The 72,089-nt window shown below is 36.4% G+C and overlaps 3 protein-coding genes and 1 long non-coding RNA gene across 4 annotated transcripts; all 4 read left to right on the top strand.

The window, feature by feature from the left end:
- The first annotated feature begins 30,326 nt into the window (after positions 1–30,326).
- Positions 30,327–33,995, top strand: LOC114266233 (putative polyol transporter 1). Its single transcript, XM_028207115.2, has 3 exons — positions 30,327–30,649; positions 32,145–32,495; positions 32,607–33,995. Exons 1-3 carry the CDS (start codon positions 30,499–30,501, stop codon positions 33,710–33,712), a joined length of 1,608 nt encoding a protein of 535 aa, XP_028062916.2. The 5' UTR covers positions 30,327–30,498; the 3' UTR covers positions 33,713–33,995.
- A 1,975-nt stretch (positions 33,996–35,970) lies between these two features.
- Positions 35,971–39,962, top strand: LOC145821062 (uncharacterized). Its single transcript, XR_014363102.1, has 3 exons — positions 35,971–36,064; positions 38,398–38,462; positions 39,180–39,962. It is a non-coding gene; the product is annotated as an uncharacterized LOC145821062 (long non-coding RNA).
- Positions 39,963–50,024: 10,062 nt separating this feature from the next.
- LOC145821681 (uncharacterized) lies at positions 50,025–51,710 on the top strand. The gene is made up of 4 exons (XM_082918230.1): positions 50,025–50,136; positions 50,328–51,256; positions 51,375–51,558; positions 51,658–51,710. Exons 1-4 carry the CDS (start codon positions 50,025–50,027, stop codon positions 51,708–51,710), a joined length of 1,278 nt encoding a protein of 425 aa, XP_082774356.1.
- Positions 51,711–51,782: 72 nt separating this feature from the next.
- LOC145821679 (uncharacterized) lies at positions 51,783–56,891 on the top strand. Its single transcript, XM_082918229.1, has 6 exons — positions 51,783–52,135; positions 52,373–54,315; positions 54,827–54,915; positions 55,026–55,135; positions 55,218–55,278; positions 56,781–56,891. Exons 1-6 carry the CDS (start codon positions 51,783–51,785, stop codon positions 56,889–56,891), a joined length of 2,667 nt encoding a protein of 888 aa, XP_082774355.1.
- The last annotated feature ends 15,198 nt before the right edge of the window (positions 56,892–72,089 follow it).

Raw genomic sequence — 72,089 nt, 5'->3', positions numbered from 1 at the left:
ATTGAGAGGAATAGAGGGGGAGAATGGGGAGGGGACATCAACTTGGCTTTTCCTCAGATAAAATCATGATTCTTCCATTATATATGTTCAAAATTACTTTTAAAGATAATTTTATATGTAGGTACATATAAAAAATTTAACTAAAATTGTCTCATATATTTGTTTAAGTTACATTTTTGAAATAAGAAATACTAAGACTATTCCTGCACTGTATACATCACAATACATATTTAACGTAATTTTGTATATACATTTACACATAGACATGGGATTTTTTGTTTTTTTTTTTTTTTAGAAATGTAGTTAAAATCCTTTCAGAATAAAACTTTAATATATTAAGGACAAGTATAAAAATTAAAAAAAAATTAAAATAAAATAAAATAAAATCTTAAAAAATCCAACACATACTATTATTATCAAAATATCCTTAATGAATACCATTATTATCAAAAACCTTCCCCTGAATTGCAACTGAAAGCTTTTAGTGCTAATCAAACGATGGAGCCAAATCATCGCAAGCCTTTGCATTTTAGCGGTTCAGAAAAGTGATACCAAGGATATCAAATATAATGCCATGCTAAACGTAAGTTTTGAACTCATAAGTTGCAGCCGAGTTCAGTATTGTAAGAAGAATGGAGCCACAAACAAATCTTACTTGTCTAATTCTAAATACACCATTGAACTGACAGGTACACTACAAATGCTACATACATTATACCCAAGACAAAGAAAAGCATAGTGATTATAGTAGATTGGGAGTGGAATCTGATAAGGGCGAAAAAACAAAGGATGATTGAGAGCCATATCGCGAGCTTTGACCCAACGTGCTGACACATAAAGAGAAAATTGCATTTTCTTTGTCATAGATGTTAACGAAAATCATAATTCATAAAAAAATAATTTTGTAACGAAAATCGGAATATACGATCTAAAAAAATCATATCGTTTTGTACACTACAAATTCGTCAATTCTGATTAACGAATTACAACAACAACAACAAAAAAAAATCAAATCAAATCAAATGCCACCAAGCTCAGATAGGTCCTTGAAAAGAGAAGCCATTGCAGAGAAAGAGAGAGAGAGAGAGAGAGAGAGAGAGCGTTGTATTCCACGTAAAAATAGAAACAAATCATTATGTCCTTCCTAACGCGAGAAAGAAAGGGAGATCGTTGTATTCCATGTAAAAATAGAAACAAATCATTATGTTCTGCCTGACGTGTGCGTGTGCGTGTGCGCTTAAGGGGATTTAACAATTAAATAAATTGGTAGTGTCATTCTCACTAAAAAGGGATCCAATGAGGGGATTTTAGCCAAAATTTTCTTTTTATGTTTTGCTCCCTAGAAAACATTTTGTATTAGTTTAAGGATAATTAAAATAGATATTAGTTTAAGGTTACCAATTTTTTTATGAAAAAAACTGCTCTTAGTGTATAGTTTCATTACTCTACCATCTTTAACAACCACTACCGCATTCGATTGTCAATGGCCACTTTCGATTACTACCTCCAGTCACTAGCTACTGGAGACAACTTTTCAGTGATCACCATAGAGAAATTTCACTGTGTCGAAAAGTCACTAAAATCTCAAATAATATCTAAAAAATGCTAAATTGAAGATAATTAAAATTTAACTATTATAGTAAATGAAATTTCAACAACTTTGTTGATTTTGGTCAATGAAATTTCATTGTATTCGTTGTTATCAACCACAATGAAATTTTACTATGTTTAAATAATGAAATTTCTAATTAAAAGATAAAATTGTATAACTAAGAGTCTAAAACATACTTCAACACTATCGTGACAAAAATAATAGTTTCTAAAAAAAACTATCTTGGTTTGAAGAAAATTTTAATTTAGTAATGAAATTTAGCATCTATTAACATAGAGAAATTACACTGTGTTCACACAATAATTTCTCTGTTTAAACAGTGAAATGCCTAACCAACACAATTATCTTGGGAAAAAAAAATCTTAGAGGAAAATTTCAATTCAATTAATGAAATTTGGTCTTTGTTAACTCCAAGAAATTTCACTATTGATTTAAGCTCACATTGTTGCAAATCCAGATTAAAAGTAGGCTGTCAACACACAGATCCAGAATTTGCTTTTAACCCTAACCCCTATCACATCATGCATATAAAAATTTATACACAAAAATATCAGATTCGATGTTATAACCGCACCATGCATATCATAATTGCATTTATTTAATTATGTGAAATTTGAATATGAATTATGTGTTTGATTTGTGAAATATCTGTTAGGAAATCCGTTTTGAATAAAAAATTGAGAGTCTAGATGATTTGAGAAACCAAAATTGATCAATTGGTCTAATTTAAAGTATAGATTCAAATGGGAATTTAATTAAAAATTTAATTCAGATTAAAAATAATTAGAAATAAACAATTAGACATAAGTGTGATTAATTAGCCTTAAGATTGCTTAATTAGCCTAATTTAATCCTATTTATATATATATATATATATATATATATGTTATAAGAGAGATTAAGCTCATATTCATCATCTTTTGCTGAGATTTAGAGAGAGATGCAGAGCAAACTCTAGAGAGAGAGTTGAAGAATTGAAGAAGAGACTCAAGAATTTGTTAGATTTCATCAAATTAAAGACTCTAGGTAAGAATTACAACCTTAATTCTTGTAAATAATCCATCTAAGAGTTGAATTCCTCAAGTAATTAAGATCATTAGCATGTAAATTAAAAGGAATTAGCTTGAAGATGATGATAATTGAACTAGATGTACATGCATGGTTGATTATGTGATAATTTATCATTTTGAGCATGGTTTTCATTATCATTGTTGAATTTGAGAGTTGGTTGTACATGCATCATTGATTTCTAAAGCTTTGAGAGTTTACTTCATGAATTCATATGTTCAAGTTCATGATTTGTCAAAGAAGATAATATAGTTTGAAAATCTTGCATCCATGGAATTTTTTACTTCAGTTTTGAGAAATTGATGAAGTTTTGAGAAAATGATCATATATATGTGTTTACTAAAGTGTTTTTATGTTTTTGAGCAAGTCAAGCATGACCTTTAAGTTTAAATTTGCATTTGGACCATTTTTCTTCAAGTGTTGAAAATCCATAATTCGTTCATACTGCTCGAGCGATGAAAAATTCGCTCAAGCACACTTTGTTAACATCAAGAACTTTTGCATTATGTTGCAGACCACTCGAGCGAACTCAGTCATTTTCTTGCATTCCGCTTGAGCGATTGAGTTATCACTCGAGCCTACATTTGGACCATCCAGAATCTGATTTTGCAGGCCAAAGTACTGAAAGCACGCATTCACCGGTCGAGTAGTGAAGTGGCCACTCAAGCGAACACCATGTTTCCAGCAAATTTTGTACATCACTTTTACGTGCATATTTCCACTTCTATAATCTTTTAAACATTTTTAGATATTGTTTAGGTCTCATTAATAAGTAATTGGATTAGATAAAAATGTATTCGTTGAATGGTGTGTTTCTATGTGTTTTGTGTTGGTCGTACACCTAAGGTTTAGCATTTGTTCACGTCCACTCTAAGTAATATCTCTATAAAGATATGTTTGATATGTATTTTGAAATTGTTACAAGAATGATGTTATGAAATGTTATTTTATACGAATGAATGAAGATCCTTTTTGTAATGTATTGGTGGCATCTTTGGTGAGGCCTTTCCTGTGAGATATAATACCATGGCCCTTTGAATGTTTGAAGTACAAAGATCTTTGATGTTAGACCTTTATGGTCCTGATGTTAGACCTATATGGTCCTTTCGAATAAACCTTGATGGTCCCTTTGAATTAGGCCTATTGACCTCTTAGTTACTCTATTGGATATTACCACCTATAATGCTTTGGTAATGGACTTTGATACAACAAATGCTTTGTTTGAATTCATTATATGATTTGTTTGGAATTAGAAGACATGATTTGATTTATGTTGGACTTCATTCATTAACCTCTTTATTTTGGTATTACCCATTAGGTTTTAGCTCATCTCTTCCCCTATATTGATGTAGGTGATCATTTCGAAGACCAAGCTTAGACTTTGCCTTGGGAGTCAATCTTTTATGAAGCCAACAGTGGAGTGCCTTCGAGATGCGGCATTTGCTTAGACTTTGAAGAGTCAAGCTTTTGTTAAACTATTTTGTTTTTGTTTGTTAAGTCTTTTGTATTTTGTTTGTATGTAAGATAAGTCTTTAATGTTTTGAAAATATTGTGGGTTTTGAATGCTTTGATATATATATATATATATATATATATTTGAGGAGGTTTATCATGTAAACACATCTCAATATACTTGTTTATTATTGTATTTACTTCCGCTTTAGGCCCTGATATTTCATTAATATTTTGTATTTGTCTAAGAGGCTGTAGGTAATCTTTGATTATTGGCCGATTATGATCCAAACCTCTAGGAGCGGGTTTGGGTCATGACATTTGAGATCGGCGAAGTTGAAAAAATATTAGACTTGTTGACATATACGCATCCATACACACATGAGCACGCACACACACACATATATATATATATATATAGAGAGAGAGAGAGAGATTGAAAGAGATGCACTTGCAACTGTACTAGAATTTGTAGTTGTTGGTCTTGAGTATAACGTCATCAACAAAAACTTCAGATATGAGCAGTGGTCACAAATGATGATGACATGATTCAAATCTATACAAACGACAACAACTATTTCAAGTCTAGAGAATGATAGTAATGATGAAGATGGATCCAGTTGAGGCGCTTGTAACACCCCAACATAAATAGACATTGTACTCCATTAAAATATTCATAAAACATGTGAAAACTGGTCATTTATACAACATTCTTACATTAGAGTCCCTTAAATTCTTACAAGATTCGATACAAGCTTTATTTTACAATGCGAAACTATGAGACATGATTGAAATGAAATAATACCTAACTTACACAAGTTAATGCCTTAAAAGGTTACAAATTTCTAACGCCTAGCCCAGTCACAACAAATGAGTTATAACTCAACACAAAGAAGCCATTGGCTTTACATACATAAACAAAACAGTAAAATGAGTATCAATCTCTAACTTCCTTTTTAGTCATCATCTTGGTAGAGGTACGCCATTCCACATGAAAATAGTTTTCTACGTAGGATGAGTATAAAGCCCAGTAAAGACAATCTTAATGACATATATGATGCTTAACAATGCCATAAGGTGTATGCATATGAAATGCCATGATAAAACATGTGTTTTTCTCTTTTGAAATGATGTCATGCAAGAGTTCAATTTTCAAATTAATTAGGCTGTGTTTGGTGTAGTTTTGAAAACTTAATTCCACCCCTCCATTTGCATGTATTGTTTGGATAGAGTTTTGGAATTGTGATTTCACCACACATTTCAAAACATATTTCTCTTTCCTGTTTGGTTACTCTCTCTCTGTCTTTCGTGTTTTCCATTCTAAAAAGCAGAGGATTTTTGAATTTTGGGTCTATGGTCATCCTCTTGGACACCCCCCCCCCCCCGGTTGATCGAAATAGTGTTTGTGTTTGTGTTTTTTTTTTTTTGGCACCTAATATTTTTATATTTTAAATAAAAAATATTTTGAATTCTTTTTTTAAAATTTTTTATGAGCTTTGAATAGAATTTTGGGTTGTGTGTTTGGTTATGAGTTGTAAATTTTTTAATCAAATATCATATGTCACATCACTCAATTCAAACTTAATTGAAAACTCTTTTCAAAACTTATAACCAAATAAATTTTCCACATTCAAATCATAATTCAAAAACTCACAAAATCAAAATACAACTCTATTCTGAAATCATAATTCTAAAGCTCTACCAAACGCCACCTTGTTCTTTCCTTTAAAACAAATAACAGGGCAGTAAATACAAACATTGGGAATCTTTAGGTACATGCATAAATGTAGGCTATAAAAGCACTACCGAAACCACTTCAGCAGTACTATCCGGAAAGAAGACATGCTAATCGCACGGATTTCTGGTCTTTCATCAAATAGGCCAACTTAAATAACCACACTTTATACCCAGATTCCACAAGGTATTTATCCATTTTCTCAAAACAATATAAGTTTCTCAACACAACGTTTCCAAAACATAAAGTCTTCAGTTCATGAATCCATGATGCGCACAATGCAATATATGATTTGTAAACAGTTCAGTTGCCTAATTCACATATAATTTCTAACACATGGAAATGTTATCCACCACAGATAGCCAAAACAATTATCTCTAATGCAATTATAAAAAAAATAACAGCAACAACAATAATAATATCCAATATGATATGAAAAGTTGGAATCTCTATGATTTTTACAAAATCACTATGATTCCCAATAAACAACATTCACACTCCTTACAAATCTTGTAAATCTCAACAGGAATATTCAATTTCCAAAAAGAACATTCAAATAGTTTTCAATCAAACTCAACATTTCCAAAAAGTATAATCACTACTCGTTATTTCCAACTGTTCAAAAACATTTCCAACCAAACCTCATTCCTCAAAAATCCCATAACATTTACAAATTCATTCCCTTTTCAAAACTCCAAACAAATTCTAGGTTTTTATAAAACTTTGGGGTTTCTTTCCGAAAACACCATTTTCCATGAAATCTCATTATACAACAACCATAAGCTTACCAATTTTGAACCATTACCGATAAACAAGAGTTTTTCCCGAAATTAGTGCATTTATACAAATATAACATAAACCTATCTTTTCCGAAAACTCTTAACTATCAAAACTAGCATGTAAGAACACTAAATAACATGCACATCATTAAGAAAACCCCTACCTCAAAGCAAGAAGAGGAAATACTCAAAGATCAAAATTTGACGGCAACGAAAATACGAACTTTTCAGATCAAATCGAAGCCCTCAACACCCTCCACCTTAAAGTCTTAAGCACTGGAGGTGAGAAACGTGTAAAAGTAGATGAAAACCAAGGTTTTAAGGTTTTATGGCTCAAAAATTAAGGAATATCAGAGAGGGAGAGAAGAAGATGAGTCAAAATATATATATATATATTTTGCTTTTTGTTGATATTTATAGAGCAGGCACATTGTGGGCGCGATAAACACAATTACAGACACCAACCAGTTGCGAACGCAATGTACAAATCGCAGCCTACCTCGTAGCCCCTCGTAACCCACTCAGCTTTACTCCCATAAACAGGCCTGAAGACGCGACGGCCCATCGCAGGCGCGACCTTCAAGCACACCACATCATAGACATGATAGAAACCGCCGCGACTGCGACCAGCCAACACAGACAGACTGCTCACTGGTTTCTGGGTTCAAAACTAAGGTTCTTGGCAATAAAAGAGACCCAAGACAAATAAATGCAACCCATGACAAGTGTTAACACAAATCAAAAGAACAGGAAAGGTCAGGTCCTAACCTGAACCATTACAACACTGGTGGACATCGATGTGCGATTGTTGATTAGAGAGAGAAACAACGTATAAAAAAGTTCAAAAGAAAAATAGGGATTTCTAGGGTTAAAAATATTTTGAACCATATATGTTAAAATTTTCCATTATCCTTCCAAAATTTCAAATCCTTAGGCGCTTCACTACCAAGTTAGTTTTTGATGTCCTCCAACTCTTACACAAACATGTAGAAGGACCTTTTCCTAATTTTTCAAACTACATACTTAAATTATTCAAGTAAATTTAAGATATATTGGCCTTGTTTGGTTTAGGTTTGAGAAATTTTTTTTCCTGAAATATGCTCTACAAACACATTTTTGGGAGTAATCAAACCAAACAGATTTTCCCAAAAAAATTTTCAGAAATGTGTTTGGTTGACTTTTTCCAAGATCACTTTTCAAGAAAAATTCTCAAAATTCCGTTTCGTTGGTTTTTTTGAGAGAAAAAAAAATACAAACATCCCCAATTAAAAAAAAATCTGCAAAGTTTAGAAAAAAATGTGATATGCTATAAATAACAATTTTATACATAATTCGAAATTTCCATTTTCATACGTACTCATATTTTTTTGTAATTAAATTCTGGAAAAAAAAAATTGCAGAAAAAAAAAGTTGCCAACAAAATTTGCAAAAAACTAACTTGGAGTAAATTTTTTTTTTTATACAATCTTGGATATTTCCACTTGTATACATACTCCATAATATGCCATAATGCAAAAAAAGAAGCTACAAAAACTTTTTAGTCATCTCCTCATAACCATATTTCAGCAGTAATTAACATATCAACAATTAAAACAACTACCCCATGGTTTCAAAAAGCCATACATGAACAAACAAACATTAAAAAAACATTCAACTATAGAATCGATACCTGAACCACACATTCAAAACAAACATTAAAAAAACCGTACACGAACTAACAAACATTAAAAAAACTACCACAATCTATTTAAAAATAATAAAAAACAAAATAGTACAACATGATTAGTATTGATGGTTAGTCTACCATAATAAAACAACAAGTACAAGCATTGTGGGCAACCACGGTTACTAACATCCTACTTAAGTAGAACGACAAACAAAAGTACCAACAAAAGGATCGTAATAGTAAAACAAAGAAAATCGTTGCATCCACAACAAACCCAAAACAACCACTTCTCGCCAGTACGAGGCATTTGAGCAGGTGTAAGATGTTGTACCCCACCATCGTAGTCATCTACCTAGAAGAAGAAGCCCCTATGATTATCCCAGTTAGGACAACGGAAAAAATAATGACCATTGTTTGCTTCGATGCGAGCCATAGTCACCAACATTGGACCAGCGCCACATGAACAATTTGGTGTCACCTTCATCTACATATGGCATCAAATTAGCAATCCCATTTTCAAATATATAAAATAAAACAATTTATAATGTGAAGTTTAAATACATAAAAAGTGTTTACTGTACAACCACATTGATTAACCTACTTTGATTATGTGGTCCATTTTTTTCAATTACCAAAAAACATCTACCTAGTTGTAATCTACCTATTATTGTATTCTTCCCACATAGATGCTGCAAGCTCATCTCGCCATTGTCCCATCTGCAGTAGTTGTTCACGTGACATGTTGACATGGTTGTGTTGTTGCATAGCTGGTACTCTATCTTCATTTTCGTGGACATTTTCAACTCCAACTTCACCCTGAACTTCACTTGCACCTTCACCTCCACCTTCACCTTCATCTTTATCTTCATCTTCGTCTTCGTCTTCATTGTCATCTTCGTCTTCGTCTTCATTGTCATCTTCATCTTCTTCACTTGATTCTTCTGCATCAAAAAATTCATCCTACTCTTGCACCGTCCGAATCCAATTGTGGAGAACACAACATGCTATAACAATTAGCCCTTGCCGTACCATATCATACCATGGCATGTGTTTCAATAATGGAAACCGTTGCTTCAACACTTCAAAGGTTCTTTCTATAACATTCCTCAAAGAAGAATGTTTATGGTTGAACAACTCCTTTGGACCATGATAGCGACACTGCCTATTGAACTCTTGCAAATGGTATTTTTGGCCACGATATGGGGCTACGTACCCAGGCATATGTGTACACCCGGCGTTAACGAGATAATACTTGTCTACAATAAAACACTTTCAGTAAGAACAAATAATGGCATATTTGGTGATCACAAAAATAAAATATAAAATAAAAAAAAAACTACACTTACTAGGTGGCGGGTGTGGAAAATCAACAGTAGTTGTGGTAAGTGCTTGTAAAAAAATTCTCGAATCATGTGTACTACCTTCCCAACCAGTGTATACAAATGTAAACTTCATGTCAAATGAACATGCAACCATCACATTTTGAGTAGTATTCACTTTTCTACCTCGATATGGCATTTGGTTAGCTTCTGGTGCCACAACAGGAATATGTGTGCCATCTATGGCCCCTACACAGTCCTACATGACATAAATTTTGAATGCTTTTAAGGAACCAAAATTGGCCAACCTTTTGATCCTTTGGTGTATTCATGCATGTAATGTACTGTACTTATTGTCACAGCTATATTAGATCATGAACATAATCATTTCATCATAACTTTGAATTAATTAATCAATTTAATCTTCAAGCCATATAGAATAATTCAAATCAATTGGCATTTATGTTACCTTAAACCATGGCTAGTAGCGTCTGTCATTCCGAATTTTAGGAGGGGTTATAGCCATGTTCGGTGGTTGGATTACAAATGGCACAAGATTTCCCAATGCCTGCATCATAAGTACGAAATGTCGATCAATTGTCTCATTTGAGTGCTAAAATCGATCTCCAGTATTTCTTGTGCCTGAACTTTGACCACAGATAAATAAAAACATAGCCAACGACTCTTCCAGTGACAATCTCATGTTTGACCAGTCTACAATATTTCTACAGACAATCTGTTTAAGCAATTCCATAAATGTCATGATTTCCATACGCAATTGGTTACGGATTGATTACGAATTTCCACTTAGTAAGAATTTTATGTATTGATCACCGGTGTATGGACAATTATGTTGCAGTTGTCTCGTAGGAATGTCACTTGTTAGTTGACAAACCATGAGGTAGTCCATCACATCATTGTCATCATCACTATACGGGTCGTACATATTGTTTGGTTGCCCTCCATTGGGTCGTGACGACGACATCTAAATCGGAAAGTGTAAAACAATCAAGGTATTAACTTTAATGATATGAGTATAACACTAAAATTTTAACAAACACATGTGGTCGGAATAATACAAAATAAGAAACATTGGCATGCGCAATTAATGATAGTATTGCAACAACAAAGAAAGGGGAAAATAAATTAGGGCAACATAGTGCTCAGTCTGAATCGAAACCACATAGAAAGCAAGAAATAACAAATTGGGGCAACACCGAACATAGTCTAAACCGAAAGCAAAAAAAAAAAAACAAAAACAAAAAACAAAAGCAAGTTATAAAAAAAAATAAATAAACCCAAACAATTCTGCAAGCATCTTCATTTCCTTGTCACAAAGTATGTCGACCTTTAAAGTGTGTCGGCCTTCACCTCAAACCGAACTGTGTGATGACCAAGCTTCTTACAAACTGAGGATCCTAAGGTACCTCATTTCCGGTTCCATGGTCATAAACATGGTTCGCCATTCTAGTGATGTGAACATGTTCATGGCCTTCAAAAACAAGCTTAGATCCAGAGCCATTGATTTTAGGATGGCCATACATGTTGAAACGGAGTACGCATCAGTTGCCCCAGCGTTTGCTTCTGCTCGAAGGTAAAACTGTTCACGTGCGTCACATGAACGTTGCCATGATTGCAGTGCTCATCCATTCTTGGGTTCTTGCTGGACTAACCCTGCCCACTAGACTTATGCTAACTTCCGAAAGTGCAAGATTTATCTACTACGCCTTTCCCTGACGTATATGCATGAAAGTGTTCATCCATTTCTCGCTCGTTATCAGATGTGGGTGCACCCTGACGAGAAGAATGGACAAAAGTTCCAGTGGCAAATGACTTGGAAAATATTTCTGACATTAGCTCATAATGTTCAAGGCCTTTGGTTTGGAATTGTTTTGCATTTGGGTGTGCCTACAAGTTGTAAACATTAATTAATCATTAAAAATATATATATATCTCTATACACATGGTTGTGGTAAATGTATGCGCCAAAATAATTACCTGAACATAATTTTTCCAAACATCATCTGGGGCTGTTACTGTTTGAGTTATTGGATCCCAGCCCAAACCCGTGTGGTTTTTTAAGGCAGCAAACTCTTTGTAGTTCGCCTTCAAACGAGCGAACTTACCCTTCAATTTTTTTAGCTCAAAATTTTTTCCAAGCTTTTTAGTCATCTCCTCATCAATTGTTTGCCACTGCTTTGGGTAAAAACTTCTATCTTTCTTTGACATGCAAGGACCCTCTTTCTTAATTTTGCCCAACAATATTTCTAAAAATATCTTCACATTTTCGGACCCCCACATCTTAAAGTCGTCAATATCGTTAGCCATTCTAGCCTAATACAAGAGCAACAAATGTACGTTTATAGTTAGTTGGAAAGTTAGCAAGTTCAATTCAGTTATACACCTTAAACCATTTGCAACACAATTAAAAAAATAAGAAATTAACAGCACAGCAAAGTTGTAGGTGTTGACCAATCCGCATACCATTGACTTAATGAGTAAATGAATTGTAGTATGTGAACAACTTAAGTGTAAAAAATCTAGTGCAATTAATAAAAACATAGCATTGTGTTTGGCAGTAAGTTAAATTAAGTATATGCATAAGAAAAGGGAATACATCTGTGGCAGTCTAGTGTCCATGAACAAAAAATGTAAATGTAAATTAGTAAGCCATTATTACCAAAATCTACGACTGCTAAGCATTACTATACGGGCCATTACGAATATTTAATATGAGATTCGGCGTGCAAAAGTTTACCGGATAAGGACAATCATTTTCAGTAGTGGAGGAATTGACTGATGGTTAAGGTGATCTGTTCCTCTTATTTTTTGCTGTATTGAACAATGGCTGAGGAGTACGTAGTTGGCCTAAAACATTGCAGAGAAATAGTTTAAATAGGAAACAAATCAAAATCTTGGGCCTCAACTAAGAGTCAGATTAGCTTGCCCTTTGAACATTTTGACATAACATTCCTCAACTAATATATTTTATATATAAATAAATAAGTTCAAAATTCAAAATTCACTTACTTTGATACTGGTTTAAAATCAAAATCCAAAATTCACTTACTACCTAAAAAAAAATTGAGATCATGTGGCCTTACAACTACCTTAATTTTTGCCTGTTTATCAAATTTGCCTTAATTTTTATTCCCTTACAACTACCTGTTTATCAAATTTTCCTTATAACTACCTGTTTATCAAATTTGCCTTAATTTTTTTTTCCCTTTTCTAATTGAGATAATGCGGCCTTACAACTACCTGTTTGTCAAACTATCAAACTATCATGTGGTTTGTGCATACGTTTTCTCAAAGAAAGGAAGTAGAACAGGAGGTAGCAAAATATGCGTTACAGAGTGTAATGAAAATGGAAGAAAATAGGTTTGTCACAAAAAATATAAGTTAGATTACAATCATGATTGAAAAATCTAGAAATCCCCTAGATGTTGATTTGTGATTATGTATCAATTTTAAACAGAATATAACAATCCCAATCAAACAATCAAGACAAAGAGACGCAATGATTTAACGTGGAAAAAACCACAATTGGACACCTCCAACTGTGATAAAAAAAACCACGGGCAACAGCCACAAGAACAATCCACAAAGAAGATTTAAAGGAATTACACAGGTATACTCTCAATTACCTAGCGAATCCACGCCTAATTGAACCAACCTCTATGTGTCTCTTCCAACCCCGTCTTCACCTCGGAATTGTCTTTACGATGAGCCACCCCGGAATCCACCAAAGCTTCAGGCTCGAATTCTTCAAAATCCACCGAAGAACAACTCTCTCTTTTGTAGAACAAAACACAACCTTTGATGTACTCTCTTTAAATCATGAGTTGAATACTCAATAAAACATCAAAGAAAACTAACAAAATATCCCCAGATATAATCCTTAAGAACCAAAAAGAAGATCTGGAGGACTTCAATCAATCACTTAGTTTTGGGAGAAAACCAAGTATTTATAGAGAACCAAAAGTAATCCTAGATTGGGAAGAAAACAAACTTCTTGAGAAATCCGGATTCTGAGGTTCGCTCGAGCGAAGCTTTTCTGGCTCGAGCGAGAAGTGTATTTTTCATGATTTCTATTAGTGCCTTGGCTCGAGCGACGGATCCTTGGCTCGAGCGAGGAATACACTTTTTCAGGTTTTTGTATGGACGCAATCCTTGGCTCGAGCGCGCATTCCTTGGCTCGAGCGAGCAAGCCCTAGCTCGAGCGAGAACTCCTTGGCTCGAGCGAGCAACAACGGACATGCAATTTTGAATGCAATTTTGCATTTTGCTTCGGCCGCGAGCTCGACCCCCGTAATAATCAGCGAAGTGGCAATCTTGAAAGCATTAACATCACAAACTTCTCTGCATGGTTCGATTCGGGTTTGGATTTGCATCTAATAAACTCATAGCCTCACTGAAATAAAAGTGCGAAAATAAATACATCTGAAAGGAGTTTTGTCAAACGGGGTTGCCAAGAATAAAAACCTAACAATGATGTATGCAAATTTTGGATGGTATACGGTGTTTGGATTCATAATCACAAATTTATTGGCTCATAATCTGATTTAATTTTTTATTTTTTATGAGACAACACTTTCTTAAATAAGTAAAAGACATGACAAGAATAAAGGGCATCCATAAATGGACAACACAAACATTAAAGCTAAATTATGGAAAACACACTAAACACCATATGAAACCCAACGACACTAAACACCAGCACAAGCAACCACATTCTTCGTAGGAGGCCAAGTAAAGTCCGATGCCTCGATCCTCATCAAGACATCCCTTAAAAGCTCAGGAGGCATATTTGCCCAACGACTCTGCTTCAAAGCATCAACCACCACCACCAAACTATCCTGAACCACCCAGAGTGACCTCGACTTCAATCCATACCCAAATTTCAAATCAAACCCTTTTTCTAGAAATGCTTCCCAATTCACCCTTCACATCCTGAATTATACTCTTAAAGGATAGCTTAATGCATTCTTTCTCAGTCTTTACATCAAACAGTTTATCTACAACAAACAGTCGTTACTTTTTTCAGTCTTTATATCAAACAGTCTTTAATTTATTGGCTCATAATCTGAGTTAATTGTAACTTATTCATTTACCTAGATCAGTTTCAACAAAACAAGGACATTACTTAGCTTGAGAAAAAATCCAACAATGCTCAGCTTGAGAAAAAAAAGCAGGCAGTGCTGCTAAAAATTTTCGAAAATTTACCAATTGGGAAATTTCACCACAATCTGACAAACCCAAAGGCAGTGATGAAAAGATAAGCCATGGGAACTTTGTAAACCAAAATCAGTCAACACATTGTTCAAAACTCATGTAACAAATGAAATTTCAAAAAAAAAAAAAAAGAATTATTCGTTCAACACAAATACCTCTTACTTGCCTGCTTTTGGTGGCCCTCAAATCCCACCGTCCACAACGAAGTTTTGAGCACGGCCTCTCCGTTTTTGCAGCGAATGATGAAGTTATGCTTCATCTTGGTGGGGTTTGAGGCTGGTTGGTTTGCATTTTATAGAGCCCACTAGAAAAAAAATGATGGACATTGATGTTACAAGTCCAGATTGTGTGAAGATTTAACTCAGTTTGACTAAGACCAAAGCCAGGGCAAGATTTGGGAAAATCTTTGAGAAAGACAAGTTGTGACTGTTCAAAGAGGACCTGTACGAGCAGATACCCCTTATTGGCTCAAGCCTGTGCGACACAGAGATGAAGAAGGTGATAGATAGTGTCGGTGCATCTATGGCGGAAGATTTCTCAAATCTTCAACAACGTATTGATGGAGGGAAGACAAGTGGGTCTCTTCGAAGGCACTTGGGCGAGTACAGATCTTGGCCTACAGGTGTGAATCGTCTTCCTTGACACAGCCGAGAGAGAGCCGTTGGATTGCCTCTGAAGGATTTTTTTTTGTATCAGAGAGATGAGGTCAGAAAGGTTCTTTTGAGATGGAGAAGTGAATGACAGAAGATGCGTATAACTTGTGTTGGGAACCATCTTTTTTTCTCTGAAATGAGTCTTCAGAGAATATTTCAGAAATTTGTTTGCCAAACGCGTTTTTGTACTTTTTTCTCTCAAAAATTGATTTTGAAACACAAACCAAACAAGCCCATTATTTCTAAGAAACTTTTATTTTAGGGAGAGGCTTCTCTCCAATTGGGATGTTGTTGGGCCTTTGCAAACCCACCACTGAATCCGCATCGATAATTCGAACCATTCAATATCTAGGACTCATCGAATATTTCATCCCTTTAAAAAATTACATGGATCGAATATCAACGGCACCCTCCAATCCAATTTAGACTGGAGAGAAGTCTTGCCCTTCATTTTATACATTTCACAGATCTTCAATGTATAGATCAAATGTAAAAGTTAAGTACAGCAATTTGATCTTAAGCTCTAATTGCTATTAATTATTTTTAAAACTATTTTTGGTTAATTAAATAAAAATATATATATGTTTATTTTTAAATAAAAAAATTAAAGATAGTGTTTGATTCATTGAACAACTAGAACAGATTGATCATTCTATCCAAATCTTAATTTTCATGTTTAATTAATTAAAAATTGAGAGGGTAATTTTTGGGAAAAATTGGGCCGAGCCGCGAGTTGGGCGTTGAGGCCCAAAACGCGAAGGACTAAGTAAGAAGGCCGCAATAGATACTCCGGCCCAGAAGGGCAAAGTTACTCCGGCCTTGGGAAGATAAAGTTACTTCGGCCCAAGGAGGTGAAATTACTCCGGCTCAAGAAGAAATATTTACTTCGGCCCAAGGAAGAGTAAAACTACTCCGGTCTTTAGGCAACTTACGGTTAGGCCGGTCTCAGAGTTAGTCCGGTCGTGACTTACAATGGTTAGGACGGTCAGAACTTGTTACTTGGAAGTTTGATCTAAGTACGTCAAGGGTGAACAGAACAGCCGAAGTAAGGAGTTAGGGGGGAAGACCGAGCTAAGGATAGTTCGGCCCTCTGTGGCTCGGTATAGCCAATTTTACTTCGGTCAAATGGAAGTTCGGCCATAAAGAAAACCATCCCACTTGGTTTAAGCAGTGGGGAAGGGTGTAAAAGGATAAGCATTATCCTTAGGAGAATGAATCCTAGGAGGACTCTGCATGGAGAAATACAAGTCCTACTAGGATTGTGCCATATGAAACTTATAAAAGCTCACAAGCATCACCTTGGAGGAGGTAATTGAACACAATCTTTCTGAGAACTTAGAGCTTTGTCTATTTGTCAAGTTTTCTGACTTAGGCATCGGAGAGGTTTCCGGCACACACCCGCCGGCTAGCTCACGTTTGTGTTTTCAGGTGACGAAGCGACGTCGTACGGAGGAGCGTGGACTTGGTCAACAGGATTATACGAGGAGAGTTATTTCCTCCCCGTACAATTGGCGCCGTCTGTGGGAAGAACAGACAAGAACAAAAACCTCTTGACTAAGCTTCTCCTTTTCTCATTCAATGGCACACATTGAAGACTTGCCGCAGTCCGCCGTCGACGGACTAACTCCAGAGGGGGGCGCAAGGCGCGAAGGATTACCCTCTGTCCCTCCTATGGCAGATCTGGAGCCCCAACAACATAATTCCAGGAGGAGTGGCAGGGGAAGGCGGAATGGCAGCCCTCGTCACTCTCAAAGTCCCGACAGGCAAAGGAGGAGGATTGATCCTCAAGCCCTGGAAGATCGCGTAAAGGAACAGGATGAACTGATTCGGAAGATGGCGGCGGACATGGAGGCCTTGAAACGCCAGATGAAGACCAAAGATGTGGCGACAGGAGAGGGGCGCAAGCACAAGACGCCCCCTCGCCACTCAGAGAGTCGTAGTAGGAATACTACACCCTCCCAAGGAGAGAGCAGAAGCCTCAGGACAGGCGACACTCACTCCTTATCTTCAAGGACTCGTCACTCCAGGTCTGAGAGGACGAGATCCGAAAGATCATACACTGAAGGAAGCACGTATTGGCCTTCACATTCACACCAAACCAGATCCAGACAAACCGAGCTACCCAGGTCATCCGACTTACGAACCATGCTAGAAGAAAAAGCACGATGCAAGGAAGATGCCAGGGCAAGGGATCCACACCGAGTTTCGGCCTTACAACGGTTGGCTCCTCGGACACACGGAAGCGTCGAGGTTGGAATGCCAATACCGCGACCGGCCTACGAACCAACGGACAAGGCATTGGCAAGACTACAGACCTCGCCGTTTGTCCCAGCGATCGAAAACGCGCCCCTACCATCAGGCTTCCTTCAGCCGAAGTTCAATACATATGAAGGGAAGACGGACCCGTATTCACACCTGAGCCACTTTCGCCAAGTCATGGCCGTGTACAGGCGAAACGAGGCCTTAATGTGCATACTTTTCCCATCAAGTCTGGGCGACCTAGGCTTGACTTGGTTCGAAAAGCTCCCAGAGGGCAGCATAGCCTCCTGGGCCCAATTGGCAGAAGCGTTCGTAACAAGGTTTCGGACAAATACTAAGACACCGGTGGAGATAGACCAGTTACTCTCCATCGACATGGGTGAAAAAGAGACCCTCAGATCTTACAACAGTCGCTACTGGGAGACATTCAACCAGATTGGAGACTGCCCCACCAATCTAGCCATTGCGCAATATAAAAGAGGCCTACCAGTAGGGAACCGACTAAGGGACTCGATCACCATGACGCCACCCCTCACCATGGAGGCCCTGATGGAAAGAGTGCATCAGCACATCAGGGTAGAAGAGGATGGCGCGCGTGCTAAAGCAAAATCAAGTACGACCGCAGCACCAGAAAAGAAAACCCCTGCCAAGGTCAACACGGTCGACCGAAGTAACAAAAACGGGCGTGGCAGACGAGATAACGGAGAAGACCCAGACAAAAGATGGTTGAGAATCCGCACTGCCATAACCACGGTGTTCAAAAAACCAATATATCGAATTTTGAGCGAAATCAAAGACAAGCCTTTTGTCAAGTGGCCAGCCAAGCTAGGGGAAGGTCAGAAAAATTACGATGACAGATCACGATGCACCTTCCACAAAGAAAAGGGGCACCGAACTGAGAATTGCATGCCACTGAGACAGCACTTGGAAGAATTGGTGGCAGCAGGCCACTTGGACGAATACATTGAAGGAGGAGCGCAACCGGCCCCTCAAGATCATAATGACCATCCCAATAGAATGCCAATCGATGCACCACCCCAAGGCATTATCAATGTAATTCATGGAGTTTTTGAACCTGAGCGCGTATGCGAGCTCAGAGGTTCAATCAAGAAGGCTGAGCACTTTAGGGAAGTATTAAGTGCCCAACCTACCATCAAGAAGGGGAGGACAGAGGCAACAAACGTAATGTCCTTTTCGGATAAGGACTTGGAACGAATTTACTGCCCCCATAATGATGCCCTGGTTGTCACTCTCCGAGTCAAGGATTTTGACGTCAAGCGGATTCTGATTGACCAGGGTAGTTCATGTGAGATCATGTATTACGACACATTCAAATAACTGAAACTGCAAGACAAAGACTTGGCACCTGCAGTTTCTCCCCTGATTGGATTCAACTCCATGCCAGAGTGGCCCATCGGCAAAATAATCCTTCCAGTCAGAGCAGGAAGTGTAACAAAACAGGTGGAGTTCTGGGTATTGAAGGTCCCCTCCACCTACAACATCATCCTGGGCAGAACATGGCTGCATGCCATGCGTTCGGTAGCGTCATCATACCATCAGGTAATGCGGTTCCCCAATGACGCCGGTATAATTGAAGAAGTCTATGGCGATCAGATCATGTCAAAACAGTGCTTCGCCACAGCGAATGGAAGCCGAGCTGCCAAAGGATACGTTCATTCGGTGGAAGAGCCAGAAAGTAATGAACTATTCGCTGACGTCGGCAAAGAGGCTGATCAGAAAGCGGTGGAAGACTTGGTGGAGGCAAAAATAGATGAGAAGAACCCGGATAAGTTCTTCTTGCTTGGCTCATCATTGTCCAGCGCTGAGAGATTAGAGGTCTTGGAATTCTTGACCTCTAATATCGAAGTGTTTGCCTGGACACCTTACGACATGCCAGGCATTGATCCAAACTTCATCAGTCACCAACTCAATGTCCACCCATCTGCCAGACCAGTCATTCAACGCACACGCAGATCGGCACTCCACCACGCCGAAATAGTGGCAGAAGAGGTAGGCAACCTGCTGGAGGCAGGAGCGATAAGGGAAGTGCACTACCCAAGATGGATCTCCAACACCGTCGTAGTACCAAAAAAGAATGGTAAATGGCGTGTCTGCGTCGACTACAAAACAGTCAACAAGGCATGTCCCAAAGATAGCTTCCCTTTACCAAGGATAGATCAACTGGTGGACCTAACGGCAGGGCATAACCGTCTCAGCTTCCTGGATGCATACAGAGGCTACCACCAGATCGCCATGCATGAACCAGACCAGGAGGTCACATCCTTCACAACACCAAGGGGGTTATATTGCTACAAGGTCATGCCCTTTGGCCTAAAGAACGCAGGGGCGACATTCCAAAGGATGGTCACCAAGATGTTTGAACCATTGTTAGGCAGAACAATGGAGGCTTACATCGACGACATGGTGGTCAAAAGCAAGGATGAGAATGACCATCTTAAAGATCTAGGCGAGATGTTCCAGATCCTGAAGCAACACAAGCTGCGCCTCAACGCATCCTAATGCGCATTCGGAGTTGGATCTGGCAAATTCTTGGGCTTCCTGGTGACCAACCGAGGTATAGAAGCAGACCCCTCTCAGATCAAAGCAATCCAGGAGTTGGAGAGACCAAACTCAGTCAAAGAAGTGCAGCATCTCACTGGTATGGCGGCTGCACTCAACCGGTTCATAAGCAGATCGTCAGACAGACTACGACCGTTCTTCCAAGCTTTAAAAACCAAGTTTGAGTGGGATGAAGAATGCGACCGAGCTCTAGAAAGCTTGAAGGAGTACATGTCTTCCCCACCACTACTTGTTACTCCAGTTCCTGGTGAAGAACTCTTTTTGTACCTGGCAGTTTCTCAGCACGCAGTTAGCGCAGTGTTGGTTCGTGCAGAAGGAATACAACACCTGCCCATCTTTTATGTCAGCAAGACATTATTGGGAGCCGAAACAAGGTACTTGCCCTTGGAGAAACTAGCACTAGCATTAATGATGGCGTCCAGAAAATTGGCGCACTACTTTCACACCCACACCATAGTCGTCCTCACAGCCTTTCCACTAAAAGCTCTGTTTGAAAGGGCGAACTTTAGTGGGCGAATTTTGAAGTGGGCAGTGGAGTTGGGACAATTCGACATCAAGTTCCAACCCAAGACCGCAATAAAAGCCCAATCTTTGGCAGACTTCGTCGCAGAATTTACTCCTGGAAGTCATCATATCTGCCCAGTCGACCTGACTGACTCAACCGAACTAGGGACGGAAGCTGACGCCGGAATAGCGCAACCCCTAGTGGAAGGTAGTCCATCAACCGAACCAGGAACGGAAGTTGACGCCGGAATAGCACAACCCCTAGTGGAAGGTAGTCCATCAAGCACAAAGGCAGACCATACTAAGGACAACAAGGAAGAGACAAACAAAGGCTCACCAGCAGTTCAAACAGAGGACGAAGGGCAGACAGCCAATATGGACTTTGAGGAAAACACCATCCTTGACCCCACGGCATCGTCTGACCCTTCCACCTGCTGGAAATTATTCGTTGGAAAGATGTGGAAGCTCTTTGTGGATGGAGCATCCAACCAACATGGTGCAGGGCTTGGCATAGTCCTCATCTCTCCAGACGGCCTGGTTATAGAGCAAGCAATCAACCTTGGCTTCCCAGCATCCAACAATGAAGCGGAGTATGAGGCGCTTCTCGCAGGACTCAAATCGGCACACTTCATGAAAGCAACCGAACTAATGGTGTACAGTGACTCTCTGCTGGTGGTAAACCAAATTTCTGGCGAATACGAAGCAAAGGACGACAGAATGGCCAAGTACCAAGAACTAGTCAGAACGGAGATCAAAAAGTTTGATGTGGTAAGGATAGAACAAATTGGCAGGGAGGAAAACAGCCGAGCGGACGAGCTAGCAGGCCTTGCCTCAATGGCAGATACATCAATCCCTCATCCATTACTCGTCGACTTCTTACCAAAACCAAGCATAGAAGACCCCGAAGCAGAAGAAGTGTATTGCGCAGAATTAGGCCCTTCTTGGATGGATCCCATCATCCTGTTCCTAAAAGACGGCATCCTACCAGAAGAGAAAAAAGAAGCCAACAGAATAAGGGCAAAGTCGCAGCGGTTTTGGCTATCTCCATCTTTGGCATTATATAAGAAATCGTTCTCTGGGCCTTACCTCAAGTGCGTTCATCCCAGCAAAGTAGAAGCATTCCTGTTCGAAATACATGAAAGGGGTATGTGGAAGTCATCAAGGGGGAAGGTCGCTCGCTTACAGGGCTATTTCACAAGGATATTGGTGGCCATATATGCAAGCAGACTCAGAGAAATATGTGAAGAAGTGTGAAAAATGCCAGAAATTCGCGCACCAAATACATCAACCAGCAAGAGAACTCCTACCCTTAACTAGCCCATGGCCTTTCGCAATGTGAGGCTTGGACATAGTAGGACCTCTTCCAACAGCGCCCGGCGGCAGAAAATTCTTTCTCGCAGCAACAGACTACTTCACAAAGTGGGTGGAAGCAGAAGCATTGGCGTCAATCAAAGAAAAAGATGTGAAGAAGTTTGTTTGGCAAAATATTATCACTCGGTTTGGCATACCAAAAGCACTGATCTCAGACAATGGAACTCAGTTCGACGGCAGAATCTTCAGAAGCTTTTGTGAAGAATACAAGATAGAGTTCTACAATTCCACACCGGCTTATCCTCAAGCAAATGGGCAGGCTGAAGCATCAAATAAAGTCATCTTGGATGGACTAAAGAAAAGGCTAGAGAAAGCAAAAGGCAAGTGGGCGGATGAACTTCCTCACGTCTTATGGGCTTACCGCACCACACCTCGGCGATCAACTGGAGAAACACCATTTTCCTTAGCCTATGGCATGGAAGCAGTGATCCCACTAGAAGTTGGCCTCCCCACAATTCGAAGCGAAAATTTTGATCCAGACTTAAATGGAGAAGCCATAGCCTTAGAACTCAACCTTGCAGAAGAAAGAAGAGAAAGAGCGTTGGTCCACATCGCCTCATACCAACGAGAGTTAATCAGAAAATACAGCAAAAAAGTTCATCCAAGACAATTCAAAATTGGCGATTGGGTACTGCGCAAAGTAACGGGAAACACCTTGGTCCCAGGAGACGGCAAGTTAGGCCTAAATTGGGAAGGTCCTTATAAGGTGGTTGGGTTAGCCGGCAAAGGGGCATACCACCTAGAAGACAAGGATGGCAAGGCAATCCCTAGGCCATGGAATACGGCCAATCTCAAGATATTTTACTTTTAGCTTTTCTTTTTCAAACATTATGTAATTTTCTCTTCCTTCAATAAAATGAGATTCTTTCTAGCACAGATTACTCTTTGTAAAAGTTAGCTTTCAAGACTTAAGTATATTGCAAGCATTCCATTCTAAGTTAGCCGGAAAAACTAACTTAGAGGTTGGCTGGATTAAACCAACACCCTTCCTAAGCCCAGGATAAGGATCCAGGCTGCAGGACATTTGGTCGGAATAACCAAATACTAGAAGTTAGCTGGAAAAACTAACTTCAATAGTTGGCCGGAATAAACCAACCCTCGTTACTCTTCAGCCGAAGTAAGTGTATGGCTGAAGAATGGTTGGCTGGAATAAACCAACACTTTGTACTCCTTAGCCGAAGTAAGTGCATGACTAAGGAGTGGTTGGCTGGAATAAACCAACACTTTGTACTCCTTAGCCGAAGTAAGTGCATGACTAAGGAGTGGTTGGCTGGAATAAACCAACTCTTGGTACTCTTCAGCCGAAGTAAGTGTATGGCTGAAGAGTGGTTGGCTGGAATAAACCAACTCTTGTTACTCTTCAGCCGAAGTAAGTGTAAGGCTGAAGAGTGGTTGGCTGGATTAAACCAACACTTAGTACTCCTCAGCCGAAGTAATTATGTCGGCTAAGGAGTGGTTGGCTGGTAAGTATAGTTTAACCAACCAAAAACCGAAATAACACTTGGAGTATTAGAAGACATTACAAAATACAGACATACACATCAAAACCGGAATAAGAGTTGCGTATAATTTTCATTCAACAAGAAGTCATTACATGGGCATACTTCGGTTACAAAGAGAAGAAAAAATTAAGAGAAAAGTTCATCTATTTCGGCGTCGAAGGCAGCATCGGCGTCAACCCGAAAACCGGTTTCGGGCGCAACAACATTTTCAGAAGGAAGAATGGGTTCGGCTGGAGCCACGGTTTCACTTGGTTGATCAAGAGTCAGATCTTCCACCATGGGCTCCGACCGAACTACCTGATCTGCATTCACAACCGAAGTATCCTCAGGGGCAGAGTCTTCATCAGAGTCTTCATCATCTGAGCCCTCAAGGAACTGCTGTTGCATGGCCATGGCATATTCCATCAGGGAGTTCGGTATAAAGTAGGCTGGAGGGTTGAAAACCTCGGTCTGAGGATCTTGACCGAGCCTCTCAACGGCTCCCCTCCAGCCGCACTTAAAAAAGAGCTCCTTGGCAGCATTACATTGTTGGGCATAAGCATCCTCTGCCCTCTTGAAGCCTTGTTTGTCAGCCTCCTTCACCTTCTCCTTTATATCGGCATCTTTCTTCCTTTCGAGCTTCACCAGCTCACGCAAGTACTTGTCCTTCAGAACAATGGCAGTCTTTTGTTTCTCGGCTTCGGCCAAACTAACCATTCCGGTCAGTCGGCCGACCTCGCCTCGGAGTTCGGCCATTTCCTTTCTGGCCTCTTCCAGTTCGGCCGACTTCGCCTCTGCTTCTGCCGCTGCTTGTCTGGTCACTTTCCTCAGCTCTAGCACTCTCCTGTGGGTGATTTGGTTTTTCTGAATGGCCTGACAAAGCAACTTCCTGTTAGCCGAAGAAAAAGTTGAAAATAAAAAGAGGAAAAAATAGAAATTCGACCGAAGTTACTAACCAGAATCATTGATTTAGTCGCAGACCGAATGGACTTCAGCTCGGTGGTTAATTGTTTTTGGTGATGCTCCATGTCTCTGGGCAGACACACGCTCTTGGCCAGATTGATGGCCAACAGGTGGTCTTTCTCAGCAACAACCGAGTCTGTGTCTAGAATGTCTCGGTCGTTGAAGGTTAGTTTCGGTGCCCAGCAGCCGATGGTTCGGTCAGAGGACTCCGGTCGGGGGCTCGGTGGTAAGCTCGGCTGAATAGGAGGTTCTTCATCAATCAAAACTCGTTCGGGTTCGGCAGTTCGGGCACGTTTGGTTCGGCGGGAAGAGGATGGCTGTTGGGAAGGAAGGGCGACAACAGCAGGCTGCGATTGGCTGGGAGGCGCCACTTCGGGCCTAGTTGTTTCGGTGAGAAGGGCCCTGACTCTGCTCCTTTTCGCCATCTCTTCTTCTGCGGTTAGAGGGACAAGTCTTATCTCGGGCAAAGTTGGGTCCGGCTCCGGTGCTTCTTCAAGAAGGAAGTCAGTCACCCTTGCTTTTCGGCGACCGCTGTAGCGATAGGTCGGCTCAAAATTTAGAAGCTTGGCCCAATCTCTTTCTTTAATCCGAAATGCGGCTCGCAAGACTCCGAGGTTGAGATAGCTATACAAGGAATGGAGATGGGCGAAATCTGCAAAAAAGAGAAGTGTTAGTTCGGCTAATAGACTAAACAACCGAGATAACACACAAAGCAGAAGACCGAAGTAAAATTACCAGGCTCTCCCATTTTCCAATTTATAGGTCGGCCAGGAATTTGGGCTTGAAAATCCTCAAAGTTCCCAGAGACCCAAAAGAAATCATCATCATTAAGGTCTTTGTCTGGTGTATGCTTAATTATCTTCTCTCGGCGGCGGCGGATCCTAAGGTAATAAACCCACCCAGCATTCTTCGAGCCGATGGAATACTGATGGAATATTTCGGCTAGGCCAAGGTTTAAACCGGTCTGGTGGTTTAGTGCGGCTATTCCCATTATGATACGGTATGTATTGGTGGACAGTTGGGTGGGGCATAACCTAGTCTGTCTAAGAAATTCGCAGATTAGCGGTTGGACAGGAAACCGTAGTCTGGTTTCTATTATGGATTGAAGGGTAAATGGGACGAAGCCTTCATTATCCCAGGGAGTAGCATCTTTTTCGGCCAACGTCAGATGGACGTCGTCAGGAATCTGGTAATCTTGCCTAAATTCGGCCATGCCACCAGGGGTTTCGACTAAATATCTATACTTACCCATTTGTCGTATAATTTATGAATAAATTATTTCGGTACAAAAACTAGGCTCAGTAGCTCGGTTGAGCACACGCAGGAATGCCTGGGCAACCTAAGTCTGCAAGGTAGAAAACAAAGGGGTTAAGCACAGATCGTTGGACCGCGCTACAAATTATAAGCAAGATATACAAATCCTACTTCGGCTTAGTGGGCTGGTTCTACCTCGGTTCATCAGAAGGTTTGTTAGCTCGGTGTTGAGCAGATTAGACCGGTTTATCGTCTAGGGGCAGCTTTCCGAGTTCGGTCTAAAAAAACTAAGAAAGCTGGTTTAGCCCCAAGGCCTAAATCGGTTGTAGTGTGAATAGAGTTACTTCGGTTAAGCCTCTAGGGGCGGCTTTCCGAGTTCGGTTTAAGAACGAAGAAAACCGGCTTGGCCCCGAAAGCTTAGCTCGGTTATAGACCGAAGTACCTAGTTCGGTATGTGCAAGCTTGTTCGGTGATTTTATCTCGGCTAGAGTGGTTCAGAAGAAACTACTGATATTCCTACAAGTTCTAGTTCGGTTATTTTCTGAATCTATCTACATACATAACACAAACAGTATCCTAGTTCGGTTGGGATGTGATTCTGGATCAAAATCGAGTCTTCTCTAGGGTATATGACATATACTCATGGGTTATACTGGTTTCTTCATAAAAGTACGAAAGCAAAGCAGACAAATGAAGAAAAATGTTTGCAAAAAACATACAAAACAAAGCTATGCAGATACGAAAGCAAAACAGAACAGGAAGGAAAGAGAATTTGCTTACCAGGTTAAGGAAGGGACTAAAGTTGAAAATCTGTTGCAGTAGAAAGAAGAACTCGAGCAGCAAAAAAGCAGAGAGAGAGGATGAAGGAATAGTAAAAGTGAAGATACCCTAGCCTCAGGGATCACTTTTGTTAGAGAGCCCAAAATTTGGGCGGGAACTGTTTCAAGATCACAAAGCACGAAGACGGCGTGACAGCCGTCCTTAGCCAATCAGAGCCTGCCACGTGTCACTGGAATGGGAAGCGTTACAGACACTATGATTGAAGAGACGTTTTTGACCGGACAAACCAGGGCCCGGAGTAAAACTAGCTCGGCTGAAAAATTCGAGGGTTTTTAGCTCGGCTGGAATAGCTTAAAACGACGGCAGCTCGGCTGATGAACTGGTAATCCCAATCATGTTAAGCAGATGGAATTAAGGGGCAATTGAGAGGGTAATTTTTGGAAAAAATTGGGCCGAGCCGCGAGTTGGGCGTTGAGGCCCAAAACGCGAAGGACTAAGTAAGAAGGCCGCAATAGATACTCCGGCCCAGAAGGGCAAAGTTACTCCGGCCTTGGGAAGATAAAGTTACTTCGGCCCAAGGAGGTGAAATTACTCCGGCTCAAGAAGAAATATTTACTTCGGCCCAAGGAAGAGTAAAACTACTCCGGTCTTTAGGCAACTTACGGTTAGGCCGGTCTCAGAGTTAGTCCGGTCGTGACTTACAATGGTTAGGACGGTCAGAACTTGTTACTTGGAAGTTTGATCTAAGTACGTCAAGGGTGAACAGAACAGCCGAAGTAAGGAGTTAGGGGGGAAGACCGAGCTAAGGATAGTTCGGCCCTCTGTGGCTCGGTATAGCCAATTTTACTTCGGTCAAATGGAAGTTCGGCCATAAAGAAAACCATCCCACTTGGTTTAAGCAGTGGGGAAGGGTGTAAAAGGATAAGCATTATCCTTAGGAGAATGAATCCTAGGAGGACTCTGCATGGAGAAATACAAGTCCTACTAGGATTGTGCCATATGAAACTTATAAAAGCTCACAAGCATCACCTTGGAGGAGGTAATTGAACACAATCTTTCTGAGAACTTAGAGCTTTGTCTATTTGTCAAGTTTTCTGACTTAGGCATCGGAGAGGTTTCCGGCACACACCCGCCGGCTAGCTCACGTTTGTGTTTTCAGGTGACGAAGCGACGTCGTACGGAGGAGCGTGGACTTGGTCAACAGGATTATACGAGGAGAGTTATTTCCTCTCCGTACAAAAATAATAATAATAGAATACATTACAAATAAAATCAGTACTTCTCGTGCTGACTCATGGGCGAAAACTAGCTTGCATAGTTGGTCTTGATTGGTTCCCCATGAGTCCGCATTTTAAAATTACTCATTTGATAATATTTTTTTCAGTCTCGTTACATTTTTTAATTTTATTTTTTTAATTTAACTTTTAATGATGTGATCTACTATCATGTAAAGTGATGTTACACTTTTTTTTCTTCTCATTTTTAATCCTCTTACTTTCACATCATTGAGGTGAAATTGAAAGTGTAAAATTAAGGAATGAATAATTTTTCTATTTTTTTAAGAAAAATACTTAAGACTCTAAACATCACCCCTAATAATGTGTATTAGTGTCAATTTTCTATTTGTCAAACATTCTATCTTGTGAGTCTAATCTCAATACCACATTATTATGTGTAGTTTAAATGTTGTAAATTAGGAGATCGAGCATCATTACTTTTTTAAAACATGCCTTCCATAATTTTTTTTTTTTTTAAAAAAAATGTACTTCTGTCTATAGTGGAGGAGAGCTTCTCTTACTTCAATTGATAAAAAATTATTGAGCATAGCGTTGACACCATCTTATCTAATGTTACTAATTAATAAAATTACAAATTCATCATGTAATTTTTTTTAATGTTTGAGTGTCTGATCTAATTTATAGGCACCTTAATTAATGTCAAAATTCATGCAAAACGTTCTTCTACGTGAATCAGGTAAATTTTGACTATTAAGAATTATTTTTAAAATAGGTTAAAAGTTGATTTTTTGATTTTTTTTTAAAACCTTTTTTAAAAAGTCATATAAAAAAATAAAAAGGTAATATAATTTTAAAAATTTAACTTCTAATCGAATTCCCAAAATAAGTCTAACTCTTATCTTTTGTTAATCCTGCCACTTGATATGACATACATTCAATATGTACTCGAGTGCATGGTTTTAAAAATTGGACTGGCCTAGTCGGTTCAATCGGTTGAACGGTTGATCAGTCGGAGTTTCAGTTTGGATATATTTTATAAATTGTTCCAAGCCAAAAAGCAATCTATTTAGAGAGAATCGGAAAAGCCAACGGTTGAACCGCCGAACTAGGTGACTCAACGACGGGTCAGTCAAACTGGCTGGGTTGATAAAATTAAAAATTAATTTTTTTTTAATATTTTCTGACTATTTTTTTTTTATTCTTTCTCTCTTGTCTTTCTTTCTTTCTTTTTATATATATATATATATATATAAGAAAATTTTAATTAGAAATTCTTTTTCAAAAGTCTACTCTTGTGAGAAATCTAATTAAGAACTTGAAATTATTGTGAAAATATTTACCTAATTATAAAAAAAGAATTATTGCAAAAAAACTTAAGAAATCTCGGTGGGATTCAATCAAATTTATCGGAAGGAAACTTGAAATTTTGATATCTTTAAAAATTTTTGCTCTTCATTCATCAAATTATTTGAGTTAAAGCCATATAAAAGGAATATTAAATATTTCCTTTCCTATTTGAAAATTAAAATTAAAAATATATATTGTTATATTTTTTAGTAAAAAAATATTATGAGAAATACTTAAGATAACTTAATATTTTTATTTTTTTTTAATTTATAATTTTATTACTTATATTTTTATTTAAATATAAATTTAATATATTTATAACGTCACAATTTGATTCCGTTCCGTCCATCCAATCCATTTTTCAATTTACAGACCGATCCGATTTTTAAAAGATTGGTCCATTGAGGTCCATCTACTGCCAGATAAATCCTGCAACTTGAGTAACAAAGCAGATGGGTCAACAGTGATTATTTGAAAATTGATGTTCTTCAAATATTACTCCATAATATTTATCACTTAATAAAATCAAATTATTTTTAAGAACACAATAAAAAAATTATTAGATCCTACTATTTTAATAAATAAATATCAAATTGAATTATCATCCGACATTGGCTATTAAAAAAAATAAAATTTCTCTTAGAGTCAGACCTCGTTTAGAAACAAATTATTTTAATAATTTTTTAATTTTTTATGAAAAGATATACAAAAAAATAGAGAGAGTGATGTGACAATTTTTTAATTTTTTAACTAAAACTGAAGGTTACCAAACGATGCCTCAAACTCATCTTGTGATCTATTATATATCAACAATGTTAAGTATCATGAAAAGTCTTTCATAAAAATGATTATAAAAAATTTGTAACCTTTAAATTACACTTAGAATAAAACATCACACACTAATCAAGGTAATCTAAAAATTACAAATCCTTCGTAATCATTTTCATAAAAAAAAATTCATGACCCTAACATTTCGCATTATATAATACGCATCATTATCATCAATGATGAGGTATGCTCATCAGTTTATGTCTATTTATACTACACAGCTATTGCTTAACCCACCACAGCGACACAAGAACGAAACAACTCTCCATATACCCTCTGTTCATGTCCATTTGAATTTCCAATAATATATATAACCAGAAATACTCACATCCTCTCTCTCTCTCTCTCTCTCTCTCTCTCTCTCTCTCTAAAAGATGGCTGACTGGAAGCCTCAGAACAATGGGTTTTCCGGCCAGACTCAGACACCCATTCCAGCTCTCGATCCACCGCAGAAACCAAAACGAAACAAGTATGCCTTTACTTGTGCCATTTTAGCTTCCATGACTTCCATCTTACTTGGTTATGGTGAGTTTTATCATCCAGACACTGCTTTACACTCTCTAAAGATATGCTTCTTTCTAAGTATTGGTTGTGCATGTTCTTTTCGTTTTCTGTTTTCATTAGGAAACTGTTTTTGAGAAAATTATTTTCTGACTTGAAAACCCACCTTTGTTTGTTTTCAAAAAAATAAAAAAAAAATAAAAAAAAAGACAAAAACAATTTGTTATTTGTAATTTTCGGAAGGAAACAAAATTAATCATGTTTCTATACAGCTGATGTTTATAAATATATCAACAAAGATATATCCCTCTAAATTAAAGGTAAATTACATTGACATCCTTTGAGATTTGGTCCAATTACTACTCACTCCCTAACGTTTTGAAAATTACATTTCCACTCCTATGATTAATAGTCTTATTTTACAAACCCCTGCTTATATAAAAGGTAACAACTCCTAGTAGAAAAATAGAAAAAATTATATTTAAAAAAATTAAAGGAAAGAGGAAAAAAAAAAAAAAAGAGAAAGTAAAGAAAAGCAAAAAAAAAGAGAGTGTAGGAGTTTAATAGCTTCATTTTTTCTAAATAATTACAATGACAGGGGGATTAGTGTAACTTTCCAAACGTCAGGGACTGATATGTATTAAACCAAAATCTCAAGAGGTGTAAAAGTAATTTACCATTTTTTTAATGTAAGTTTCTCTATTTTTCTACAAAGAGTTGTTGCTTTTTACATAAATAGAGAGTTTCTGAAATGAGATTATTAACTACAAGGGTGAGAATGTAATTTTCAAAACATCAGGTGGTGAGTAGTAATTTGACCAAACCTCAAGGGGTATCAATGTAATTTACCCTTAAATTAATAAACTCTAATGAGCTCTAATGACATGAAAAATAAAAAATAAAAATAAAAAAATCACAAGACAAACAATAGTATTACAGTGAGATTCACACTCCATTAGAACTATTATAACATATTTATTAGAGTTCTAAAATATTTTTTAAAATATATATATGCATATATATATATATATATATATATATATATGTTGGAAAAGTTCATTTTCCAAGAAAGCTATGAGCAAAAGCTAAAGAAAATTACGGGTGACAAATATGAGTTAGGATCCTTTCCTTGAGTTTCTACTTGATTTCTTATTTATTGGTCGTTGGATTTATTTTTAGACCTAATTTTAATGATCTAAATCGTTATATTTTGAAATTTGTTAAGTATATCATCTTTGTAAAAAATTAAGTTGGTGGGATATCAGAAAATATGTGTTCGAAAAACTGTTTATTAAACTTTAAAAAAAAAAAAATTTAGTTCGATGATCCGAACACATATTTTCTGATATCCGATCAACTTGATTTTTTTACAAATATGATACAATTAACAAATCTTCAAATGTGACTATTTAAATTATCAAAATTGAGCCTAAAAGTGAACCCAATAACCCAACAACCCAACAAATAAGAAGTTTAGTAGGACCTAGGGAGAGGATCTTGATTCGACAAATATGTGCAGATCTTGGGGTGATGAGCGGAGCAGGACCGTTCATCAAGAAGGACCTGAAGATCTCGGACGTCCAGCTGGAAATCCTGATGGGCATCTCCCTCCTCGGTTCCGCCACCGCAGGCCGAACCTCCGATTGGTTGGGGCGCCGGTACACCATCGTCCTCGCCTCCGGGATCTTCTTCGTGGGAGCCATCCTCATGGGCTTCGCCACCAGCTACGCCTTCCTCATGGTCGGCCGGTTGGTCGTCGGCATCGGCGTTGGCCATGCCCTCATGATCGCCCCAGTCTACACCGCCGAGGTCTCCCCCGCCGCCTCTCGTGGCTTCCTCGTATCTTTCCCCGAAGTCTTCATCAACGCCGGTATATATCATTCCTATTTCTTTCTCATCCTATACAAACCATATATATATACATACAAAACTATGTAGTACACAGTAAATTTTAAAAAAAAAAAAATCTTTACATTTTTAGGTATATTGTTGGGATATGTATCAAACTATGCGTTCTCGAAGCTTCCACTTCACTTAGGATGGCGATTCATGCTCGGAGTCGGAGCGATTCCCTCGGTGTTCTTGGCGTTGGGGGTCCTCGCCATGCCGGAGTCGCCACGGTGGCTCGTTTTACAAGGTCGGCTGGGTGACGCCAAGCGAGTCCTGGACAAGACCTCCGACTCCAAAGAGGAGGCTCAGCTGCGGCTCGCCGACATCAAGGAAGCCGTCGGAATTCCAGAGGAGTTCAACGACGACGTCGTTCAGGTGTCGAAAAGGAGTCACGGCGAAGATGTTTGGAAGGAGCTGTTCCTCCACCCGACGCCGACCGTGAAGCACATCCTGCTCGCCGTCGTAGGAATTCACTTTTTCCAACAAACGTCTGGCATAGATGCTGTCGTGTTGTACAGCCCGAAAATATTCGAGAAGGCGGGTATAACAAACGAAAACTTCAAGCTACTCGCCACGGTGGCCGTTGGATTTGTCAAGACACTGTTCATTCTCGTGGCAACATTTTTACTTGATCGGATCGGGCGAAGACCATTACTTTTGAACAGCGTTGCGGGTATGGTCGTGTCCCTGGCGACTCTAGGGATGAGTTTGACTATCATAGATCACTCCGATAAGAAACTGATCTGGGCCGTTGCTTTGGCGATCACGTCAGTACTAGCATATGTTGCCACGTTCTCGATTGGGATGGGGCCCATCACATGGGTCTACAGCTCGGAGATTTTTCCACTGAGACTGCGGGCACAAGGGATATGCGTGGGAGTGGCAGTTAATCGTGTGATGAGTGGAACTCTATCGATGACTTTTCTCTCTCTCTACAAAGCCATCACCATAGGTGGTGCCGTCTTTCTCTTCATGGGAGTTGCTATGGTTGGTTGGGTGTTCTTTTACACATTACTTCCAGAAACACAGGGTAAAACCCTTGAAGAAATGCAAGTATTGTTTGGCACTTTCTTTAGGTGGAGGTCAATCATGAGAGAATTGGAGAAAAACAACAATGGAGTTAATAGTACCGGTGATGGTAACGATAATAAGGGTATCAGTAATGATCAGATTCAGATGGGAACAACTAAGTGCTAGATGTTAGGATTTGGTTAAAGATATGTTTGCCAAACAATGACTAGTTTTCATGTTATTTACAATATGTATTTTCACTTCAGTACTTCCAAATTATCACTTGAAAAAAGGATTGAAATGAATATCCTATGAAAAAGTAAAGAAAGAAATAAAAAAACGGAAGGAAATAAAAGTGGAAGAAAATGTCAGTGGTCATATACAGTGGAAAAGAAGAAAAATTGTAGTAGTCTAACAATGAATGAATTGGAAAATGAAGAAAGAAAAAGTTTTATTTCCAAATTTGATATTGGTGGATGTATTGAGATTTGATGCACTTTCATATGAATGTGTGGCAATAGTCAAGAGATGTTCCAAAAAGCTAATGTTGTGTTAATTAGGGATTTAGAAATGGATTTAAGAAGAATGTATATATCTATCTATTCTATTATTAAAAGAGAACAGTGATTTTAGTGTCATGAAGTCACTTCTCAAAAACTTTTTCCAATTTTTTTTTAAAATGACCTTAATTTCTTACACTTACATCAGTTTTAATTAGGGATAAAATGATAAATTGAAACAACCAATTTCACTTTCCCACTTCCCACGTCTCCAGTCCTCAGGCAGTTATAGCATCATTGCATTTTCCATTTTGTTCTGAATTCACTGAAATATTCTTAATAACTGCACTATATTTTGCAAAAAAAAAAATTTGCAACTTCATAAGACTTGAAAGCAGCCTGTGGATATATGATTGGTTGTATGTTTCTATTTGGTAAGTTCTCTTATGTATGAATCCGTATCTTCACTGCATTTGGTATCTCAATTGTATCTTTCGTTGTAGCTCTCTTCCCCTGTATGAAGGTTTAATCCATTTTCAATCTATAAATGTTAGGTAATGTTGATAATGCCAAGAACAATGGAATGTTGGTAAACCAGGACCGACATAGTTCGGAGAAGTACAACTTTCATGGTTTTGGAATCAAAAAAGTTTAATCTGAGTACTTCATTGAGGTTCTTAAACTCTATCAAGGCACCCGCTTGCTTCTCCACGAACTTTACCAGAGATTTGAGGTAACGATCTCTAGTCACAACCGCCATTTTTATGGCCAAAATTAATATTTATACCAGAAGAAAAACATGTATCCAGAACATAATTCTGAGAGTAAGAATGAGACAGAAAATTCTGTGGATGTGAATTAGGGTTTTGGTAAGAGAAGTGAGAATTTCAAGAAAAAAATGGGGGTCACTACAACAAAAAACTTTTTTGGTGACACTTTTTAGCAACCAAACAAAAATTTAGTTGCCAAAGATACATAATTGGCGACAGAATTTTTGTGGTCACTAAAAAATAAACCTTTGGCGACGAATTTAGAATTTTGGTCGCTATTGATTTTGGCGCCAAAGTGAATTTCTTGCGCGGGAGCGCGAAAAACTTTTTAGCGACCAAATTAATTTATAGCGACGGAACATTTAGTCGCCAATTGTATTTGTTTGGCGACAGACATTTCTTGGTCGCTAAAAATCTGAATAATATTTTTGGCAACCAAATTAATTTGGTTGCCAATAAATTATTTGTCTTTACAAATTTTTTATTGCCCAAAATTGTTGACAAGTGAATAAACAATTTGGTACAGACAAATAATTTATAGAAATAATTTATACTCTTTAAAGACAAATAATACAATTATTAAATACAAATAATTTCTATAAAGACAATTATTCCTATAAACAAAGTTTGCCAAAAATATAGAAATAATTTGTTACAAATATTTGTTGATAAAAATAATTTATAGTAATAATTGAATAGAAATTTGTAGCAAATTAATAATTTCTATACAAATATTAATTGTTACAATACAAATATTAATTATTTCTATAAAGACAAATATTAATATGTTTTCTATACAAATATTAATTGTTACAATAATTTCTATACAATTATTTCTATATTTCCATACAAATATTAATTTGGACCAATCTATTAATTTGTCTATAAAAATATAGAAATAATATGTATAGAAATTTGTAAAAATATAGAAATAATTAATTTGACAATTATTTCTATAAAGGCAAATAATTTATAGAAATAATTTGTATTTTTTAAAGACAAATAATACAATTATTAAAGACAAATAATTTCTATAAAGACAATTATATCAATAAACAAAGTTTTTTATTTTTTACCAAATTATTAAAGACAAATAATTTAAAGACAAATTAATTTGTATTTTTTTTTTTACCAAATTTTTTATTGCCAAAAAATGTTGACTAGTGAATAAACAACCAATTGACCTAACTTCTTCTCATTTTCTCATCCGTGTGAAACGGCACACTGCACAGAACGACACAGCAGCGATCGGCGGCAGCACTTCTCAGGTATGTTCTTCTTCTCATCTTCTTCTCTCCCTCTCCTTCTCCCTCTCCCTCTCCTTCTCCATCTCCTTCTCCCTCTTACTCTCTTGCGCCGCTGAATGTGAAAGGCACAACAGTGCTCGATCGGCGGCAGCAGATCGCGACCCTTTTTGGATCGCTGCTCTGTTCTCTTCTCTGTCTCTAATATTTTGAATGTAGTCCCTCTCCCTCTCCCTCTTGCTTTCTCGCGCAGCCGAATGCCAACGGCATAGCAACGCTAGGCAGCCCCAGATCGGCAGCAGATCAGCAGCAGATCGCGACCCTCTTTTTGGGTCTCTGCTCTGTTCTCTTCTCTGTCTCTAATATTCTAAATGTAGTCCCTTTCCCTCTCCTAGGCTTTCAATTAGGTTATATGATAGAGAGTAAGAGAATGTCCCCATTGAGTTATTTTTCGATTGGGTTATTTTTCCAGAAAGTTCACTAACTAATCACTTCATTATTATTGACAAGCTTGTACACATGCGTGCATATTCACACATTGAATACATGTTTTGATTGTGTGACCATAAAATGAGGCCAAAATGAATGAGTTTGTTGAATGTTTCTCAGTTTGAGAATATAGAGCATTGAGAGGGAAGATGTTTTTCCACTGTATGATATTTTAATACTGTATATAGTGGGAGATATAGATACCCTTCTGGGAGTAAAAAGTGCCTTTGGTCACTAACATGGATAAGAAGAGATGATTGGAGAAACACTTTTTTAGAGACTCATAATCTCATGCTGTTGAATGAGAAATCGGGTGTCCATTGTGTTGTGTTTTGTACAGAACAGGGTTGCTATGACTCTTACTAGGTCTGACTCCAAACCTATTAAGATTATCTAAATTGTTCGTTTTCTATTATTTGTCAAGCATATTATTTATGTAAAAATCAAATTGATCGAACATTGATTACCACATGATGATTGAATAAAATTTTATTTTATTTTCAAAATGAATTATTTTTCAAAATCACTTTGTTTTTAATATAAATGTGATCTCTAATCGTATAACTATCAATATATCTTATCAACCTAATTATTTTATAACTATCAATACATCTTATCAACTTAATTATGTTTATAAATTATGAATTTGTTTGGCGTGACCTATTGTAACACACTTTTTTTTATCATTTTATTGTTTTTGAGTCGTATCACCTCTTTACATTTCTACATATCTTTTTATAAAAAAAATAAAAAATATACTTATTTAGATTATTCTAAACCATCCTTATATATTAAAAAGTTATTACATAATGAAAAGTGCAAATCATGTTGATGGGTTTAAGTGAGTCACACTAAATAGCCCTTTGCTGACCCGAAGCGACATGGCTTGGTAGGCTCCCCATGAATGAGGGGTGAATTGGGGTACAAGTACAAGTTGCTGGTTGGCAAATGATACTATTACTCCTGTAATTTAAGTGAAACAGCACTTTAATTTTCCTTAAAATTATAAAAATTAGAATAACATTTCATTTAAACTATAGAATTAATGATATAATTTTTCTATAATTTATTTTGAATTTCATTCTAATCTTTGTAATTTTGTACATGATTTTTTTAATTCAAAATATGATAACACAGTCAGATGGGGTACATTATAATATAATTAAAAGTGTAAAAATTAAATTAAAATTATAAGAATAAAAAATAGAAAGACTAATGATGTAATCTAGCCTTGCTGATATTACTACCAAAAACACACTTTTTAATTTTATTTATATTTTTTTAATAAATTCAAACCAAAAACACACTTTATTAATTGGTCGAACCGACACAAACATTCATACCGTTTTATTTTGTTCAAGACAAAGATTTCACACCCCACTGTAGAACACCACTATCCCAAACCTGGCAGTGTTCGTAGATAATATACAATGAAGCTATTACAATTATTGCTTTATTAAGTTATTGTTTTATTAAAATAATTTTGTATTTTTATAAGAACACATACTATAAATAATATACATCTTCTTTTGTTGAAAACCATCTTCTTTTCCTTGTGTTTGACCAAAAAGCATTGAAGTGGAATAAGTGCATCCACCATCTTCTTTTCCTTGTGTTTGACCAAAAAGCATTGATGTGTTTTGGGACATGTTGATTGAACCTCACTTTTCATATTTTTACGGATGATATCTCCTTTTAAGAAGTACAATAATTTATTTAGGTGTGTAGGTGAATTGTTTATTTTGCGCATATCCATGAGTGTCCTTATACGTTATTTGACATTTATTTCATGTCCATATCTCTTCATTAATTTCATGTATAGTGCGATTTTAATTTAAAATTTGATTTACAATTATCAATTATTATAGGTTATCGGTTAATGCAGAGAGATAAAAAAGCTGCACTCGTTCGTTGGGGGCAATTACTACATCAGGTAATCTTTGACTATTTGTTAAGGCATTTTTAATTTATTTAGAGAAGTTTGACACTTTTTTATTAAATTTGTGGGTATTAGAGGATTCACTTAATTGTATTCTTAGGATTCACTTATTGTATTCTTAGTTTCGTTTTACTATTGTGAGCATTCATGATATAACAAACAATTAGATGATCCAAGGAACTATTTGATATATAAATAAGATAAGCCCAAATATGCTAATTAGGGGGTGGTTGTTGTGTTTTGCTACAAAAATCTCAATTCCATGTCTAACTCAACAAATAAATAACTCAAATTGCTAAAATAAATGAATATGCTTTTACAAAAATAACTAAACTAATATGTAACAATTTGAATACCATAATTTATATAGCAATTATAATTTATGTATCTATGTCATCACTTACTATATAATTCTTTTTCACTATTTACTCTACATTGCATGCTTTACTTGAATAGTAATTCTTGTTTATCAATTATTATTGTTAGTTCAACTTGTCAATAAATTACACATACCTAATTTAGTTAAAGGTATATATCTATGTCATCGCTTACTATATGATTCTTTTTCACCCTTTACTCTACATTGCATTTCCTTTTTTTTTTCTTCTTTTTTTTTTTTTTTAAATTTAGTTAAATGACATAGGACCACTTACCTATTGAATATTAGTGTACATAGTGATAAAGGAATTTCACATAACATTGGCTTTGTAGGTGACCAAATATGGACAAGAGTTGGATGTTACTTAAGAATAGAATGAGTTCCCAGTATCGAGATGGGGTAAAGGCTTTTGTTCAGTTCGCAATGTTAAATGTAGGGCCAAATGGTAAGATTCGTTGCCCTTGTATGGACTGTTTGAATTGTGAACAACACACTAGTAAAATTGTGGAGTATCATTTGGTCGTGAAAGGAATGTCCCCTTCTTATAAGACTTGGGTGCATCACGGGGAATCTGTTCCCATGAATGAATCTCATGCATTGAATGATGACGACCACAATGACTTTGGAAGTGTTGGGGACAGAATGGAAGAAGATATAGACAGAGATCAAGATGAATTCCTAAATTTGTTAGAAGATGTTTACATGGGGACTATCATGAATGATAATGAAAATGAGGGGGATGAAGAAGACGATGACGATGATGTGGCTAACAATGTTGAAGGAGAGGATGTGCGCAACTTCGATAAATTATTGAATGATGCTCAAAGAGAGTTGTACCCTGGGTGTCGTAAGTTTTCTGTTTTATCATTTGTTGTTAAGATGCTTCATGTGAAGGTGTTGAATAAGTGGAGCAATAAGTCATTCAACATGTTGTTGGGGATATTAAAAGACCTTCTACCGGTAAGTGATCAAGTGATCCCATGGACCCTTTATGAAGCCAAAAAATTCTTGCGTGACTTAGGCTTAGGATATGTGACGATTCATGCATGTAAGTATGATTGTGCACTTTTCTGGAAGAAGAATGCAAATTTGGAAAACTGTCCGATTTGTCAAGAGTCCAGATACAAGTTGAAAGTCGACTAGGTGTGGGGTTGGTATTTCTAAATTCTCAATTTTTTCAAGTTATTGGATCCATTTTCTATTTTCCTTTGATTTTTGAAAGAAAAAAAGGGGCCTATATTATGAATTCTTGATTTCATTCCTTGTTTGGAGCATTTTTCTATTCTATAGGAAAGTGAAGGTGCCAACTAGCCTATTGGGGCTATTACCCAAGTTCTCTTTTTTGGTGCGCTCGCGTGTGTGCTAATTTTGTTTGGTTCTTTGTTCAAGAAGTGTTTAGAAATCAGTTTTTGTGTCATTTCAACCTTGTTTTCCAATTTTGTAAAATGATTTGGTTGTATTAAATTGTATTTCTGTTAGGTATTTGTTGGCTCTTTCCTTTTGGGTTTATCCAGTGTTATACCTTGGCTCTGATTGAGTAGAAACCAGATATTTGTGTTGGTTGTTCGCTATTCCTAGTTTGTGGATATATCGGAGGCTAGTAAGCTTCTATTAGCAGTGAGGAAAGTTAGTTAAGTTGGTTAAGGATTCTTGCTATTGGGATTCTTGCCACTAGTATTCTTTAATGCAAAATCTTTTGGTCTGACTTGATACTGCAAGAGATCTGGTTAATTGAGCTGGCCTCGTCTTTGATCTCCACATTATCTCTATTTTGGTCTCACGTTTGGATCTGCTCCCAATTTTTCTGCTCTCTAATATTTGTGTTGGTTGTTCGCTATTCCTAGTTTGTGGATATATCAGAGGCTGGAAAGCTTCTACTAGCAGTGAGGAAAGTTAGTTGAGTTGGGGAGGAAAGTTAGTTTGTGGATATATTAGAGGCTGGAAAGTTAGTTGGCTACTATCTATCTATTGGCCGTGATGGCTATTGTAGGTTTAATGCTAGTGGGTTTGTATGGTGGGATGTGTGGGTTTAGAGAGGAACTAGAGAAAAGAAAATAAGAGTTTAGAAAGGAGACTAGTAGAGTTTAGGAAGGAACTAGAGTTTAGGAATGAGAGTTTCAAAGAAAGGATGATTTATTATCCCTATGTTTTTGAGATTGCTACTATATTTTGTTTTAATCTAGGGACTAAAGATGTGGTTTAATTTCATTATCCCAATGTTAAACTCTTATTATGTTTCCTAAGAACATTATAATGCTATACTAGAAATGTCACATATCTCATAATTTGACCTTCATGTAAGTAAAAGCAGCCTCAAGTTTAAGATTTAGGTCCTTCTGATTTCAATTTAGTCATGAAAGTAAAGTTAGCACTTTGGATTACATCTCATTGCAGTGATAGCTCCTACTCAATTGATATTTGCTCTTGTTTTGGAACCTTGAAATTGGATTTCATCAGTATTCCATAATGACATAATTTGAGCTAGGTTTTGGTTGGACAACATGTGACTGGTTTACAAATTTATAGAGATATTGCTTGTAATTAGTTCATATATGCCAAGTTTAACTGGTGAATTATGTGTTACTTTTTGATTTTGGTATATTGAAATTTTGTAATTCACCGTAGGAAAATTTTCTCTCAATTTGTTCATCTATAATGTGAAACCAATGTTTTTAGACCAAGACCTTTATTATTAACATTTTAACATTATAATTTTTTTTTCATATGTTTGACAGATTGGCAATGCATCGAATATAGTTCGGGGAGCATCAAAGGATTACATTTTGAATTTTTGGATATATTTTGTCATAGGTTTTTGTTATGAATTTGCAAGCTTGGAAGGTTTTTTGGATTGGCAATGGATGAATTATAGTTCGGGGCGCATCAAAGGCGTACATTTTGAATTTTTGGATATATTTTGTCATAGGTTTTTGTTATGAATTTGCAAGCTTAGAAGGGCTTTGGGCATTACATGTTTGAAGTTTGGGATTGTAAGAGATTTGTACTTGAATTGGATGTTTTGGATTTGATATGTTGTTTATATTTAATATGGTACTACTTTTGAATTTAGTTTATATTTTGGATGCTTTGCGCAAATGTGTTGATTTGAATTATATTTTGCTTATGTTTATAGGTTTATGAATGATGTATTGAACAGGGAAATTGTTAAAAAAAATTATTTATAGGTTTATGAATTATGTATTAAACAGGGAAATTGTTAAAAAAAATTATAAATAATGAATTTTTGGTGACAGGTTTTTTTAGTTATAAGTTTACTTTTGGTGACATTTTATTTATGTTGCTGAAAGTATGTGTCCATAATTTTTTTAGCGACCCAAAACTTGATTGTTCGCCAAAAGTTTTAACATTCAACAACCAATTCTTTTAGTCACTGAAAGATATTTTTAGCGACGCATTTATATGTCGCTGAAACTTAACATGTCATCAGCTAAAGGCTATTTTTTAGTGACTAAATGTTACTTTATGGCGACGAAATTTTAGTCTTTTGGCGACGAAAGTATTTGGTCGCCAATTTATTTATAAAGGCAACCAAAATTGATTTGGTCGCCAAAGCATTTAGTGACAGGGCTTCAGCAACCAATTTTGTTCATGTCGCAGATACTTTCAGCAACCAAAATTACACTTTTGGTGACCAAAAAATAGGTCGCTAAAAGTGTTTTTTTTTTGTAGTGGGTTTTGGGGGGGTTGGAAAGGGAGAAACGGCCATGGCTTATCTGCAAATGGACAGACAGAGAGAGAGACACGTTTTAAGATGGTGGTGAGTGGGCGTTAATAATGATTATGGGTTTTATTGACAGATTAAATATGGATTTTCTCAGAGGAATGTGCAATTGTCGCATACACTAAAGAGGTGAGTGTTTGGTTTGGCAAAAATGACTTTTCGCTGACAATAGTATGGGAGCATGACTAATAAATCTAATGATTATGCTACTTATGCCCACCCTAGCATTTCAGAGGATAGAATTTACCATTTATTTTTTTGATGGGTTTACATGTATTAATTAATTAGTAATATATTAATATTATTGACTTTATTTATTATACGAATTATAAATATTTGAGGTTCTTAAGCTCTATACTTTGCAATTTGTGTGTGTGTGTGTGTGTGTTTTGAAATTGGTTGATTGTAAAGTCATTCACCTTGCTTGGTTTCCAGTTTTTCAAAACACTTTTCAGAAAATTCTACTTTCTTATTTTCTGTAACAACCCTCACTACTGTTTACCGATAAACTACCAATTACTGCTAAACTGAGACTGATTATGAAAAGTAATTGAACTGATTGAAATACTGAACTGACTGACTGAAATCTGAAACTAATTGATTGACTGTATCTGTTTAAATGCATTATCTATCTGTTTGACTGTTTGATTATCTGTTCATGTTTTATGTTTAAATTGCGAATTGAAGGCCTTATCGGCGGCCGAACCGGAGATCGATTAGTGTTTTATGATCATCATAATTTATGTGATTTTATGGCATATTTATCTGAAATTTGATTTCGTATGATTAAACTAGATTAAGTAAAGCTAATTAAAGAGTGAGGCTTATCTACAACTTTGCCATTGTGAGTGGGCCACTTCATGAACTATATTTGAGCCTTATTATACACTTAGGCAAACATTTCATCAGCTCATTTCCCTTGCCTTAGCCGACCAAGAGAGAGAGAGGGAGAGGAATTGAATTCCTTCTTGTGTTTTGCTTGAAGAAATTAAAGAAATTGAAGGTTGATTACATAATTAAGCTCCTACACCTTAAACTCAAGACTTAGGTAAGGAGATTTAACCTCTCATTGTTGTGTTTAAGTTGATTCTTGCATGGTTCATGTCTAATTGAGGAGTCAAGTCATGATTTAGTTCTAACATGTTGAATTATAGCTTAATTCATGCATGCATGCCTATATTATTGAATTTTGAGTTGATTCCATAGAAAATTGTCACATGCATGCTCATATTTATGATAAGTCCATGAATTCATCTTGTCTTTGAAGATATTAGCTCAATAGAGCATGTATTTGAGGCTTGTAAGTTGTTTAACTTCATGCATGTTGCATGTTCATCTTGTTCATGAAAATTGGTTTGAAATTGGATTTAATTGAAACACCCTTGGGCTTTGGTTTTTTAAATTGAGCTTTGAATCAAGTTATCTATGTGTTTACAAGTGTTTTCAAGAAATTTAGCCCAAGAGGATCGAAAATTTATGCATCAAAACATGATTTTGAACTTGGGACTCAAACTTGGAAAATCCAGGTTTTTGACTCCCGCTTGAGCGGGGGAAATTGACGCTCGAGCAGAAAAATTGAGCTCCCAGCATCTTTAATTGATTTACAGTCCGCTCGAGCGGAGGATTGTACGCTCGAGCGGGGGCATGTGTCTCACGCTCAAGCGGGCGTCGAGCGTCCGTCGAGCGGGGATTTCACCTATCCAGTACTTTTACAGTCTGCTTAAGCGGGGGATTTTCGGCTCGAGCGGGTACCTTTGTTGTATGTCCGCTCAAGCGGGGAAACCTGCGCTCGAGCGGGGCTCTGTTTTTTCTGAAAATTCTGAAACTGTTTTCTGAATGCATCTTTGCATCCTCATCCCATCCTAGGCATTCTTAGGCCTAGTTTAAGACATCTTAATAAGGATATAGATGTAGAACACACTGAGGCAAATTAGGGATTAAATTATTATATTTCCCAACTGTGTAGCTTAGTATGTGTTCAATCTGTAAACTGTGTAGGGTTGGCGACTGGGGACACGCTCTAGCCTAACTGTAGCCCAGAACTCTGTGAGTAACAACTGTGTAAAGATATATTCAAAAATGATTATCTTCTGAACAACTGAACTGTACTGTTTCTAAATTGATACTGTTAATAGAATGAATGTATGTCCTCTATTCTGAACTGTATTGTGGCATCCTTAGCAACTACTGTTACTGATTGTTACTATTACAGAGATCTCTATCGGTTCCCTTGTTGGAACCACTACTGTTTACTAATTGATGGCCATCATTGACTGTTCGGTCTTTCAAGACCTACTGTTTACTGTACTGTTATGTTAATGGATGTACCACATATGACTGTACTGATTGAACGACTGAAATACTGATTTAATGAACTGTTTTCATTACTGTAAGGACATTCATTCTAAACCTCTTTACGCATTATGTTATTTACTAGGTTTTAGCTCACTGCTCATATATATACGTAGGTGTACAGGCACCAGACCGTGGCTAGAAGTGTCGGGGTAAGCTCCAGTTTTGTCAAGCCAACCACTATGCCTCATTGCGAGGTTCTGAGCCTGTCAAGCTATGGCTTAGGGGTATTTTAATTTCCCTCGTCTGTCTTTGTAACTGTTTTGTTAACTGTATAGACTGTATAGACTGTTACTGTACTGTTTAATAGGGATTAGGTCCCTGATCTGAATGAGTATAAATGTTGTACATACTGTTCTGCACTATGTATATATATATATTTATATATGAAAAGTCTTTTTGACATACAGACTGTCACAGCTCATTAGACATTGTTTATTTACTGTATTGGCTTCCGCCAGGCCCCTGTACTCTGTTTTACTGTATTACTGTTAAGCAGGCCTTCGGTAATCTCAGATTACTGACCGGTTACGGTGCTAAACCCATAGGGGGGGTTTGGGTTGTGACATTTTCCGTGTTTTTTTGTTTTTTACTGAATTTTTTAAATATTTTAAGCAATTTTTTTACTTTTTAGATACACCTAACATAAATACACCTAAAAAGTAAAAAAATTGTAAAAAAAATCTTTTAAAAATTCATTAAATACCAAAAATACAAAAAAAAAAAAATACAAGAATTCTGTACATTTTTTGTATTTTATGTATTTATTAATTTTTTTAAATAATTTTTCACAAATTTTTTACTTTTTGGATACATCTAAGTAAGGTGCATCTAAAAAAGTAAAAAAAAATGTTTAAAATTTAAAAAATATTCACTAAAAACAAAAAAACACAAAAATCAAAAAAGTCAATTTTCAAAAAACTTAATCCAGAAAACTCAAACCAAACACAGTGATTATTATTATGAAGTCATTCTTAGACTTTCTAGGTTCATCTTCTCATCACCAGTTGCAATGGAGTTCTGAGGAAGAAAAGAAAAGAGATTTGATCTGGTGTGGTAGGATTGTAAATAGATGGTATAGCGATCCCGGTTATCCCTTTTATGTTCTGTTGTTTTCCGGATGCGGTTCCGTGGAGTTGGTAGTTGTGCTTATCGTGTTGTCGATCGTTAAACTCTTTTGTTTGAGTTTTAGAACGTGTTGGGTTCGGTTGTTTCAGGTTGGTAGAGCTTTAGCTCCCATTGTTGTTGCCCAGTTTTTGAACTGTCCGCTCGAGCGAGTCTTTTTGCACTCGAGCGGGGTTTTCACAGTTTAGTATTTCGTGCCTCTGCAAAAATTCTGCAGATGTGTTTTCTACGCTCGAGTGGGTTTCTTGGGCTCGAGCGGGTCGCGCTCGAGCGGACTTGTTAGCGCTCGAGTGTGTGGTACTTTTTGGTGTAAGTTTTGGGAAGGAGAAATCCACGCTCGAGCGGACTGGTTTTCGCGCTCGAGCGGATGTACTTTATTCTTGTGTCTTGGCGCTCGAGCGGGCCTTCTTGCGCTCGAGCGTACCTAGCTTTTGTCCTTGACGCTTGAGCGTTGTGTTCTCCGCTCGAGCGGGAGAGTCGTATATCAGTTGACAGCTGGGCTATTTTAAATCACTTTTTACATCCACACTCTCTCTCTTACTTTTCTAAAACTCCACTGGAGAGCTTCTCTCACTAGAAACCTAACTTCTCTCTAGGGTTTGATCTAGTAGGAGTGTTTTCGTCACCTTGAGCCTTTGTAAAAGGTGTGTTGATCGTCGAGGGCTTCGTTTTGATCTGGGAATTTTGAGATTTGGAGCAACTTCGAGATTCCTCATCTCCTCCATTTGAGCTCCGAACTTGAGGTAGGGATTTCCTTGCTCTTTTTCAATACTTCGTCTATAGATAGACATGTGGTAGTTTTGTATTGTATGAAAACCATACCTATGTTGGGTTTGTTTGAAAATCATGAGGGAACCTAGAGTTGGTTGATTAAAAATGGACTTATTGTCTTTGGTTGTTCATTGGACTATTTGTGGCGTGAAATAGCATGTTGTTGTTGAAATATAGAAGAGCCCTAATTTATATATGTCATGATAAATTAAAAGAGGGGTTTTGATCTGTGGGCAAACACTTATGTATTTTGGGTATTAAAATGAGGTCAATGTTGTGGGTTGTAGTTGATTGAGCCTTTTCGGTCAATATTGAGAAAGAGGGAGGAAAACCCTAATTTAAGGATTTTGACCTGATTTGCGTAATTAGTTTGGAATGGCTTTGGAAAGAATGTAATGGATTAAAATGAATCATGGTTCTATTGTCCATGGAATTGACTTTTGTGAAAACAAAAAAAAGATGAAGTTAGTTTTGTGAAAGCAAAAGTGAGTGGAAACTCGTTTTGTGAAATGGGAAAGGTATTTTCTAAAATAAGTATAAACATTGAAATGTTGTATCTTGAGTGTCGAACACACACTTGTGGGGAATCGTAGCTTTAACTACCATGTTAATGTTGTTGTTGAGTTTGTGGCCTCATAGTAGTTGAGTTCTTAATAGGTGTACTAAATATTTGCATCTAGAGGTTTTGTCCTTGGTCATCGGTGGAGGATGACACGGTTGTGTTGAATTGTCATGTATACATTATACCATTGTTAATGGAACATCATATGTGATGAATTGTTGAGATACATTATATATGTATGCTTGCTCGGAAAGAGGTAGTTATGTGTTCATATACTTTAACACATTGTTTGTATCTGGATGGTTTATGTATATGTGTTATACATGTTGGTTGTGCTTTGTTGCATTTGGTTAGTGGTGTTATACCCTGCGCTAATAATCAGAGGTACCGTGACCTTCCAGCTAGCGCCTGGAGAACTGTCTGCGCTAATAATCGAAGGTACCATACCCCTCCAGCTAGCGCCTGGTAAACTGGCTTGTTGTTGTGAAAGGTGTAACTTTGGCTTACTACGCGCATAGCTAGTAGAGCAAAGTGGGATTGTTGTTGTTTCGTTGTAACTGAAAATATCATGGATTTGATTGGTTACAGTTCGGAGGACCGAGTTACTCCATTGGTTGATTGTATACATGATGGTGGGTTGTAAATTTTTTTTTTTTTTTACAAAGATATGCATGTATAGTTATGATAGTAATACAAATGAACCAAAATGCCTTCTGTCTTTTGGTAACGTGAAGGAGACCGAACACTTTAGAAACATGTTTTGAAAAGGCACATCTATAGTATGTGTGGAAAATGGAAGAGAGTAGTGGGCTTAGTGAATTTTATCCCTAAGGAATTGTTAATGTTATGAAAGATTGGGAACGGGGGTTAATGAAAGGAAAGGAGAATTGAATCGCCTATGGCGTTGAGTGAAATGGTTGTTTTCAAGAAAAGTTCATACATATATGTATATTTTGTATAAACTGACACATTACTATTCCTGTATGAGATTGAGCATTCATGATCATAGCTATCTGTATGTTGTTATTGTTGAAGGACATGTTTAGATCCCTACTGGACTATATGTTCATCCCACGTTGTTGAATCTTTTTCAGGTGTTTAGTAGGATGTACTACAATATTTGGATCTTCTTATTTGTTGGCCACGGGGCCTCTTTGTTGTAGGCGGAACGCCATATATGTAAAAGGGTTGTACCCTTCATTTGATTAGTTAATGTTGTAAGCCTGAGGGCAATTTATTTATTATACCCATGTTGTATTTACTTGCATACGAATGAGAGTAATATTATTCACTTCTACGAGTTGGATGTACGAGTTTGTTTCCACATGTTATCTCTGAAATGGAATTAAGTAAATGAAATTGGTAATACTTCGAGTAATAAAAAGTGGGGCGTGACAACTTGGTATCAGAGCGAGCCGGGTTCGAATACTTTGGGCTCGTGGGAAGTGGTTTTTACCACAGTGGGTTTACTACGTATTGTGAGGACGTTGCATATAGATATCATGGAAGTTAGGACTTATGTGTTGCATTTATGTGAGCATGGGATTCAGTCTCCTGGATAATATTCATAGCCGGTGAACTTACTTTGAAGTCCTTTTGGAAACACGCCTGATCAACGTGGTTTCTGATGGGAATTCCATGAGAGTCCTTTTGGCACATCATTACTAGGTAATCTCTTTCACTTGCAATTTTATTTAATTCTCCACAAAATGAGATTAGTACTTAAAATAATATGCATTATAAAAATATAAAAACAAACATATGAAAACATTTACATAAAAATATAAAGCTTATTATATTGTGAGTATACGAGTCGCATTGTGAATATATTATAACTGCCTCTTACATAATTTTATATAATGTAGGCACATTTTAAAGATAGCTGGATTTCATCTGCGTAAGTGTTAGTTTGCGTACAATCTTAGGAAAAATGAATCACGATTACCCTAACACATCAAATTTGAGACATGTACAACAACAAAATCGTGAACGACGTCGTTTATACCTACAACAGAGGAGGCAACGCTCAGCTTCGGAACCAAATGCTCAAACTGAACAACCACAAAGAGAATTCGAACAGTTACACCTTCAAAACTTAAGCACTGAACAACGCTCAGTAAGATTGGAGCAACGTCGTGTTGCTCAGCGCAAGCGAAGATTGTTTATTTGCGAAGAAAGTGCGACCTCTAATGTGCAACAAAGAGAAATTCAAAGGGAAAGTTGGCGTAATTATGCTAGACAAAGGAGGGCTGCTTTGAGTATTGAAGAACGTGAACAACAACTTGCAAGGTGACAAACAAATTATCGACAAAGAAGGCAAATATCTGAAAATATCGAACAAACTTCTCATCCAAATCAAGTACATAATGTGACGAATGCACAAACAAGTAGTAAGTATTCAAATGTTATAAACATTTTTTTTTTGTAAACTTTTACACTTTTGACATTAATATTCATTTAATTTATTATTTATAATTTTAACTGCTAGGATGCATGTTAAACTTTTTCGATGCAATCCCAAGAAGAAATAGAACAGGATGGCGTAGGCCGCGAGTAACAGTTTTGCCAACCATTCACAAAGAAGGCAATTTGGTTGCGAGTAATGTTTTTAGACGGGAAAGTAGAATGACTGCACTTGCACATATCGACTTACCCCGATATGCACCTACTCATTCGACGTATGAGCATGGAAGCACAAGTGGCAACAGACAAGATCTTCGCGAAGTTCAGATGGAAGGTACAAATAATTTATTTAGTTTAAGTACTTTTACAAAATAAACAACCTTTAAAATAAATGTAAAAAATATGATCATGCAAATATGATATGCAGTACAATTACATTTAATATTCAACATGAAACTCAAACACTTTCAAATAAATACTATTATGTTAATAATAAACCCATACATCATACATGTATTGTTATAGGAAATATCCCTCATGTTGACCACAATCAAGATGCTTTGAGTGATGAAGATATTCCAGATAATCGATCATTTATCCATAGGAGATATCATAATTGTGCAAGAAATTTTCATGAAAGTGATTTCCAAAGAATGCAGTTCCCTGCTCCAACTACATGTAGACATTGCAACGCAAGATTGTTCCACCGTGAAACATCTACCATGTGTTGTAATAATGGAACAATTATTTTGCCACCAGTAACAACTCCAAATGAGATGATTGATATTTTCTCTGACCAAACAGTGGAAGGTCGTCATTTCAGACAAAATATTCGAGCCTACAATCATGTTTTCTCATTCACTTCAATGGGTGTTCATGTTGATGAAAACTTAGCAACAAGAACTCGAGGTGTGTACACGTTTCGTGCACAAGGAGCCATATATCATAAGATTGAGAGTCTCTTACCAAATTCTAGCAATAGACCGAGATATTTGCAACTGTATGTTTATGACACTGACTACGAGAATGAGAATCGAATGTCTGAAAATGAAGAATTGCACTTGGATTTGCTTGACAAGATAAAGAATATTTTAAATACTCATAATCCATTTGTACACATGTTTCGCCAATTGGCTCAGCGTCCAGACATACATGAATGCAGACTTCAAATCAAAGAGCAACCATGTAATAGGCCCCAATACAACCTTCATACTGCTCCTGAAGTTGCTGTAGTTTTAGTAGGTGGCGAAGAAGCTGGAAATTTAAAACCAAGAGATATCATTGTCCAATCAACCAGTGGTCACCTCCTAAATATTTCTGATATTGTCAGATACTATGATCCATTACAGTATTCTCTGTTGTTACCCTATGATTCATATGGATGGGATATAAATACCAGAAGTAATGATGGCAGAAAAGTAACATGTTGTGATTTCTATTCTTATATGCTACAGGTAACGACGTATACATAATATTAAAAAATTACTTTGTTGAAGTTATTCAATCTATAATTATTTCGTATAAAATCTTTACTTTTAATTATTTATAAGTATTGAAATACTATCAATTCAGATTCGCCCTGGTGATCAATCTCTTTTTCTTCGAGGAGGTCGTCTCTTACAGCAGTATGTTGTAAATAATTACGTGAAGATTGAGTCCAACAAATTAAGATGGATACGTACTCATCAGAATCACATTCGAGCAGATTTTTATCAAGGTCTTCTGGATGCAATACATGCTGGTGAAAATTATGGAGGTACAAATTGTCACATACGATATTACAATTACATGTATGCATGTTTGTTTATATTCATACATACAATTTCTTTTTTCCTTTTGTGAAATATTTGTTTAGGTAATGTTGGTCGTAGAACAATATTGCCATCGTCATTTGTTGGTAGCCCATGAGACATGTATCAGTGATATCAAGATGCAGTGACTCTGGTCCAAAAGTATGGAAAACCTGATCTTTTCCTTACGATGACTTGCAATCCAAATTGGCCTGAAATTAAAGCTGAGTTGCTACCTGGACAGTCACCACATGATCGTCATGATTTGCTAACAAGAATATTTCATTCAAAATTTGATGAGATGAAGACCGACATTCTTGCAAAACATGTACTCGGGAAGGTTCTGGCATATGCATATGTTATTGAGTACCAGAAAAGAGGCTTACCACATGCCCACATGGTCATTATTTTGGATGAAAATGATAAGTTACGCACTCCTGATGATTATGATAACATTGTCAGAGCTGAAATTCCAGACAAGAGATTAGAGCCTACATTATATAGTGCAGTTCTGAAACACATGATACATGGCCCATGTGGAATGTACAATGAATGGTCCCCATGTATGACAAATGGTCGGTGCAAAAGACGTTTTCCAAAGCCATTTTCTTCAATTACTACACTTGGAAACGATTCATATCCTATTTATCGAAGAAGAGAAGGGGAGTCAGTTCCTGTAGAGAGTAATCCAAGCGTCTAGGTGGATAATAGTTGGGTCATTCCATACAGCCCATGGTTGCTCTTGAAATATGATTGTCATATCAATCTTGAAATTTGCAGTAGTGTTACATGTGTGAAGTATTTATACAAATATGTTTATAAAGGGCCTGACCGTGTTGCATTCGAAGTTCGTCAAGGTCCTAATTATGACGAAGTACAACAGCTCATAGATGGAAGATGGGTTTGTGCTCCAGAAGCATTGTGGAAAATATTCAAATTCTCAATGACCAAAATGACTCCTAGCGTAGAACGCCTCCAAATACACTTACCAAATAAGCAGCAAGTGAGATTTTATACGTTTCAAGACATCACAAATGTTTTAGGCGATGAGTATTATTCCAGAACAATGCTTACCCAATTCTTTCAATTAAATGTTGATGATGAAACTGCAAATCAATACTTATATCGAGAGATACCGCAACACTATAGATGGTGCAATAATGCAAAGATTTGGCAGTTGAGATTGAACCATCAAAGAGTAATTGGTAGAATTTACACAGTTTCGCCATCAGAAGGGGAGAGATTTTACTTGAGAATTTTACTCAATCATATCCGAGGACCAAAGTCATTCGATCATTTGTTAATGGTTAATGGAATTGCGTACCCAACTTTTAAACAAGCAGCTGAACATCATGGTTTGTTAGAGCATGATGATAACATACGACAATGTTTGTTAGAAGCTGCAACCATGCACATGCCATCAGCTTTAAGGAGATTGTTCGTTACAATTTTGGTTTACTGTGTGCCAACAGGGGTGCGAAGTTTGTGGGATGAAATTTATCCTTACTTGATTGAAGATTACATATCTTCAAACAGTATGAATAATATGTATATCCTTAACAAAACCCTGCAAGATATAAACCGTCTCCTGCTACAGCATAATAAGAACATATCAGAATACGATTTGCCTGAGATGATAATGAATTTGGATGATAATTCAACAGCTCCAAAGGTCATACAAGATGAGTTTTCCATTGTAACTCCTCGAGAAGACTTAAATTCTATTGCCACATTAAATAGTGATCAACACTTAGCATTCAATTCAATCATGGAGGCTGTGGAATGCAATACTGGTGCAATCTTCTTTGTGGATGGCCCAGGAGGAACTAGAAAGACATATTTATATCGTGCACTATTGGCCTCAGTGAGAAGTCAAGGGAGAATTGCCATTACAACAGCAACTTCTGGAATTGTAGCTACACTTTTACCTGGTGGAAGGATAGCCCATTCAAGATTCAAGATCCCCTTAAATCCAGAGGCTTCGTCCGTGTGTTCCATTACTAAACAATCAAATTTGGCAGAACTGATTAGACGTGCAACAGTCATCTTTTGGGATGAAGCTACAATGACAAATCGTTATGCTTTTGAAGCCTTGAATCGAACACTCATAGACATCACTGGTGTGGATTATCCATTTGGTGGCAAAATTATGGTGTTTGGTGGTGATTTTCGACAAGTACTTCAAGTTGTTCCTAAAGGTACAAAAGCTGAAACTATTGCTGCATCGATAGTCAAATCACCTCTTTGGAGTCACATTCAAATACTTCGTTTAAAGCAAAACATGTGCTCTATAAATGACCAACAGTTTGGTGAATTACTTTTATCTGTTGGAAATGGTGTACAACCTACCGTTATAGATGAAATGGTCAAAGTACCAACATCGATGGCAATACCATGGAATGGCGAAGAATCAATAGTTAAACTATTAGAAGAAATTTATCCTGATATCATAAACCATTCTTTTGACGCCGAGTATATGGTTAGTAGGGGCATAATAACTCCTCGCAATGAAGATGTCGACATGCTCAATGAGAAAATCATTCAGAGATTTCCAGGAGAATCAAGAGTGTACCACTCATTTGATAAAGTTGAAAATGATACCCAAAATTTGTATCAACAAGAGTTTTTAAATTCCATTTCACCAGGAGGAGTGCCCCCACATGCATTGCATTTGAAAGTTGGAGCCCCAATTATGCTTTTGAGGAATCTTGACCCTTCTTCTGGTTTGTGCAATGGCACAAGGCTACTGTGTCGAGCTTTGAACGATAATTTCATAGATTCAAAGATTTTAACAGGACATTTCAAAGGCACGAGAGTTTCCTACATCGCGTTCCATTAAAGGCTCCGGAAAACTTAAAACTTCCATTTGAAATGACTCCCACACAATTTCCAGTTCGCCTTAGTTTTGCTTTGACGATAAATAAATCACAAGGTCAAACAATTCCACATGTGGGAATTTACCTTCTGGATCATGTATTAGTCATGGGCAACTATATGTTGCTTTATCTCGAGGGGTGTCAGATCAAACAACGAAAGTCTTGGTTAAAAAGGGTTCAGTTAATAATGAAGAAGGAGTATATACCCGCAATGTAGTCTACAAAGACGTTTTGTTACCAAATTATAGATACATGAGGTATGTACTAAATAAGTTCTTATTCAGCTTATATTATGTCATTTCTTAAAATCTACAATTAATATACTTATAATATATCCTCATATAATTATTGATTGTAGGAATACTTGAAAAAATAAAGCTACTTCAGCTTTGGGAGAATTATCAAGAGGAAGCAAATATGGTTGCAGATAAGAAAGTTAAAAATCAGGTATTGGCTTCACTTATGTTCAAAATTTAATGTTTGTAAAATTTTTGCTATTTAATCTGACAATATTCGCATATATTTTGAGTTTGACTATACCTTTTAAGTTAATGTAGGTCAAACAGTTCTCCATATACAGTCTTGGATGGAAGGTCTCTATTAAAGTTGATAAAAAACAATTGGAAAAATTAATTGTGCCAGAGCTTTTGAGGCAACGACAACATCGGTATGATAATGTGTTTGTGGCATTTTATTTGAATAATTTCAATATGTTACATTTGCTAATAGTTATTGTAATCTTTTTATAGAAATCCTATCATATCTGATAGAGCAAGTATATGCAGCAAAGACAATATAGACATATATGTGGTAAAAGATCAAGTCTTATGAACTTTACTACTACGCTTCATATATTCATATTTGTGAATTTACAAATTAATTTTAGATTTTATAAATTTGCCAAACAATCAACTTACAAGGAAGTGAGATATTTTTCCTCAGTTTTATAGGCAACGAATGATACAAAATTAAAAGCTTACAAATATATGTGCAACATTGTTACAAGGTAATCTACTTATAGGTTTGTATGTATAACTAAAGTTACGTACTTCATTTTCGGTCAATTCCATCTTATTTTTTGTAGTTTAATGTTGTCATAGATCTATGGCAAAAATTGCATCAAAACAATTTGAAGAGATCATTGAACGTGACATTTGATATGAACGATGTCAATCTATGTCGATATGCAAGTTTTTAATTTTTAGATTTTGTTTGCAAAAAATTAACACAATAATTACCTTTTGTGTCTTTATACATAATAAGCCAATTATAAAACCAAACTTATGTATAATTATGCTTCATAACGTAAAATATAATTTTAATCAATGTATACTATTAGCAATCTTATGATAAATATATCTTATATATATATATATATATATATATATATTTGCAGGATTTGCAGGATCTCCGGTCTCATGTTATCAAATTTAGATTTTATATGAATTTTTATTGTACAGTTTTTTAAGTTAAGATTAGTAAATATTTCAATTTTTAAAACACGTGTACATATTGTAATGTGCATATGTTTTATTTATCAAATACGTTAATATCAAATGTTACATTGTACATAATTATTCATATGATTTATATGTATATTATTTGAAAAAATAATATCAAAATCATATTATAATTTTAAACGAGTTTGCACACGCATCGCGTGTGCCCGGCCGCTAGTATATATATATATATATATGGGGATTTAGAAATGGATTTAAAAAGAATGTATATATATATATATATATATATGGATTTAAACTTTTTTTCAATTTTTTTACCCAGATATAAACCTAATGGGGGTGTTTGGAAAGAGGTTTTTTAACTTTTTTGACTAAAATAGCATTAAAATAGCCACTAAGATAAAATGTCACATCAAATTCATAATTATTTCACTTTTTTTCTCACAAACATCACATCCAACTACAAAAAAAATCCAATCATTTTCCTAAACATAAAAATTTTAGCTTACTAAAATAGCCAAAAACTAAATTAGCCTACTAAAATAACTTTCCAAACACCCACAATGTAAAAGATTCTTCTTCTCCAATTATTGGGGAGAGCATGTGTTGAATGTGCACGGTACCTTGTGTGTACTAGTAGTTGGACATATGCGTTGATCGTGGCATGTGATTTTTTATCAACTGTCAGTATTATAAGAGAAATGTTTGAGGGCTTGAAATCAGGGGCTCGAATTTGGCTCGAAATCCAAAACGACGTCATTTTGGGTTTCGTTTTTCTTTTTTTCTTTCTTTTTCTTTTCTTTTCTTTTTTTTCTTTTTCATTCTTTCTTTCTGTGTTGCTTTTGAATACAGAGGAAGAGAGGCGAGAGCGAGAGAAAGGAGAGGAGAAGAGAGAAGAGAAGAGAAGAGGAAGAGAGAAGAAGGGGAAAAGACGGTGATGGCTTTGATGGTGATCGCCGGTGAAGATGTTGACGATTTCTTTCTCATATATATATATATATATATATATTTTCTTTTCTTTTTCTGGATCTGGAGGTGTTGATGATGAAGATGTTGATAATGAAGATGTGCTGTGTTGATGAAGATGTTGATGATGAAGATGTGTTGTGTTGATGAAGACGTTGATGAATTTTTTTTTTTTTTTGGATCTGGAGCTGAAAATGAAGGGGGAAAAAAAATTTGTTGGCTGTGTTGATGAAGATGTTGATGATGAAGATGTGCTGTGTTGATGAAGATGTTGATTTGTTTTGTTTTGTTTTTTTTTTTTTTCTACTGGATCTGTAGATGAGGGGAAAAAAAATTAAAAATTGTGATGATGATGTTGATGAACCTTCTCTTTTCTTCTTCTTCTAGTTCTGGTTCTGCTTCCTCTTCTTCTTCTTCTTCTCTTGTTCTTCTTCTTCTTCTTCTTCTTCTTCTTCCAGTGAGAAAGAAAAAAGAAAAAAAAAAATTGAAACTCAAAACGACGTCATTTTGGGTTTCGAGCCAAATTCGAGCATGAATAAATCGGGCTCTGTAAAGGGACTAGTATTATAATTATGCGCGTCTCTTAAATTAGTATGTGATACGTTTATAAAGTACAGAGACTTGTATGAATAAATTGATCTGTATTCGAAATACAACTAAGTAGGAAATGAATACATACTCGGTTGAAAATTTTAAATGATAAATGAAAAATTTTATAAACATAAACATTAATTTATAATTAAATGGTTGATATCACAATCTTATCATAAATGATAAACATAAACTCGTCCTTTAAATATATAATATTACAAAAATATTTTTCTATCATCTTCCCACTTCAATTTTTCATAATCCGTATATGTAATACAATTAAAAGTATGAAATTAATTGCATAATTACACAATTTTGTTTAATAGTTCATCTCATAATACAATTCATTAAACTCACTATTACATATTATTTGCATACTATTGGTGTAAGAATGTATTAATATCAATATGTAATATATTTTTGTACATCAAGAGTTGTTAAGTCTCGTTTCATGCATCACAAATATCTTACATGATGAAAAATATAATATTAGCCATTAATATACAATTGATATACGGTTGTCGTAAAAAAAAATATATATAAAAGTACAATTATTGCGTGATGTAAGTGTTTTGTAAAATCTTAATTTGTTATTAAAAGTGCTTGTTATGGGCATTTATTTGTATGACATGTATGTGTATATGTATTGAATATAAGTTGATAGGAGAATAATATACAATTTCGCAATTTTTTTTTAGCAAATATAACTATATTACTAAAACAATACATGTTAGAACATTAAAGTATCCGATGGTAATATAACATTACAAATTGACAATGTATCAATACAGTAACATTTATAAATTTATATATATGTGTGTGTGTGTGTGTGTGTGTGTGTGTGCAGACATTGACACATATAAGATATCACAAAAGTAATATGTGAAATCTTTTACAACAATATAATACAGGTAACAATGAAAAGTTAATTATTCATAATTAAATAGTTCATCATAATGCAGACATTTAGTGTTATATTTTTGTGTGTATGCACCATTATTTAATTAAATTATTAAATTCACATAAAAATTGAAAATACTATGTGAATAATTTGTGTAAAATTAGAGATTAGTGATTTTTTTTTAAAAAATAAAAGTTTATAGCATTTGGTTTGGTTTGATTTGTTTTTTCAAATTTTTGTTTTGATAAACCCTTTATTTTCTTTTTTTTTAAAATTTTTAATAAACCCTTTATTTTCTTTTTAGATTCACTTAATTTAATACTTTTTTAATTTTAATTTTTAATTTTAAAAAATAATTTGTTGTGTATTCCTTTTGGAAAATAATAATAATAATAATAATAATAATAATAATAATAATAATAATAATAATAATAATAATAATAATATATAATAATAAAAAATAGTACACGTTAGAATTTATAAATTTTTTTTTCTAATATTTATTAGATATTAGATTTTCATGTAAAAGTATAATTTAAATATAAAATATGAATAAATTTCAGTATCTTTAATCACCAAAACTAAGAAAACTTGAAAAAACAAAAAATGAAAAAATATATTTAAAAATTAGGGTAAATTACAAATACACTCCCTGTGGTTTGTTTAAAATACGACTTGCCCCTTGTGGTTTGAAAAATTACAAATACCTTCCTGTCAGAATTTTATATTTAACAGAATTAATTGAAAAAGTGAAATTTCTAACTGTTTACCTATATAATAATAAAATTATCTAAATTATTAATTGAAATAAATTTTTAACATTATTAAAAATTGTTAATTAACTTAATGATTTATTAATAAAATGACCTATTTGTTATGAAATTAGAAACCTTAGGGGGGCATAATGTAATTTCTAAAACCACAGGAGGTAATTTATAATTTAAGTAAATTTCAGGGAGTGTGTTTGTAATTTATCCTAAAAAATAAAGCTAACGAAAGTGGTTGTTATTTAAAATTTTGATATCATAACTTGATTATTAAAGTACCATGTAAAATATTACAGTTCATAAAATATAATTTAAATAAAAAGAAAGTGTGTGAAGATAATCTGTGAATTTTTTAGATGCAGCACAAATATCTATTTTAAAAATGCACGTGCTTTCCTCTGTTTGGATTCGAATGAATGCTACAATTGTAAGATTGAATCAAAGTTATTCATATTGATTTGATCTATGATGGACAATTATAAATATTATGTATATCAGTATAGAAGTAGATACAGGAAATAATTAAGAAATAGTAATTGTTTTCTGTTCTTCAATCATCATCAATGTAAAAAATATATAATGGATAATTGTAAATATTAGGGTAAATTACAAATACACCCCCTGAGGTTTGCTTAAAGTACAAATTGCCCCTGTAGTTTGAAAATTTATAAATATCCCCTTGTTAAAATTTTTTATTTAACATAATTAACTAAAAAAGAGAAGTTCATAATTACTCTCCTATACAATAATAAAATTATCTAAATTATTACTTGAAACATATTTATAACATCATTACAAAATGTTAATTGACTTGATGATTTATTAATAAGATGGACGATTTGTTATGAAATTAGAAATCTCGGGGGATGGAATGTAATTTTCAGAATCACAAGGGGCGATTTGTATTTTAGGCCAAGTTTGGGGAGTCTCCAAAAAGCCAAAAAGTCAAAAAGTTACTCAAAAAGTTAAAAAGTTATCACTATTCACCAAAAGTCAATAATTACGGCTGCACAACTCCCAATACTAATTTTCCCCTACACATTAATTTATACAATTTTTTAATACACATTTTTCCATAAAAAGTCAAAAAGTTAACCAAAACATTCATATTTTCAACCTCAACTTTTTAGTCTAAAAAGATAAAAAGTGCACTTATTTAGGACACCCCAAACAACCCCTAACCTTAGGGGGTGTATTTGTAATTTATCCTAAATATTATGTATATCAGTATAGAAGCAGATACAAAAAATAATTAAGAAAGAGTAATTATTTTTTGTTCTTCAATCATCATCAATATAAAAAATAAGGACACAAATTTTTTATTTATATTTTATAAGAAGGGAGACAGTTTGTTTAAATTTATATAAGACTCTTGAAAGCAGATATATTGTTTCTGAGTGTTCAACTCTAAAAATAAAGAGATAGTTAGTTTATATAAGACTATTCATGACTTTTAAAAAATATAATAGGTTTGAGAGAGTAAAATTGGAATTTAAAAAAAAAAAGTAAAAAACATAATTGGCCCTTCACACTTTTATAATAGTAGTAGATGTATAGGTATGAGTGTGTAGTTTCTCAAATGATAAAAGTGGGAATGTTCTAATGCTTTGCCGTTCACAATTGTAAGTTTGATGAGGCAAAAAAGCATTCATATTGGCCGCAATCACAAATATCATCTTAGAGATTTGTTGTTTGTTTGTTTGTTTGTTTTTTTTTAAATTTTAAACTTACATGAAATGTATAATGAATATTTGTGTATCCTTATCAAGGATGAGATGAACATTTTATATAAATTAGTTAATGATGTGGGTAAAATTCATATTGTTTAGTGATAAAAAGGGTAATTGGAGGACAAGGTAAACAAATAGTTTATTGTCCAAATAGGTCACATGTTTGAATTTTATGGAAACCAAATATTTTAAACCTTAAGGTCACTAAAAATTTGTCTATGGCCGGTAGAAGAACGCCGGAAGGAGACAGAAGAGACGATACGCACGCCAAAGAGATTCGGGGAAGAAAAACGCTTCCAGCCTTAAACCAGCATGAACTGTGATATTATTGAAGGATAGCAGCTGCTCTCCCGTGGTTGATCAAGGAATCTCAGTGATCGTTAATCTCTTAGATTTGACTGTGAGTGTTACGTTCATGTGCGTATGCAGCATTGGTGAGTTTATGCAGGATTCACCATTTTTGTAGCTTGGGTCAATTTCCTCATTCGTTAAAAACGCAGAAGTGCTTGTTGGGCTAGATAGCAGGTAGCTACTATACAAAGAACTAGTCTCGCTGAAATCAAAGAACCATCACAGAGAGAGACCACCACACAGTCTAGGCACCATTCACAGTGGGGTGGAAGCCTGCAGCTGGGTTTTGCTCGGTGGCTGGGCCAAATACCCCTGTTTGCATCACAGAGAGAGGAACAACACAGAAGTGCCCTTTACCTGTTAGACAAAATGCCCCAGTGAAACCTTGTCACTGTGCTGTCATAAGATGATTAAGGAGAAAGAGAAAGAGAAAGAGAAGGACAATGAGAGGGACAGAGAGGGTAGTAAGCTATCATTGAAGAAGGGCAAACTAGCCAAGAGTAAATCAAAAAGAAAATCTTCGACAAAGGTATCTTTGAAGGAGTTTGTAAATCAGGTGGATCAACTATCTACTGATGATATGCCTAATGTACTTCCTCGCCGGTCAACACGCATTCGAGGCCCCCCAAAATCTCTTTCACTTGGAGATTTTGTGGGACCGTGGCAAGGGCCCTCAAATGTAAACAAGAGGGGATTGAGGGACGTAGATTCAAAGGATTGCTCAATTGAGTGTGATTGTGATCTTGGTACAACACAGTTTCGCTGGACTGTGGAAATGCAAGCCTCACCTGAGCAATCACCAAAGCAGCATCAAACACCAAATGCATGGAACACACCAACTAGAGTGCTAACTGATGTTGAGCAGTGGCCAAAATTGACCACTGTGTCCCCATTGGTGGCAAACGAAATGATGTTGTCAAATAAATTTGGCTCACTTAGTGCTGATCAAAGGAAAGAAGTAATGGGTTCCAAGCAACAAGAGAGTGATAAGCCTGTGTGAGCTTGTTGAAATGAGGATTCGGTTAATCTACATATGGAAGATGGTAGTGAAGGTCTGGATACACTTGCTATATAAGGTAAACCTCTACAAGTTGGGAGCTCTTTAATTAAAGAAGAGATTAACAAGGTGTCAAAATTGAAGTATAAAATAGGTGCCCATAAGATTGAGAACCAAGTAGATGGCATTTATAATGTCCCTATTGAGATCTCAAAAAAAGGCTTTTCTCATTGGGAAAATGCTTTGGTTGGATACTTCATTGATAAAAGATTCTCTTTCCATTATGTGAAAACTTGGGCAGAGAAACTTTGGGGAAATTTGCTTGAGGACGTTGTCTCCATTGACAATGCTTTTTTTATTTTTAAAGTAAAAAGTGAAGAGGCTATGGACACATTCTTGGAAGATGGCCCCTATTATGTTGGGGCTAGATTGATTGTTATTAAAAAATGGCAACCTGGACTAAAACTAACAAAGTGTGAATTTTCAAGTGTGCCATTGTGGGTGAAGTTGTACAATGTTCCTTTGGAACTTTGGAGTGAAGAGGGTTTGGGTTACATAGCTAGCATCTTGGGAACTCCTCTTTATTTGGATGAGCCAACTTTCAAGAGAAGCAGACTTACGTTTGCGAGAATTTGTATTGAATTGCCAGCAAATAAAGAGATCCCTAAGTCTTTCAAAATAAATCTTGGTTATGGTGACCCATATGAGATTCAAGTTGAGGTACCATGGAAGCCCCAAAGGTGTGATGGTTGTAAGACTTTTGGCCATACCACTAATTTGTGCCCTCAAAAGCCAAAGTCTTTGAACCCTCCCTCCTTCAAACATGAGTGGAGAGTCAAGGACACTAAAACACAAATTCCGACTAAATGGGAAGTGGTGAAGAAAAAGGGGAGAGATGGTGGGCAAGGTTCAACGCCATTGATCAACAAAGAGAGAGAGACGCGGTCTTCTATCCCCTCAACATCTAATGCCTTTGATGTCCTTGGTGATATGGACGAGTTAGGAAATGGAGATTCAAGTCAAGAGTTGAGAAATAGAGGGAGTCCATCTCCAAGTGATCCTAGTTATGGGAAGACTTCAAAAGAGGATAACAGAAGAAAACTTAAAGCGAAACTTCATGACTTGAAGAATGCTAGAAGGAAATTATGAATCCTTGTTTTGTTGGGAATGTTGTGCTTGTTTTCTATAAGCTCAGTTTGTTTTTTGATGGAGTAGTTTATTTTGTTTATTTTTGTGCTCCCATCAAAAGCGGTGTGTTGAACTTCATTGTATATTTTTCTTTTTTGGTTATAATATGACTTACTTATCCAAAAAAAAAAAAAAATTTGTCTATTCATTAATTTTAAAATATCAAAATTAATCGAAACACGTGTTAATTGATTCGAATATCTAATTATAAAAAAAATTGTTAGAAAAACTTCAATATTATACTATTTTAATGGTGAGATCAAACTTTGATAACAACTCTTCCAAATTCATCATCAATGATATATTATCTTTCATACTAACCTACAAAATTACAAAAAATTAATAAGAGTTTGTCACTCTTTCTCTCTTTTACGATGAGGCCTATAGATGACATTTACATTTGATTTTTGACACAAAAATATAATAATGATATTTGTACAACATTATCAAATTAAAAGATGTCATCAAAGGGATTGATGTTTTATAAAGGGAAATTTTAATAAATATGCACTTTTAATTATATTATTTTTTTTAATTATGATTAATTTTTTTAATTATAATATTATTTTAATTATAACTCATAAGTTTTTTAGTTATATCTCATATTATATTTAGTTATGACTCAAAAAATTAAAATATATCATTTTTTTAATAATAAAGTGCATATAGTGTATCATATAAATTCTATAAAGCAAATTAAATTGGGTCACCTTGTGATTGGACTAGTAGATAAGTGTCAACATAATTAGAATGTATCTATCTAACTAGGTTTTCGTACTTGTAACTCTCACTTCTGCGTTAATAAATTTTCTTTGCCAAACAAGGCAAAAAAAAAAAAAGAAAAAAAGAAAAATTGTGCCACCTAATAAAAAATAGGGACTATGTGGGTGATTTTCTGACCACATTGCCTGCTTAGTAATCAGCTAGAGAGCACCGGCAGAATAGATGGCTTCAGCTAACCTGTAACAGAAAGAAAAGGCTCCGGCGGTGGCTCTTCCACCCGGGGGCACTCCGACGATCAAGTCAGTATATCTCTCGAAGATAATCAAGTACTAAACTCATTGCTCAAAGCATAAAATTGCGTACCTTAGACCCATGGGGGTGCCTCTCTTTTATAGTTACCTTAATCCTAGTCCCACTAGAAGCCTGACTTTTATGGACTCCAATTCAGTACTTACTTTGGACTCTTCAAGAGATAAAGATAAACTCTCTAAGAGTTTTATCCTTATCTTGGCTAAGTCTCCTCTTTATCCTAGGACTTCTTGTCCCTTATCCGTTTATCTCGGATTCCGATATCTTCGGAGAAAACCTCGGCCTTGCCGAGATCATCTCGGCGTCATGACTAGGACACGTGACACGTCAGCTGACATGTCGGCGTCACCTTGCCACGTGTTGGTACTTAGAAAATATATTCCCACAACTGTCCCCTAGGTTCTATTACCTCGGCATTCTGAGGTGATGGAACCTATATCATTCCATTTATCCAGTACGCCGATTTTCAGTATCTCTGCCGAGATCATTCATTTCAGGCCGACATGTTTTCCCTAAAAAATCAAGATTTTTAAGGACCTTCTCACGCGCATGAGCTATCATGCACTTCAACTCAACCGTTTTAATCATGCGTTTCTTTCTTACTGGCTCGTGCCTGTGACGCGCCCATAAGTCATCTCTTTCTCACATGCGCCGTCTGACGTATGTGCTTTTCTAGGCGTATTGATTACTTTTTTGCCACCGTTTTCATTTTTGACAAAATCTTTCCCCCTTTTTTCACCTTTCCACTTCTGCATCTGATTTCTCTTTGCTTTTTCTCTCTCTAAACTCTTTCTTTCGAATCCACCATTGCTCAAGCTCCAAGCTCTGCAATTGTCTTCCGTTCTTTCTTTCTGTGAAGCTTTCGCTTCTTCGTTACTCCTGCAACCTTCGTCTGACTCCGATAATCTTCATACCGGCTTCACTCTTTTCTGGTAAGCTACTGTTCCTTTAGTTTTCAATTTTGTTGATATTCTTCATTACTTGTGGCCTTTACTGCATCTGTTGAAACTTTTAATTTTTGTGATTCATACACCTAAATGTGTCGACTTCGCTTTTATGTTTATGCCCTAAACACATGTACTGTTCATAGTTCTTCTTGCACACCTTACCACTGTTCTTGGCCTTCAACCCTTTGTATTCTTCATGTTCTTGATTATGAAACTTCGTATTTGTTTTCTGTTTTTTGTGTCTTTGCCAGATTTGTACCTTTGATCTTCATCTTGATAGCTTTAGGTTTGGGATTTGTTTGTAGAACCCACGATTTAGGGTAAAACTGAAACATTCCTTATAAATTTCTCTACCAGCCCAAACCTAAGTTTTTGCCGAGGTCCCATCAATAAGAAAACATCGTCTTTTTGAATTTCAACCCTTCTAATTCAGGCCGATATCATGGGCATGTGGAGACATAGGGTAGATACCCTGACCAAACTTGAGTACTTTAGGCAAGAGTTCTCCATCCCTGCCGATGTCCATCTGAGACTGGCTGGGGATGATGACTCCATCATGCCTACAGCAAACGCCATGCCCCTTCCCATTGTAGCTTTTACTGAGTGCAGACTTCGGCTCCCACTCAACATCCTTTTTCGCGAGATTCTTCATTATTATAAGTTGAACCCCATGCAACTGGCAATCAATTCTTACCGAGTGATTTTTGGTATTATCGCCTTAGCTAAACAGGAAAACATTAGGATCACCCTAGCCGATATACAGTATTGTTACACCATGTGTGCCCTTAACTTGAAAGAAAAATGCTTCATTTATTATCTTAAGCTGAGGTCTACAGAATTCAAAATTATAGCCGACCTCCCAGACTCCAACAAGGGGGCTAGAGATGACTATCTCATTACCTCGGGAAATTGGGAGTTTGCTCCAGACGAGGACATCCATCTCTACCCTCTTTCCCGATCAGTTTTAGAGGGCAAGGGTAAGAGCCCAGTATTTAGCTTTGCCTGTTTTCTTTCAAAGTCTTAAATACTTTATCTGTTTCTGACGTCTGTTCTCCTTGCAGCTGTTCGTCAGCCACCAAAAAATTTTTGCCAATCCTTTGTTCCCAGCAAGGATTTAAAGAAATTACTGGACCTGCCAGTTCAGAAGCGAAAGGCACCCCTGCTTCTCAACTTCATCCCAACATACAAATCAGCTCTCCTCGACGTCCCCAGGAAAAACAAGAAGAAGAGCTTATCTCCTCCCTCTGCTACAACTCTTCCAGTTGCATCAACTTCGCGAACAAACCAAGGATCAACCTCTGATCCAGCAGAACAGCCTTCGATCTCGGCTCCGTACCTCATTCCACCATCCCAAAGAAAGTGTCGTCGACGTCTTGTTCTTACAGCCGAGATGGGTCGCGCAAAGCTAGTTGCTAAAGACCTCCTGGCCAACATTCCATCATCCATTGACGAACAACCAACACAAACCCAACCTCCAGCAGAACCAAAAAGAATTAAGAAAGCTCAACTGAAGGCGAAAGTGACTCAGGTTGAGACTGAGGACACTTTGCCAGCCCCAAAACTGGCTCCAAGTCAGAAAACTGCCTCTGTCCCTTCGAAGAGGTCTGCCGAAGTACTTCCTTCTGAATCCTCTAAATCGAAAAGGCCGAGGTCATCTGCAACGACTTCGGGGTCAAAGAAACCAGATGCCCCCTGGGCCCCCGAAATCACCCTAGAGGATAAGCTCGTAATGGCAAGTGACAGTGCCGACGATATCAATGTCGGTGTTGCACTCAGTACCGCTCTAGTTCTTCCAGGTGACCTGGAGCGGAACGCTGAATATAGCGAGTATGAGAACTATGCCTTAATGTTGCAGCACTCTGTTCAGGTAAACGTTTTCTACTTGGTAAATTTTTGTTTCTCTTTATTTCATACTTTGAATATTCTTTAATACTTCTGTTTTCTTTCAGGCCATCCAGCATGCCCACTCTTTCTCAATGCAGTCTTTTGAGAACAGGGAGAGGCTTGCCGAGATGACGAGGGAGGTCTCCAGCCTCTAAAAGACCAACAAAGGCCTTCAGTAAAAAATGAAGAAGCTGGAAGACCAAGCTGAGAAAGCCATCAAGGCTTAGACCGAAGCCAATGAAAAGACTGAGGCTGCTGAGGCCATTAGGAAGGTGGCCGAATCGCAAAGGAGAGAGGCCGAGGAAAAAATGGCCCAAGCTCAAAAAGAGCTTCAGGAGGCCTTGGCCACCAAAGAAGCTGAAATCAAAGACGTTGACGAAAAGGCGTGCTCATAGGGTATGGCCGAAATTACTGAGGCCTACGAAAAACAAGTGAAGGAGGCATGCAACAAGGGTTTCACCCTTGGTCGGATGTCCCTTCTTAAAAAGTTTCATGTTCCTGATGATTCTCCATTGTGGAAGGCCGACGCCATTCCCTTGCCATTTCCTCCAGCCCCAACTCCAAGTGAAGATGTCGGCGAAACTGAGTCTGAGGATGCCGATGAGGAAGAGGATGAGGCTTTGATCAGAAAATCCAAAGATGCTGATGGGGCCAAGTCCCCTCCTCAGAATGAGCAAGTCCTAGACTTGACTCAAGATGAAGAAGGCGATGAGGTTGTCCAAGAAGCTGTTCCCGACATTGCACCAGCCGACATCCCTTCTGAGGTCAAGACTGTTGAAGAAACTCTCCAAGAAATTGATGCCGAGATAGTGGCAGAGAAGGAGGCCGAGGTGGTATCTGATCTTCAAACTCAACCAACTGTTGGGGAGGAGTCTTAGCTATTTATCTTTTTCTTAGTTTGTATTTTCTAGCTTCTTTGTCTTGGGGAACAATGTATGCTTTTTGTATGGCCGATGTGCCCTTTGGTGAATGAATATAACTTTTCTTTTCTAAGTGCTTGCACTCCTATCTTTTGTTTCTTGTCTTTGCATGATTCTATACTTAGAATATTCTGTATATGTACACTCTTCCTCCTTTGTGTAACCTTCTCGGGGTGACACACCATGGTTATGCCAACCAATGATATACCTCGGCAAGTTTCTTGTCTTTGGTTTATCTTCAACTTGTAAATTGCTACAAATTTCAACAAGTGACGATAAACAATTATCTCAGCTTAACTTCAACTTGTAAATTGCTACAAATTTCAACAAGTGAAGATAAACAATTATCTCGGCATAACTTCAACATGTAAATTGCTACAAATTTCAACAAGTGAAGATAAACAATTATCTCGGCATAACTTCAACATGTAAATTGCTACAAATTTCAACAAGTGAAGATAAACAATTATCTCGGCTTAACTTCAACTTGTAAATTGCTAGAAATTTCAACAAGCGTTAAGCATTACTTCGGTTTAACTTCAACTTGTAAATTGCTACAAATTTCAACAAGTGAAGATAAACAATTATCTCGGCCTAACTTCAACTTATAAATTGCTACAAATTTCAACAAGTGAAGATAAACAATTATCTCGGCTTAACTTCAACTTGTAAATTGCTACAAATTTCAACAAGCGTTAAGCATTACTTGAGTTTAACTTCAACTTGTAAATTGCTACAAATTTCAACAAGTGAAGATAAACAATTATCTCGGCTTAACTTCAACTTGTAAATTGCTACAAATTTCAACAAGTGAAGATAAACAATTATCTCGGCTTAACTTCAACTTGTAAATTGCTACAAATTTCAACAAGCGTTAAGCATCACTTCAGTTTAACTTCAACTTGTAAATTGCTACAAATTTCAACAAGTGAAGATAAACAATTATCTCGGCTTAACTTCATCTTGTAAATTGCTACAAATTTCAACAAGCGTTAAACATTACTTCGGTTTAACTTCAACTTGTAAATTGCTACAAATTTCAACAAGTGAAGATAAACAATTATCTCGGCCTAACTTCAACTTGTAAATTGCTACAAATTTCAACAAATGAAGATAAACAATTATCTCGGCTTAACTTCAACTTGTAAATTGCTACAAATTTCAACAAGCGTTAAGCATTACTTGAGTTTAACTTCAACTTGTAAATTGCTACAAATTTCAACATGTGAAGATAAACAATTATCTCGGCTTAACTTCAACTTGTAAATTGCTAGAAATTTCAACAAGCGTTAAGCATTACTTCGGTTTAACTTCAACTTGTAAATTGCTACAAATTTCAACAAGTGAAGATAAACAATTATCTCGGCCTAACTTCAACTTATAAATTGCTACAAATTTCAACAAGTGAAGATAAACAATTATCTCGGCTTAACTTCAACTTGTAAATTGCTACAAATTTCAACAAGCGTTAAGCATTACTTGAGTTTAACTTCAACTTGTAAATTGTTACAAATTTCAACATGTGAAGATAAACAATTATCTCGGCTTAACTTCAACTTGTAAATTGCTACAAATTTCAACAAGTGAAGATAAACAATTATCTCGGCTTAACTTCAACTTGTAAATTGCTACAAATTTCAACAAGCGTTAAGCATCACTTCAGTTTAACTTAAATTTGTAAATTGCTACAAATTTCAACAAGTAAAGATAAACAATTATCTCGGCTTAACTTCATCTTGTAAATTGCTACAAATTTCAACAAGCGTTAAACATTACTTCGGTTTAACTTCAACTTGTAAATTGCTACAAATTTCAACAAGTGAAGATAAACAATTATCTCGGCCTAACTTCAACTTGTAAATTGCTACAAATTTCAACAAGTGAAGATAAACAATTATCTCGGCTTAACTTCAACTTGTAAATTGCTACAAATTTCAACAAGCGTTAAGCATTACTTGAGTTTAACTTCAACTTGTAAATTGCTACAAATTTCAACATGTGAAGATAAACAATTATCTCGGCTTAACTTCAACTTGTAAATTGCTACAAATTTCAACAAGTGAAGATAAACAATTATCTCGGCTTAACTTCAACTTGTAAATTGCTACAAATTTCAACATGTGAAGATAAACAATTATCTCGGCTTAACTTCAACTTGTAAATTGCGACAAATTTCAACAAGTTTAGATAAACAAATATCTCAGCTTAACTTCAACTTGTAAATTGCTACAAATTTCAACAAGTGAAGATAAACAATTATCTCGGCTTAACTTCAACTTGTAAATTGCTACAAATTTCAACAAGCGTTAAGCATCACTTCAGTTTAACTTCAACTTGTAAATTGTTACAAATTTCAACAAGCGAAGATAAACAATTATCTCGGCTTAACTTCAACTTGTAAATTGCTACAAATTTCAACAAGTGAAGATAAACAATTATCTCGGCTTAACTTCATCTTGTAAATTGCTACAAATTTCAACAAGCGTTAAGCATTACTTCTTTTCTCTGCCCCCAATGTGAACCTGAGTTCCACTTGGGTTCTTATTATTTCAGAAATAATCATTATGAATCTTTTATCGATTTACATGTCTTTGGAGAACTCTGCTAAAATTTTATTGATGATGTCGGTAAGAAATAACAAAGAACATTTAATGATAGAAAAATTTCAAATTACAAGTGTTCCAGGGTCTTGGCAATGCTTTGCCCTCATTGTCTTCAAGTCGGTATGCTCCATTGCCTAATACCGAAGTGATTCTGTAGGGCCCTTCCCAGTTTAGGCCAAGCTTGCCCTTTCTGGGATCCTTCTTGTCTTCTAGCTCGTTGAATCACAGGTTTTGCCGACCTGTCGACATTCAGTCTGTGGCAAGTGACATCGGGGTCGATGCCAGGCATTTCGTAAGGTGTCCAGGCGAACACCTCAATGTTGGCTCTTAGAAAAGTCTCCAACTCTTTTTTCTCTTCTTCGGCTAAGCCCGAGCCGAGAAGAAAGAAACGTTCTTCATCCCCATCCTAGACGAGGATTTTCTTCAGTGCCTCTTCGCTTTTCTCGGCTGGTTCTTTGCCGACGTCTTCTAGGACTTCCACGTCCTCATCTTCAATTTCTGCCTTTTCTGGTTCTCGAATGTTGCAGGTGGATTTCGTTGCTGCCATGGAGCAATTTTTTGCCTGCAGTTGATCTCCTCTGACTTCTTCAACCCCATGCTCTGTTGGGAACCGCAGTAGTTGATGCAATGTTGAGGGAACTGCCCCCATTGCATGCAACCATGGCCTTCCCAAGATGATGTTGTATGGCGAAGGTGTGTCAATCACCATGAATTCTGTCCCGATCTTCTTAGTGCCAGCTTGCACTTCCCAACTTGTTACGCCTAGTGGCTACGTCGGCGTTCCATTGAAGCCGACCATCGGGCCATTGGATTGCTCTAAGTCATCAGGATGAAGGCCCAGCTCTTTGTAATATCTAACATACATGATGTCGCAAGAGCTGCCTTGATCAATCAGGATGCGTTTCACCTGGCACTCCCCAACCTGGAGCAATACTACCAAGGCATCATTATGTGGATGCTAGACCATCTCTAGGTCGGTTTCAGTAAAGGCTATCGTCAGTTCCTGGCATTCTTCAGGCCGAGGTCTTTTATGTCCGACCTGGTTCACGTGCTGTAGGTGTTTTACCCTCTGAGTCTCCCCGCATATGTCGTTTTCATTCACCTTTGAGTGAATTACATTGACCACCCGTGGTCCTCCTAACTGTGGTTACTGAGCTGGGGAGGCGGAGCTACTGGTGCTTGAGGCAATCTTGCCTGTTCTTCTCTAGTCCTGGCCTCATCAACAAGGTCCCTCAGATGTCCTTGCCTTATCAAGTCTTCTAAGTGTGCTTTTAGGGCTCTGTA

The sequence above is a fragment of the Camellia sinensis genome, chromosome 3, assembly GCF_055761805.1.
Source record: "Camellia sinensis isolate YWXY chromosome 3, ASM5576180v1, whole genome shotgun sequence".
Taxonomy (NCBI): Eukaryota; Viridiplantae; Streptophyta; class Magnoliopsida; order Ericales; family Theaceae; genus Camellia; species Camellia sinensis.
This window is presented reverse-complemented; position numbering and strand designations above follow the sequence as displayed.

Bases quoted from the DNA above. Each gene is read 5' to 3' on its own strand.
- LOC145821679 (XM_082918229.1), top strand. From the start codon at position 51,783: ATGACTTGCAATCCAAATTGGCCTGAAATTAAAGCTGAGTTGCTACCT. The intron at 52,136-52,372 runs GTACAATGAATG...TGAAATTTGCAG, and splicing joins ATACATGGCCCATGTGGAAT to TAGTGTTACATGTGTGAAGT. The intron at 55,136-55,217 runs GTATGATAATGT...ATCTTTTTATAG, and splicing joins TTGAGGCAACGACAACATCG to AAATCCTATCATATCTGATA.
- LOC114266233 (XM_028207115.2), top strand. From the start codon at position 30,499: ATGGCTGACTGGAAGCCTCAGAACAATGGGTTTTCCGGCCAGACTCAG. The intron at 30,650-32,144 runs GTGAGTTTTATC...AAATATGTGCAG, and splicing joins TTCCATCTTACTTGGTTATG to ATCTTGGGGTGATGAGCGGA. The intron at 32,496-32,606 runs GTATATATCATT...TTACATTTTTAG, and splicing joins CGAAGTCTTCATCAACGCCG to GTATATTGTTGGGATATGTA.
- LOC145821681 (XM_082918230.1), top strand. From the start codon at position 50,025: ATGACTGCACTTGCACATATCGACTTACCCCGATATGCACCTACTCAT. The intron at 51,257-51,374 runs GTAACGACGTAT...CTATCAATTCAG, and splicing joins TCTATTCTTATATGCTACAG to ATTCGCCCTGGTGATCAATC. The intron at 51,559-51,657 runs GTACAAATTGTC...ATATTTGTTTAG, and splicing joins TGCTGGTGAAAATTATGGAG to GTAATGTTGGTCGTAGAACA.